The sequence below is a fragment of the Sorex fumeus genome, unplaced genomic scaffold (assembly GCF_029834395.1).
Source record: "Sorex fumeus unplaced genomic scaffold, SorFum_2.1 ptg000007l, whole genome shotgun sequence".
Lineage (NCBI taxonomy): Eukaryota > Metazoa > Chordata > Mammalia > Eulipotyphla > Soricidae > Sorex > Sorex fumeus.
In genome coordinates this window covers 5,414,093-5,472,166 of record NW_026606064.1, presented here as the reverse complement: position 1 = coordinate 5,472,166, position 58,074 = coordinate 5,414,093, and the positions used below count along the sequence as shown (strand labels likewise).

General features: G+C 36.8%; 4 protein-coding genes across 5 annotated transcripts; 3 read left to right on the top strand and 1 right to left on the bottom strand.

Moving 5' to 3' along the window:
- Nucleotides 1-16,862: 16,862 nt before the first annotated feature.
- Nucleotides 16,863-17,777, bottom strand: LOC130045206 (olfactory receptor 4P4-like). The gene has a single exon (XM_056137931.1). It carries the CDS (start codon nucleotides 17,775-17,777, stop codon nucleotides 16,863-16,865), a length of 915 nt encoding a protein of 304 aa, XP_055993906.1.
- Nucleotides 17,778-29,854: 12,077 nt separating this feature from the next.
- On the top strand, nucleotides 29,855-30,769 carry LOC130045342 (olfactory receptor 4P4-like). The gene has a single exon (XM_056138158.1). It carries the CDS (start codon nucleotides 29,855-29,857, stop codon nucleotides 30,767-30,769), a length of 915 nt encoding a protein of 304 aa, XP_055994133.1.
- An 8,514-nt stretch (nucleotides 30,770-39,283) lies between these two features.
- LOC130044662 (olfactory receptor 4P4) lies at nucleotides 39,284-41,984 on the top strand. 2 transcript variants are annotated; one of them, XM_056137292.1, is made up of 2 exons: nucleotides 39,284-40,187; nucleotides 41,971-41,984. In XM_056137292.1, the coding sequence occupies exons 1-2, from the start codon at nucleotides 39,284-39,286 to the stop codon at nucleotides 41,982-41,984; spliced, it is 918 nt and encodes a 305-aa protein (XP_055993267.1). The 2 variants fall into 2 exon arrangements, with proteins under 2 accessions (XP_055993267.1, XP_055993261.1); XM_056137286.1 differs by lacking the exon at nucleotides 41,971-41,984 and having other exon boundaries at nucleotides 39,284-40,213.
- Nucleotides 41,985-56,914: 14,930 nt separating this feature from the next.
- LOC130045232 (olfactory receptor 4P4-like) lies at nucleotides 56,915-57,844 on the top strand. Its single transcript, XM_056137973.1, has one exon. The coding sequence runs from the start codon at nucleotides 56,915-56,917 to the stop codon at nucleotides 57,842-57,844; it is 930 nt and encodes a 309-aa protein (XP_055993948.1).
- The last annotated feature ends 230 nt before the right edge of the window (nucleotides 57,845-58,074 follow it).

Here is a 58,074-nt window from a genome sequence, read left to right as displayed (position 1 = left end):
GGTAACTCACCAACTATCAGCTGTTAGTGAGTGTCAGTTTGGTTAAACAGCAACAAAATGTACTCCACACTAGATACTCTTACTCAGACACTTACTCTGACAATTTGCCTGTGGTACCAAATATATGACAAAATAGAGGATTACAAAACAACAACCCAATACATTCAAATTTATTAACTGAAAATATTTAAAAAATATCAGCTGTTTGAAAAATTCTAAATTACAATAGAGGTTGACATCAATTATTTACAAAAACTATCAACAATTCTGTCTCATTTGCCAAGACATCAAAAATCAGATGGGCTGGACATGTAATGAGGTTTACAGACAACCGCTGGACTAGAGCCATTACTGATTGGATTCCACGAGACATCAAAAGATCACGTGGACGCCCACCTATAAGATGGTCAGACTTCTTCTTCAAGACCCTAAATGATCGGTTTGAGGCTCTACATGTTCCTAAAACGAACAGATACCATTGGGCTACGCTAGCACGCAACCGGGATGAATGGAGACGTTACTGGCACCTGCTCGAATAAATCGATGAATAACGGGGATTAAGTGATTAAGTGATAAGTGAAGTGATCAACAATTCAAGAATTATATTACTATCAATATTAAGAAAGCAGGATAACTTGTTTTAGTGCATGTTATTATCTAAATTCTGAGGCTAAAAATGATAAAAATATTTTAATGGCTATTGAAAAGTAACACAAATGTTTATATGCTAGTAATTATCTTTTTGTCTATATCCAATACAATTAGTCAGGAGAAAAGAAGAATATAAACCTACATGATGACATAAACATTTATAACTCTTTGAAAGTCCTTGGTGATTATATCCCCAAAGCACTATGAAGCAATCCGGTCCAAATGTTGAACAATAGTCTTATCCCTGACTATTTTTCACCTTTTCATTATCATGCCTCAAACACAATTTCTTTGGATTCCCCAAAAGATGAGTAAGAGTCACATTTCATAAAAGTATGTTGTGTTCATCCACTTTTGGATAACAGGAGTAACCTAATACAACTATTATTGTCTGAGGTTAGCAAGCAAAAAGTATGAGATGAGGAAGGTCAAAGGGAGCCAAATGAGAACATTAACAATCCTTGGTGAACCATTATCAAGATATGTTGTGCTCACAATAGATAAAACAACAAAATCAGTTACCTAAAATATATTATTGGTTCAAAGTGGTAGTCCCCAGGGATTATACTTCTGCAATGGAAGACAAGGACAAAGAAAGAAAACCTTTTCATCTATTTCATTATAAATAAGGCACTGGAGAATTTAAATTATATGGGATGTCAAAGGGACTGGAGCGATAGCACAGTGGTAGGGCGTTTGCCTTGTGCGCAGCCAGCCCAGCAGAGCCAGGTTCGATTCCTCTGCCCCTCTCGGAGAGCCTGGCAAGCTACTGAGAGTATTTTGCCCATAGCCAAAGCCTGGCAAGCTCCCCGTGACGTATTCAACATGACAAACACAGTAACAACAAGTCCCAAAATGAAGACGTTACTGGACCCACTCGAGCAAATTGATGAACAATGGGAGGATTGTGTGTGTGTGGGTGGGGGGGATGTCAGAGAAAGTAAACACTTTTAAATGCAGCACATATTTAATTTATTTAACTATGAATATTCATTAAATACTCACAGTTGCATAGATAGAACCTGTCTCCACACCCTTAAGTTCAATTAGTCTTTCTACCATAGACAAATCTACAGAAAGTTTCACTGTCACTGTCCTCCTGTTGTTCATCGATTTACTCGAGCAGGCCTAATAACATTGTGAGACTTGTTACTGTGTTTGGCATATGGAATACATCACGGGTAGCTTGCCAGGCTTTGCCATGCGGGCAGGATACTCTCTGTAGCTTGCTAGTCTCTCCGAGAGGGGCGGAGGAATGGAATTTGGGTACGCAGCATTGACCGCATGCAAGGCAAACGCCCTACCAGCTGTGCTATCACTCCAGCCCATTGTGAGCTACTTTATAAAATTTTAAAAAAATTTAAAAATTTAAAAATTTAAATTTTAAATTTTTAAAGTGTTCTGCCAATCCTATTTAGGATGACTCGAGTGAACAACTTGTAGATGACAGACAATAGGCAGATCGGGCGATAGTTGCCAAAGTCCTGGATGTCTCCCTTCTTGAACAGTAGTATGGTCTTCTTGGTTTTCCATTGGGACGGAACCTTGCATTCAGACAGGTAGCGTGTGAAGAGCCGAGCCAGTGTATTGATGAGTACTGATGGCAGGTTCTTCAGGTGTTCAGGTCTGACCTTGTCTGGGCCGGGTGCTGTTTGTTTCTTTACTGACGAAATGTCCTGTCGGATTTTGGAAGGGAGAACATTGGGAACGACATATCCATCCTGTGGAATTTAGTATTTCGGCAAGTGGATATGGCTATCGAAGAGATTTGAGTAGAAGTCATGGATAATCTTCTCCATTGCCGTTCTGGAGGATGTGATGGATCCATCAGGACATTGGAGGGCAGTCATCTTGGTCTTGTAGTTGGCGAAGGACAGGCGGGCATTACGAATACTTTTCCCGGCTTCTGCCGCATCTACCAGCACTTCTGCTCTTCTCTCTTTGACGTCTTCCTTGATTGCATCCCTGCACTGCTTTGCGAGCTCGGACCTTAGCTTGCGGTTGCCTGAGGCATTTGCCAAACCACGCTGGGGAAAAAGCTCAAGAGTTTTCGAAGACAGGCATTTTGAAGATAGGCAGAACACTAGATGAAGGATAACCATGCGAGCAAGCCGGGATCCGCAAAGGATTCAGCATCATCGACCATATCCACACGATAACCAAGCTCATTGAGGTTTCTTGGGAGTTCAAGATGCCGCTCTGTCTAACGTTCATTGACTTAAAGAAGGCCTTTGATTCTGTTGAGACAGAAGTGGTCATTGAAGCCCTAGCCAATCAGGGTATTCAAGCCCAATACATCAAGATCCTCCATGAGCTGTATTAAGGATTCACTACCAGGATCTCACCATTCTACAAAGAAGTAATCATTGATGTCAAGAGAGGGGATTGGCAGGGTGATACCATTTCACCGAAACTCTTCAGTGCCACCCTCAAGAACATCATGCGACAACTGGAATGGGAAGGAATGGGAGTGAAGATAGATGGTCGGCAACTACACCACCTCCGCTTTGCTGATGACATTGTTTTAATAACACCAAACATCAGCCAAGCGGCACAAATGCTGGCCGACTTTGACCGTGAGTGTGGAAAGGTAGGACTTCAGCTGAATCTTACGAAGACAATGTTTATGAGAAACAGTCTCGTTCCTGATGCCCCTTTCGCTCTCAACGGAACGACCATCTCTGAATGCAACAGCTATGTGTACCTAGGTCGAGAAGTCAACATGACAAATGACTTGGCACCCGAGCTGCACAGGAGGAAGAGAGCAGCTTGGAACGCCTTCAACAATGTGGAAGAAATAACTAAGAGGACGAAGTACCTCTGGCTCCAGACACATCTCTTTGATTCCACTGTTCTTCCTGCATTAACATATGCCTCAGAGACCTGGGTCCTCCGCAAACAGCATGAGAATGCTATTCAGGTCTCCCAAAGAAGAATTGAAAGAGCTATGCTTGGAATATCACGTTTCAGTCAAATGAGAGAAAGAATCCAGAGTTCTGGCCTCCATTGACGATCAAGAATCAAAGACGCTGTCTCATTTGCCAAGGTGTCGAAAATCAGACTGGCTGGTCATGTAATTAGATTTAAAGATGACTGCTGGACTAGAGCTGTTACCGACTGGATTCCACGGGATGTCAAAAGACTGCATGTCTGCCCACCTACCAGATGGTCATGAATGATTGGTTTGAGGCTCTTCATGTTCCCAGAGCGAACAGATCCCATTGGTCTATACTAGCACGTGACAGGGACAAATGGAGACTTTACTGGCGCCGGCTCGAGCAAATCGACGACTAACGCAAAGTTAAGTGATTAAGTGTAGTGAAATTTTTTAAAAATTGTTTTTAATAGAAAGTTTATTTACATATCTGAATGCCTAATACTTCTACCAATAGATTGTGAAGGCCATTTTCTCTACTTAATTACTTATGGATCTTTGTGGAAAATTAGTTAACTACCATAGGTCAATATCCTGCTGAGCCCTCTATATTGCTTCTCTATTCATAAAAACACTCTAACATTTTAAGCAAAAAAAACTATATTCTATCAGACAATACAAGTGCCCAACTTCATTCTTTTAGGACCATATTTATTTACACTGCAATGTATTTATTTTCATTGGTTGGGAAAACCTGAGTTGTTTGTTAGCTCAAAGTTTGTTATTGTTTTTATTTAGCTCAAAGTTTTTATTTATTTATTTATTTATTTATTTTGCTTTTTGGGTCACACCCGGCGATGCTCAGGAGTTACTCCTGGCTTTGCACTCAGGAATCACTCCTGGAGGTACTCGGGGGACCATATGGGATGCTGGGAATCGAACTCGGGTTGACCGCGTGCAAGGCAAATGCCCTACACGCTGTGCTATTGCTCCAGCTCCAGCTCAAAGTTTTTAAATCACTGAATCTATAAAGCTTTAAGGAGAAGTCAAATTTAATGTTGAGTCATCTGATTCATAAATAAAATATTTACATATATTATTTTAATAGCGGCATACTTCTTGGGTTTTACTTAATATTTCTTGATAACATTCACTTATCACTTATCACTTAATCGCCGTTATTCATCGATTTATTCGAGCGGGTGCCAGTAACATCTCCATTCATCCCGGTTGCGTGCTAGCGTAGCCCAATGGTATCTGTTCGTTTTAGGAACATGTAGAGCCTCAAACCAATCACTTAGGGTCTTGACGAAGAAGTCTGACCATCTTATAGGTGGGCGTCCACGTGATCTTTTGATGTCTCGTGGAATCCAATCAGTAATGGCTCTAGTCCAGCGGTTGTCTGTAAACCTCATTACATGTCCAGCCCATCTGATTTTTGATGTCTTGGCAAATGAGACAGCGTCCCTGATTCTTGAGCGTTGACGAAGATCAGAACTCCGGATTCTATCTCTCATTTGAGTGAATCGTGATATTCCAAGCATAGTTCTTTCGATTCCTCTTTGAGAGACCCGAATAGTGTTCTCATCCTGTTTTCGTAGGGTCCAGGTCTCTGAGGCATATGTTAATGCAGGAAGAATAGTGGAATCAAAGAGATGTGCTCGTAGCTGGAGGTTCTTTGTCCTTTTAGTTATTTCTTCAATGCTCTTGAAGGCATTCCAAGCCGCTCTCTTCCTCCTGCGTAACTCAGGTGCCAGGTCATTCATCATGTTGATTTCTCGACCTAAGTATATATAACTGTTGCATTCAGAGATGGTGGTTCCGTTGAGAGCGAATGGAGCGTCAGGAACAAGGCTGTTTCTCATAAACATTGTCTTCGTAAGATTCAGCTGTAGTCCGACCTTTCCACACTCACGGTCAAAGTCCGCAAGCATTTGTGCCGCTTGGCTGATGTTTGGTGTTATTAGAATGATGTCATCAGCAAAGCGGAGGTGGTGTAGTTGCCGACCATCTATCTTCACTCCCATGTTTTCCCATTCTAGTCATCGCATGATGTTCTCGAGGGTGGCACTGAAGAGTTTTGGTGAAATGGTATCACCCTGCCGAACCCCTCTCTTGATATGGATGATTACTTCTTTGTAGAATGGTGAGATCTTGGTAGTGAATCCGCAATAGAGCTCACGAAGGATCCTGATGTATTGAGTTTGTACGCCCTGATTGGCTAGGGCTTCCATGACCGCTTCCGTCTCAACAGAATCAAAGGCCTTCTTTAAATCAATGAACGTTAGACAGAGCGGCATCTTGAACTCCCGAGATACCTCAATGAGCTTGGTTATTGTGTGGATATGGTCAATGGTACTGAATCCTTTTCGGAATCCAGCTTGTTCACATGGTTGTCCTTCATCTAGTGTTCTGCTAATCCTATTCAGGATGACTCGAGTGAATAGTTTGTAGATGACAGACAATAGGCAGATTGGGCGATAGTTGCCAATGTCGTGGATGTCTCCTTTCTTGTATAGTAGTACAGTCTTGTTGGTTTTCCATTGGGATGGATCCTTGCATTCAGACAGGTAGCGTGTGAAGAGTCGAGCTAATGTATTGATGAGTACTGATGGTAAGTTCTTCAGGTGTTCAGGTCTGATCTTGTCTGGGCCAGGTGCTTTTTGTTTCTTTACCGACGAGATGGCATGTTGGATTTCGGAAGGGAGAACATTGGGAACGACATATCCATCATGTGGTATGTGGTATGTGGGCAAGTGGATGTGGCTATTAAAGAGATCTGAGTAGAAGTCATGAATAATCTTCTCCATTGCCCTTCTGGAAGATGTGATAGATCCATCATGATGTCGGAGGGCAGTCATCTTGGTTTTGTAGTTGGTGAAGGACAGGCGGGCATTATGAATGTTTTTCCCAGCTTCTGCTGCATCTACCAGTACTGCTGCTCTCCTGTTTTTGAGGTCATCCTTGATGGCTTTTCTGCACTGTTTTGCCAGTTCAGATGTTTGCTTGTGGTTGCCTGAGGCACGTGCCACGCCACGTTGGCGAATAAGTTCAAGAGTGTTCGAAGAAAGACGGTTTTTTGTGGTTATCTCTCTCTTGGCATTCCTTGCACAATCATGGAGGTGCTGAATCATTCGATCGTATTCCTCATCAATGTTGTCAGGATCCAAAGGCCAGGATCCAAAGATTATCACAACAAGTTCCCGGGAGCGCGCGGCCGCATTCGCGGCCGCGCGACTATTTATTTAATTTTCTCTAAATTTTCAGGATACCTTAAATATCCTTAAATATCCAACCCACATGGCAGAGCCTGGCAAGCTATCCGTGGTCTATGCCAAATAGACCAAATTGATATGCCAAATCCAGTAATAAATGGATCTCATTTCCCTTGATAACATTCAGCTTTATTATTTTATTTTTAGGGGTACTTGAAGTTAAAATTTTACTATCTTGTTACTTTCTAGTGAATATATGTATATGTGATGACATATATTGTTCTTATATCCTAAAAACTTAAAACTCATGTTAAAATAAAAATTATTCTTATTGAGTTGGGGTGTTAAATTTCTTCAATTTCTAGTGAAATGGTAGTATCCACTGTGAAATTTAATTTAGATATAATTTAACTAAGATGTAATCTAATGTGAAATTTAATTTATGTTAATTTATGTATCAGAGAATTGTAATATTAATATAATTAATTTAGATGTATTTGATTTTATATGTATTGTTTCAAAAATAATTATTTTTCTTGATTTTTTTATAGAAATCACTTGGTCACTTGACGTACCATTACTCATTGATTTGCTCGAGCATTCGCCAGTAACTTCTACATTTGTCCCTGTTGCGTGCTAGTGTAGCCCAATGGCATCTGCTCAGTCTAGGAACACAAAGAGCTTCAAACGATCATTCAGAGTCTTGACAAAGAAGTTTGACCATCTCATAGGTGGGTGGCCACACGGTGTATTGACATCCTGTGGAATCCAGTCCATAACGGCTCTAGTCCAGCATAGTCTCCAAATCTCATTACGTGTCCAGCCCATCCGATTTTCAATGCCTTGGCAAATGAGACAGCATCCCTGAATGTTGACTGTCGACAGAGGTCAGAACTCCGTATTCCTTCTCTCATTTGAGTGAAGTGTGATACTCTAAGCATAGCTCTTTCGATTCCACTTTGAAGACCCAAATAGCGTTCTCAGCCTGTTTGTGTAGGGCCCAGGTCTCTGAGGCATATGTTAATACAGGAAGAACAGTGGAATCGAAGAGATATGCCCAGGGTCAGAGGTTATTGTCCTCTTAGCTCTTTCTTCAATGGTCTTGAAGGCATTCCAAGCTGCTCTCTTCCTGCTGTGCAACTCAGGTGCCAGGTCATTCGTCATGTTGACTTCTCGACCTAGGTACACATAACTGTTGCATTCGGAGATGGTTGTTTCATTGAGAGTGAATGAAACATCAGGAACAAAACTGTTTCTCATAAACGTTGTCTTTGTGATATTCAGCTGTAGTCCAACCTTTCCACACTCATGGTTGAAGTCGGCCAGCATTTGTGCCATTTGGCTAATGTTTGGTGTTATTATAACAATGTCTTCAGCAAAGCAGAGGTGGTTTAGTTGCCGACCATCTACCGTCACTTCCATTCCTTCCCATTCCAGTCATCACATGACGTTTTTGAGGGTGGCACTGAGGAGTTTCAGTGAAATGGTATCACCCTGCAGGACGCATCTCTTAACATTGATGATCACTTCTTTGTAGAATGGTGAGATCCTGGTGGTGAATTCGTAATACAGCTCACAGAGGATCCTGATGTATTGGGTTTGAATGCCCTATTTGGCTAGGCCCTTGATGACTGCTTCAGTCTCAACAAAATCAAGGCCTTCTTTAAATCAATAAACATTAGACAGAGCACCATCTTGAACTCATGAAAAACCTCGATGAGCTTGGTTATTCTGTAGATATGGTCGATAGTGCTGAATCCTTTGCAGAACCTGGCTTGCTCGCATGGTTGTCCTTCATCTAGTGTTCTGCCAATCCTATTCAGGATGACTTGAGTGAACAGTTTATAGATGACAGACAACAGGAAGATCGGTTAATAGTTGCCAATGTCGTGGATGTCTCCCTTCTTGTACAGTAGTACAGTTCTGCTGGTTTTCCATTGGGACGGAACCTTGCATTCAGACAGGTAGCATGTGAAGAGCCGAGCCAGTGTATTGATGAGTACTGACGGCAGGTTCTTCAGGTGTTCAGGTCTGACCTTGTCTGGGCCGGGTGCTGTTCGTTTCTTTACTGACGAAATGGTGTGTTGGATTCGGAAGGGGAATTGGGAACGACATATCGATCCTGTGGAATTTGGTATGTGGGCAGGTGGACATGGCTATCAAAGAGATCTGAGTAGAAGTCATGGATAATCTTCTCCATTGCCCTTCTGGAAGATGTGATAGATCCATCAGGATGTCAAAGGGCAGTCATCTTGGTCTTGTAGTTGGCGAAGGACAGGTGGGCATTGTGAATCCTTTTCCCAGCTTCTGCTGCATCTACCATCACTGCTGCTTTTCTTTCTTTGAGGTCTTCCTTTATTGCTTCTCTGCACTGCTTTGCAAGCTTGGACGTATGCTTGCGGTTCTTGAGGCATGCGCTAAGCCACGTTGGAGAATAAGCTGAAGAGTTTTCCAAGACAGGCTTTTTGTTTGTGTGTTCTATATCTCTCTTGGCTTTCCTCACACAATCTTGGAGGTGCCGAACCAGTCCAATATATTCCTCGTCAATGTTGTCAATGACAGCATCTTCCCATGTTGCTGCAATAGTTCCAAAGAGCTCCCAGTTGGTGGTTGATTTGGGAGTTCTCTTCTTAAACTTTGCAGCCCTGTCTACTTGCTCTGTGAAGTCAAATTTTGCATGAAGGAGATGGTGGTCTGATCCTGTTTGAAATTTTGCACAACAGCGACATTGCTCAGGCCAAAACGTCGATTGAATATGATGTGGTCAATTTTGTTGTGGAACCATCCACCAGGAGACAGCCAAATGTTGATTTATAGAAATTATCATTATAATTATAAAGACAGGAAATGGACAAAACAACAAACCAAATTTTAATTATTAATTTTTATTAGTGAAACACCATGAAGTACAGTTGTAGACTTACAAATTTTAGTGCTTGGGTTTCGATTATACAATGATCAAATACCCATCCCTCCACCAGGGCCCATTTTCCACCACCATGGATCCCAGTATCCTTCCCACCCCCATTCCCCCCATCCCACCCTACCTCTGTGGCAGGGCATTCCGTTTTGTTCTCTATCTCCTTTTGGGTGTGGTGGTCTGCAGGAGATTCTTTGAGTGGCAATTATGTTCGGTCCACAGTCTACTTTCAACATGCATCTCCTATCCTGGGAGAATCCTCCAAACACCCTTTATTTGGTTCTCCCTTCTCTATCTGAGCTTCCCTTTCCCCTAGAATGCCCAGCTGGCCTCTAAGCCATGGAGTAATCCTCCTGGTACTGATTTCGGGTATTCTTGGGTATTCATCTCCTATTCTGTTACTTTATGTCCCCCAGATGAATGCAATCTTTTTATGTCTATCCCTCTCTTTCTGACTCATTTCGCTTAGCATGATATTTTCCATGTAGTACCACTTGTATTTAAATTTCATGACTTCATTTTTTTCTAACAGCTACATAGTACTTCATTGCATAGATGTACCAAAGTTTCTTTAACCAGTCATCTGTTCCGGGGCACTCAGGTTTTTTCCAGATTTTGGCTATTGTAAAGAGTGCTACAAAGAACAAACAAGTGCAGATGTCACTTCGACTATACATTTTTGCCTCTCTGGGATATATTCCCAGGATTGGTATTGCTGGGTCAAATTGGAGCTCAATTTCTAATTTTTGGAGAATAGTCCATACTGTTTTCCAAAAGGGCTGAACCAGTCGGCATTCTCACCAACAGTGAAGGAGTGTCCCTTTTTTGCCACATCTGCACTAGCATCGGTTGCTTTTGTTCTTTTGGATGTCGTCCAGTCTCTGAGTTGTGAGATGGTATCTCATTGTGGTTTTGATCTGCATCTCCCTGATGATTAATGATGTAGAGCATTTTCTCATGTGCTATTTTGCCATTTGGATTTCTTCTTTGAGAAAATTTCTGGTCATTTCATTGCCCCATTTTTTGATGGGGTTGGATGTTTTCTTCTTGTGTAGTTCAACCAGTACTTTATATATCCTTGATATCAACCCCTTGTCAGGTGTGTATTCAGCAAATATCCTTTCCCATTCTGTAGACTGTCTTTGTATTTTGGTTACTGTGTATTTTGAGGTGCGGAAGCTTCTTACATTAAAATAGTCCCATTTATCTATCTTTGTTTTCACTTGTTCGGCCAGTGGTGTGACATCTTTGAAGATACCATGAGCTTCAATGTCATTGAGGGTTTTACCAACTTTGTCTTCAATGTACCTTATGGCTTCTAGTCTGATGTTGAGGTCATCAAAAAGATCATACACCATGACCAAGTAGGATTCATCCCAGGGATGCAAGGATGGTATAACATTCGAAAATCAATCAACATACTCCATCATATCAACAAAAGAAAAGATAAAAATTATATGATCATATCAATAGATGCAGGAAAAGCATTTGACAAGATCCAGCACCCCTTTATAATAAAAACCCTAGCCAAAATGGGTATAGAGAGGACTTTCCTCAACATAGTTAAAGCCATCTACCACAAACCTACAGCAAGCATCATCCTCAATGGGGAAAAACTGAGAGCCTTCCCTCTAAGGTCAGGGACGAGACAAGAATGCCCACTCTCTCCACTGCTGTTTAATACAGTACTGGAAGTACTTGAAATAGCTATTAGTCAAGAAAAAGATATTAAGGGCATTCAGGTAGAAAAGGAAGAAATCAAGCTCTCACTATTCGCAGATGATATGATACTATACTTAGAGACCCCTATAACCTCAACCAAGAAACTCCTAAAAACAGTAAACTTGTATACTAATGTTGCTGGCTATAAAATCAATACCCAAAAGTCCATGGCTTTCCTATATGCAAACAGTGAGAGAGAAGAAAGTGACATGAAAAAAGCAATCCCGTTCACAATTGTGCCCCAGAAAATCAAGTACCTAGAAATCAGCTAGAGTAAGGAAGTAAAGGACCTGTACAAAGAAAACTACAAAATGCTACTACAGGAAATAAAAGAGGACATGAGGAAATGGAAAGATATCCCCTGCTCATGGGTCGGGAGACTTAACATTGTCAAAATGGCAATACTTCCCAAAGCATTGTACAAATTCAATGCAATCCCTATAAGGATACCCATGACATTCTTCAAAGAAATGGAGCAAACACTCCTGAAATATATATAGAACAATAAGCCCCCACAAATAGCTAAAGCAATTCTTGGTAAAAAGAAAATCGGAGGAATCAGCCTCTCTAACTTCAAACTCTACTACAAAGCAGTCATAATTAAAACAGCATGGTACTGGAACAAAGGCAGAGCTGCAGAACAATGGAGCAGGGTTGAATACACTTACATCTCCCCTCAATCATATGATCATCTAATCTTTGATAAAGGTGCAAGAAATGTGAAGTGGAGTAAGGAAAGCCTCTTTAACAAATTGCGATGGCAAAACTGGACGGCTACATGAAAAAAAATGAGATCAGAACTCTGCCTAACACCATGAACAAACCAAATTTTACAAAAGCTATCGAGTATATTTGTTTTTACCTTGATGGGCTTTAGTATCAGTTTGGGTCGTTTGAGGATTCTAATGCTATTCCAGGCATTTAATATATTTGCATTAATATGATAACTAAATTCCTTACTATTCTCATCAAATTTTTCCAGTTTTATTTATATCATTTATGAACACATGTTCATTTTCATTTCATTTTCATTTCATCATCCTGTTATTCGTCAATTGCCTCGAGCAGGCCCCAGTAACGTCTCTTTCATCCTAGCCCTGAGATTATATTCAAGGCTTTTTAGGAGAATGAGACCCATCATTGTTACTGGTATTTGGCATATTTGGTACGCCACGGGGAGTTTGCCAGACTCTGCCCTGTGGGCAGGCTACATTCGATAGCCTGCAAGTTTGTCCAAAGTAGGAATGAGATAATAAGATGTCATAAAAAGATGTCCTGATAAGATGTCGCGCGACAGCGAATGCAGCGGCGCGGTTCCGGGAGCTGGATTTTATAGTCTCTGAGTCTTGGCCGTTGATGGGATTACACGGCGCCAGGGGGCCAGGTGGTGGGTATGAACCCCGCCTACTGGGATTTGGAGGATCTGGGTGGAAGATGCTCGACTCCAATCCGAGTAGGCTTGGAGATCTCGGCCCCGGAACCCACGTGGCTATGTCCCTCTGCCAGTACCTTCATGTGTGCAGAGAGTGGTCTCAGCATGGTGGTGGCTGGTCCTGGAGTCTTCGGCTGCCAGAGCCCTGGTCGCGGCGGGGAGGAAAGCTCAACCCGCTCCCCTCCAATGGGCCCTGGCGAGGAACAGCCAGGCGCAGGGGCAGAAGACTGCACTGTTCTCGTCCGGGAGCTGGATTTTATAGTCTCTGAGTCTTGGCCGTTGATGGGATTACACGGCGCCAGGGGGCCAGGTGGTGAGTGTGATCCCCGCCTACTGGAATTTGGAGGATCTGGGTGGAAGATGCTCGACTCCAATCCGAGTAGGCTTGGAGATCTCGGCCCCGGAACCCGCGTGGCTTTGTCCGCGTGGCTTTGTCTATATATATATATATATATATATATATATATATATATAGAGAGAGAGAGAGAGAGAGAGAGAGAGAGATTGAGAGAGAGAGAGAGAGAGAAAGAGAGAACATGGTGACAGGCAACTGGCCTTGCAAAGTGGTCCAGAAGCGAAGCCCCTTAAGAAGTATATGGACAAATTTGGCAAGAAAAGGGTGTCAGCATGAGTGTTCAGCCTTGAGTCTCACTCAACCTCCTAGTCACATGTGCCAAAGACACAGATACTGCCGCGTATGCTTAGCAGGTCATCCTAACTGCAACATCTTACTTTGATTGGGATTGGACTGGGGCAAAGCGGAGAAGGGGAGGTGATAGATAACTTTATGTTAAATACTACACTTTATGTGATTGGACATTATTGTAAGCCAAGACTCTCTATAAAATATATGTGTTTTTGAATAAAGTGAACAACCACCAGCTCCTCCCAGAGGGTGTTTCTCTGGGTGCCCAACAATCTTTGCCCCACGTCACCCTGGACCTGGTGTGCAATGTCTGTGGGTATGTATGAGAAGAACTGTTAAACATGTATACATATACATATACACATGTATACACATACATATACACACATATATACATATACACATACATATGTATATATGTGCACATATATGTATACATATATGTATATAAACTTATATATATTTCACAGTGGTCTCTTCTGTAGGGGCTGGAGCGAAAGCACAGCAGGTAGGGCGTTTGGCTTGCATACAGTCAACATGGCTGACCCGAGTTCGATTCCTCTGCCCCTCTCGGAGAGCTCGGCAAGCTACCGAGAGTATCTCGCCCACACAGCAGAGCCTGGCAAGCTACCCGTGATGTATTCGATATGCCAAATACAGTGACAACAAAGTCTCCAATGGAGACATTACTGGGCCCTCTCGAGCAATCTCTTCTGTAACATTTTATGTGTCTTTGCAATGTCAGTATTATTCAGGATCATTTCTTTTCATTACTATTACAATAGGGCTGGAATGATAGCATAGCTGTAGGGCATTTGCCTTACACGCAGTCAACATGGCTGACCCGAGTTCGAGTCCTCCACCCCTCTCGGAGAGCCCAGCAAGCTACCAAGAGTATCTCGGCCACACAGCAGAGCCTGGCAAGCTACCCGTGATGTATTCGATATGCCAAACACAGTAACAACAAAGTCTCCAATGGAGACATAACTGGGCCCGCTCGAGCAAATCGATGAACAACGGGAGGACCGTGACCGTGACCGTGTTACTATTACAATTCTATGCAGCAGCAAACAGGTTTAGAAAGCTGATTCTCTTATGTCTCTTCCATACAGAAGGAAATGCTATGGGTATGAGAGACATTTATATAGTTCTCAGGAACATCAAACAGTATTCATCATCACTATTATGGGAATGTAAATCAGAATAACTAGGAGGTATAATTCCATACCACTGAGAATGACCTATCCACTAAGAACAGAATCAGTGTTGATAGGGACAGAGAACAAGGTGGAGCTTTCACAGCTGGAGGGAAGAACATCTAGTTTAGTTTCCATAAAAATTCTCTGAAGACATCTTAAAATATCAAATATATAAATTCCACATATCCAGTGATTCTACTCCATAAAATCAATCCCAATAAGACAAACATATTAATTTAAAAGCAGTACACACACCTATTGGTGAGTTCATAGTGTGGGGGCATGGTACTTGCATTTGGTGGCAGAGAACTATCTCTGTGGCCTCCCTAGCAGAGGAACAAAGAGATGGGAACCACAGACTGATGGTCAAAATGGCCCATTTAATGCGGAGCTATTAGGATACTTACAGATTTTCTGACAGGGTTTGAGGTATTGGATAGCACTTGAGTGCGATGGATCTTTTATAGAGGTAAAACATTTTCGGGAGAAATTTCAGAATTGAATTGGGGTTAGCCATAAGCAAGAAAGTGCCTTAGCTACTGTACAATGTTTCTAACCCCAATGATTGTAATTCTCTTACTGTCTTTGCATAATCTTTAAATTTTTTGCTGCATCCCATTTATGAAATTGCTATCCACTTTTCTGCTTTCTTGCAGAACCTGTATTTTTACAACTTGTTAGAGATACAAATAAGCACAATTAATCTTTGTTTTCAGATTCCTTGAGAAAATAATTCCCAGATGTTTCCTCTCCATGACTGTTAAAAATATCAATATCCCTGTTTAATATAATTCATCTTGAGTATTGTGTCAAACAGTTTATTGACTGAAATTTTATTTTCTGCAATGATACAGTTTTATCTCACTTCACAAATATATAACCATATATCATGATTGCTGACACTGTCACTGTCCTCTTGTTGTTCATCAATTTGCTCAAGCAGACTCAGTAACATTGTGAGACTTGTTACTGTGTTTGGCATATCGAATATGTCATGGGTAGCTTGCCAGGCTTTGTCGTGTGGCCAAGATACTCTCCGTGGCTTGTTGGACTCTCCGAGAGGGGTGGAGGAATCGAACTCAGGTCAGTTGAGTCGAGTTGGACACGTACAAGTCAAATGCCCTACCTGCTGTGCTATCGTCCAGCCCATATATCATGATACGTTATATATTTATATAAATATATTATATAGAATATATTTATCTGTGTATGCTTGTATGATTGGAGACTATTCTCAGGGATTATTTCTGTAAGTGCTTAGTGGTTATATGTAGTGCCTGGGATATAACCAGAAGGTCTGCTGTGTGCAAGGCAAATTACTTAATCTCTGTAATATCTCCTAATTTCCTCACTTTTTTGTATTGTATTTCTATTTTTGTATTTGTATTTTTGTATTGTATTTTTGTTTGCATTTCTCTTGCAAATAACAAAGATTAGGATACAAAAAATAGTCATTAGTGTAATAATATCAATTATTCATGATTTGATTACATTATGGGTTACTTTTAAAATGTTCAGTTAAAAGCAGTGTATATCCTGTATAGTATATCCTGTATAGTAATAATTGATTCTACTCTGTCTTTACTAGTTTACTTTTATGCCTAATAAGAAAATTTAAAAAAGAGCAATTAATTGATTAAAATCATACTGTATTCATGCGATTCATAATGTGTAATTAACTTACAGATATAAATTTAAATGATGTATATAAATATCCTTTTCAAATTGAAACAGTATTTAACGCTGGATTGTAAACAACAGTGGTATAAAGGGTAGATTTTATAGAACAGGATGAAGAAACATTGGCACTTTGGTGATAGTAAGTTACATTGTACCGTTAAAACATAAAACATTTACACTCTTTTGTAAACCACTGTTGCTTCACAAATTGATAAACAAAAGTTGCTTCATACATTTATTTAATTGCATAGAGTATTTAATTGTGTGATCTCATCACCAACCTATTTTAGTCACAACTATAATTGCCTCTTCTATATTAAAACACTTCATATAAATCATCTTGTTATTTCTAAAATTATTCTTTGCATATGATCTTACATACACTATCAAAAACCATATCAGCACTTATTAAATTGTTTGCCATTCATAAAAATAACAGCCATTGAGTAATATTGAGATAGTTTATCATTCTTGATTCTACGTTGGCTGTCTCCAGCACCAATTCAAAGGACTGTTAATTGACTATGATGTCTGAAACCAAGCTTTTCTCATGGCACTTTTCATCTCTGAATTTCTTAGTGTGTAAATAAAGGGGTTGAACATAGGAGCAATGATGGTATAAAATAATGCAAGTATTTTATCCTCAGAAAAAGCAGTCGGAGGCCTAAGATAAGAAAAGATTGAGGTGCCAAAGAATAAAACAATCACAGTGATGTGAGACCCACAGGTAGAAAGGGCTTTGCGTCTTCCTTCAGCCGATTGTTTTCTTAAAGTAAATAATATCACAACATAAGAGGTGAATAAGACAATAAATGTTATTAAGGTAGCCATTCCTGAATTGATGAGTAAGAGGATACCAATGACATATGTGTTTGTGCAAGCAACTTTTAACAAAGGGAAAATATCACAGAAATAGTGATCGATTTCATTTGGCCCACAGAAAGGCAATTGAATTACAATCAAAAACTGTGGGAAGGAATGCAGCGCGCCACCAGCCCAGGTAGCTAAGACTAGGAGGTTGCACCTTGTCCTGCTCATAATAAGCATGTAGTGAAGGGGTTTGCAGATGGCAACATAACGATCATAGGCCATGACAGTAAGGATTAGGACTTCGATCATTCCAAAAAAGTGCATGGTAAAGACCTGTAACATGCAGCTACTGTAGGAAATGGTTTTTCTTTCGACAAGTAGGTCAGCAATTAACTTGGGTGTAACAGTGGAGGTAAAGCAGATGTCCATAGATGATAAATGGAGGAGAAAATAGTACATCGGTTGGTACAAAAGAGAGCTGTTTCTAATGGAGAGAATGATCAGAAGATTTCCTGCTAAGAGTGCAGCATAACACACTAAGAAAAACACAAAGCAAAACATTTCTATGTTCTGGTCATAAGAAAGTCCTAAAAGAATGAATTCTGAGACATTCCTCTGGATCTCCATATGGTCCAAACTGAATTATCAGTCAATTAAATACCTGGAAAGAAAAAGGCCTGGGTTTATATAAATAACAGCATGATATAAATAATATTTTTTATCCTAAATCATGTCATGTCAATTACGAGTAATATTACTTATTGATGATACAGTTTTACCTTGTTTTTTTCTCTCATCTTAAAATTATATTTAAAAAAATTACCTTTGTAAATAAGTGTAATTTTCAACATTATTACTAATGATTATAGAATATTTGGTTGTTTGCTTCATAATATAAAACTGTATCATTGTTAGTTTTATTATTTATATATCAAAATGTTTACATCAGTTTTAAAAATTAAATTTATTTAAAATTATGTAATCCTGAATATTTGTACTTTATAGTTCTTCCAGAATTATTTGGACAAATAACTCCTATCTCATCTGGTAGTGCATATTCAGGAAAGTAAATTAATCAAACATACATCAACTTAAATTATTGAATTTACTTAAAGGTTAATCTTTTTCACCATGTGATCTTACACTAACAACTATAAATTTAAGATTAGTTTATTTTCAAACACATAAATGCAAATCACTGTCACTGTCCTCCTATTGTTCATCGATTTGCTTGAGCGGGCCCATTAACGTCTCCATTTTGAGACTTGTTACTGTGTTTGGCATATTGAATAGGTAACAGGTAGCTGCCAGGCTTTGCTGTGGGGGGCGAGATCCTCTCAGTGGCTTGCTGGGCTCTCTGAGAGGGCCGGAGGAATTGAACCCGGGTGGGTCAGGTCGGTCATGTGCAAGGCAAATGCCCTACCCAATGTGCTATTGCTCCAGCCCTTATAATGGTTTAAATTTGTACAGGAAAATGAATTTGTGAACATAATCTGAAAAATCCAACTTCATCTAATTTATTTTATATAAGCAAAAGAAAAAATTGGTTTAGAATAAATATTTGGATGGATAGTAGCAAATGAAATATTTTTTTCTTGTTGCATATTAAAATTATACCATGTCAAAAATCTGTGGAAATATAGTTGAAATTATATTTTAATCAAAAGTAAAGGAAAAATAATGTGTTCATTTAAGATATCAATTGGTGAGTATGTAATTGATAACCATTTAAAAGTCATCCCCACTATGAGAAACTAATCCCACTTGAAATTACTATTCATCCCTTATATCAGAAAGGAGAAAAATACTGAACACTTTTTGTATTTATTAAATATTGCTATAATACTCTCTAACTTGATATTTGGGAAAGTCAAATTAAGATGAGAGTCATTGCATTTAACCATGAATAGTACTTGGACATAGTCAGTTTGTTTCATTGGTAATTTTCTCATTACCAATGTTATAACCAATGATGATTCCTTGTTTAAAAAACAGCATCTTATTTACTAAGTTAGGTTTATTTCCCTAAAACAAATCGGTTGACATTCAGCTATAAGACATGCAATTTAATGAACAACTTTAATGGGATGCCACTTTATAAATAAACTTTGGGGGGCATTTTGGGGGCACACCCAGCTGGGCTCATGACCTCCTTTTGGCCTGTGCTCAAGGATCACTTCTGGTGGTGCTCAGAGGGTCAGTATGGGCATGTAGTGATTCTAATCGGTGTTAGCTGTATACAATTAAGTGCTTTAACCCCTGTACTCTGTCTCAGGGTCCCCCAAAAGAATTTTAATAAAAGATACACAAAATTGATAGGTAGTATCTTGCATCAGAAATTAAACTTCTGTGGTTACTAGAGGACAAATGTCTTTATTTCTAATTTGTCTGAGACTGTGGATATTTTTATGATTTGTGTGAGAATAACTGCCAAGGAGATGAGCAAAGGAGAAACTTTCTGAATCTTGGTCTCCAATGGAGACGTTACTGGGCCCGCTCGAGCAAATCGATAAACAACGGGAGGACAGTGACAGTGACAGTAGGAGAAAAAGTTTATAAGCTATCCAATTACAGAATCACCCCGTATGTCTTTCTGTTTTGGACATGTCTTACAATTAATATAAACACAAGGTCAGGTGTTCTCAATCCAACATTCTTGAATAATTTTCTATCAGTTTTATGAAAATCTAAATTCTTCCATTAGTACTCTGACCTGTTTTCTAACCCATCACAGATGTCAAATTAATGACAATTTTCAAAATTCCATCCTAGTTTCTGAGAATACGAATATTGTGATTCCTTTTATTCAGAGAAATAAAAGCAGCTTGCAATGTAATGCAACCAGAGGAAATTATAGTCAGTGAAATGATATATTCTTTACTACACTTTCTCAGTTTGTTAAATAATGGGAAGCATACATTGTAATGGAGGAACTATTAAGCATCTCCACTCTAAGTGACTGAATAATAACAGGAAAAAATGTGTAGATATATGAAAAGTGTACTGTAAACAGATAGTGAATTATTTGAACTCAAATGAGTTTTTCTTTAATAGTGTCCATCTGAATAAAAAGAATATATTAGTTACCTAAATATTTCTCAGATTGGCCTTTTATCTTCAGTTTAATTGCATTTATTTATGATAAACAGAATATAAATACTGCTAATATTCAATGGGAAATCAATGTACTAGGTAGGTAGATACATTATTGAAAATAATGTGAAACAATATAAAATTGTATATTTTTATAACTGCATATTTTGCTATTCTACATGGAAGAGGATATTGTTACACAACTCAGGACCTCCTAGATATGAAATACTTGCTCTATTCAGAACTATATGCTTACATCTATTTTGTTTTTTTAAGATGATCTCTGAAGTTTTACACATGCACATACATCACACAACAAATAGCTAATGCAAAGGAAAATACAGAAACAATTACAGTATATAAATGAAAGAGGGATAATCAGGATAAATTTTCAGTTTGGCAATGCTAGTAAAAGAAATAAATTTATTGTAATATTCTGATTCTCAGAGGATTTCTTGGGATTTATTAGCCTAAATTTTCCTAAGTATTTAAATATATATATATATATATATATATATATATACTCAAATTATTACTCAGTTTTCTTTCCTACTACTCCACAAAAGTCCTATACTCTCTTTTGTCTATCCTCTCAAAAAAAAAGAAAAAGACTAAATGCACTTATGGAGTTTCCATCATAAGTTCAAATTTTCTCTTAATGATTTCAGAACACTTTGCTAAAATACTTACCTTAGTTGAATGAGAAGAGTCAAGTCCATTTCTGAATGGCAAATTTTTTGTAAGAGAAGCAAATACTCATCATTGGATATCTAATTTTCATGAGGCAGTTTCTTGGTAAGATGGAGGAAAGTATAAAAGCAACAAAATAGGATTAAAAAAAGTTCCAAATATCACATGAAGATTCTATAAATTGCTCTTAGTCTTAATTGAAACTCTGCTTGTAAATAGTCTATAATGAAATTTTGTTTCATCAAATAAGTTTATGTGAATCAACTTGTATTTTCTGTGAAAGAAAATAATATCACTATGATGAAATTAAATAAAATAAATCTTGAATAAAACACTTATTAAACACATTTCCAAGAAAGATGACCTGGTTAATTCACTCAGGTATGAGTACTTTCTCAAACTAGTTTTTGATAGAATTGGAATTATTATCTCACCAGATATTCATTCTGCTGATTCTTCTCTAGTATATAAGTATGGAATAAAATATTGAGCTTTAAAAATTGCTCAAAACAATCTAATTAATTCTAAAATCATTTTGTAAAATGTTAATGTGTTTTTAAACAATGATATTGTTTTGTGTGTAAAGAATAAATTTTCAAGAGATTGGAACTTTTAAAGTAACCAATAAGAAGGCAGAATAAATATTCTGAAGAGAAATGAGCTGTGTATCCTGAAATGCTTGCAAACATACATTTTAAGTCTTAGGTGGTGTTTGTTTAATACCAATGCTTAAATGAAAGTTAGTGCAGCAGAGGAGAATATGATTATGTAATAGGTCTGTGAAAACTCTAACACATTATATTCCCAGAGGCTATTCTAAATAATACTTCATCAAATTCCTCTGAGTTATTATCCACATTAATTCCTTTTGCTCTAGGCATTATCAGCATAGAACTTTTTATTGCTCACCTTTGAACTTGCCTTGACTAGGCATCATTTCTTTAGAGGCCTCCAAATGCCCTATTCAAAATGTTTGCCTGCTTTTATCAGGAAGTTTGAAATGATGAAAGATAAAGACCAAAAGAAATCCAACTAGAGCTTAATATGAACGAGTGGATAGAATAACCCATCCATACAGCCCTAAGTCCCTGAAATATCAATACTGTGATCAGCTTATATATTTGCTGGAACTAACTAACACTGATGGAAAAGTATGTTGGGCCACGGAGGTGAGAATGATAAAACCAACAAACCAACATTATTTTCTCCACATACCCACACAAAAATAACTATATAAACATACTTTCACTCAATTAAATTATAATGATAATATCAGAGCATATCATAATTCAAAACAGCAAAGCTTTTATTGTTTACCATTATTTTCCATGTGACTTCATTACTATAGATTTAATAGACTCAATCTAAAATGTGTCAAGCAATTGATTAAAAATTGAATAAAACAATTCTCCATTACACAAGTCCATCATTCAGTTTCTTTTACGAGTTTGAGTTAGTAAAGGGATTAAAACACTTGCCTTTCATTTGATTGACACCAGTATGATTCCTGGTCTTTCTCTGGTCCTCTGAGCAGCCACAGGAGTCACTGTTATCTATACAGGCAAGAAAAAGCCTGAAACATGCATGGTTGTGACCCAAACAAAATAAAAGGCTTTACTGAGGCATGATTCCTATGGGGTGTTACAATAATCTACTTGTCACCTTTATGAGATATACTTTTAATTGCTATAACTACTAGATACTTACATTAGTTAATACAATCATTTAACCTTATTTTTATAATGTAGTTTGGGTTAATCTGTACCTTTCCACATCAATGCAAATGTTAGAATGATCTTTTAAATCACAATCACACAATCACAAATCATCCTGTTAATCGTCGATTGCCTGGAGCAGGCCCCAGTAACGTCCCCTTCATCCTAGCCCTGAGATTATACTCAAGGCTCTTTAGGAGAATGAGACCCATCATTGTTACTGGTATTTGGCATATTGGGTACGACACAGGGAGTTTGCCAGACTCTGATCTTTTAAATATCAAAATAAAATTATCTGAATTTTGTGAGTATTGAATCTTTACACAGAACTACTGTTTATTTTTAAGTGTATCCCTCCCCCGGGCCTATGGAATTCTCTGAATGTGGAGGGAAATAATTCTATTCATATACAGAAATTAAATCTGCTGAGCCAGCTATATTATATTTTGTTTCATTTGGTTCAATGACTATATATTCATGTGACAATTAACTTTGGGGTGGTAAAGAAAAATATTTTTGTGTGTGCATGTTTCTATTTGTCAGACACAGTTATCAGTATGTGAATGGTAAGGGAAGCATGAACTTTTGAGGTTGACGAACAAAACTACTCCTTCCATAAAGAGAGTACAGTGGAAAAAAACAGGAAAACTGTTACCACTTTTCACTTCAAAGATGCTGTTCAAATAATTTCAAAGTGGGGAACTGGAGTGATAGCACAGTAGATAGGGCATTTGCTTTGCACATGGCTGACTGGGATTCGAGTCGCAGCATCCCAGATGGTCTCCGAGCACTGCTAGGAGTAATTCCTGAGTGCTGAGTCTGGAGTAACCCCTGTGCATCACAGGAAGTGATGCAAAAATAATACTGTCACAGTTACTGTCCTCCCGTTGTTCACCGATTTGCTCGAGTGGGCCCAGTAACGTCTCCATTGGAGACTTTGTTGTTACTGTGTTTGGCATATCGAATACATCATGGGTAGCTTGCCAGGCTCTGCTGTGTGGGCGAGATACTCTCGGTAGCTTGCTGGGCTCTCTGATGGGGCGGAGGAATCGAACTTGGGTTGGCCATGTTGGCTGCGTGCAAAGCAAATGCCTTACCGCTGTGCTATTGCTCCAGCCCGCAATAATAATAATAATAATAATAATAATAATAATAAACTGAAAGGTTGTGTGCCCACCCTGGGATGCCAGCTGTAAAAAATATTTAGGGTGTGGCCAGGGGAGACCCTGATGGCCCTTCCCCTCACCAACCGCATTCGGGTGGGCCCTGGCTGTTCCCCCAGCCAGGGCTGCCAGGGCCATGGGACAGATGGAGGAGGAGATGAGGGCCAAATCAGTTGATTGTTCAGATGCTTTTTATTCCAATCTCATCCCCGTTCTCTCCTTTCTCTCTCTCTCCTCTCCCACCCCCTAATTTCGAACCCCTTTTCTCCTTCTGACTCTGGCTCTGTATCCTGATCCCCCAGCCCACTCTGACAGTCTCATAAATCCCAAAACCATGAAGGTTTGGGATTACACATAGTTGTGGTCACAATCAATAGGGTTAAAGATTTTTTTTTCCCCTCAGGGACAGATTCTCTTTCAGCTTCTAGGACAGATTCTCTATCAGCAGGACAACCCACCCAAGGACAGAATTCCATGGGTGTGTTTCTCCTTTCCTTTTCCAAAAACATATAAGCATTCATAATATTAATCATTTTGTATGGACACAGAAAGAGGTGCATTAAGCTTATATAATTGCTCTCCTGGGGTCATCTCAATCTCAGACTACAGTGCTCAGGCCAGATTAGTCTTTCCTAGCCCCAGCAGGGTCTTAATCTTGTCGTTACTTTTGGATCATGACAGCATTTGTCCATGATCAAGCTCTTAACTTATAGTTAAGAATTGTGATACTTTGGCCAGGCCCATCTCGATGCCAGGGTAGCACAGTTTACTGCTCGGCCTGGTTCCATCCAGTCCCTAGTCAGGACCCTGCTTTTGGGGGTGCTAGGTAGTGAGGGCAACTGAGGCTTAAGTTGAGAAAGCATATACCTGGGAATGAATAATATTTGAAGCCAATTAAATCCCAAGTTACAAAAGCATAATATTAATTGTCTTCGTGTGTCTACTATTCACTTGTTGGTTTTATCATTCTTTTCCCTCAATGTTAGTCCCAGTGAACAACAAACAAACAAAACCTGACCACAGCCTTGATTTTGCTGGCTACTGAATGACTGATGGAGCATCTCTGCATGAAGATTAGTATTTCTAATTATTCACAATGGATGCTAGGTGTATTTTTTTGCTCTCTTTGACTTTCATCATCCTACACTTTATGAAACAGGGAAGGCAGAAATTATGAATGGTACTATCTCATTAGAGAATTTGGAGGCCTCCAGAGAAAGCAGGCAAACACCAAGGTGAGCAATAAAATTCTCTACAGACAATGCCTGGAAGTATACGAGACATTACCATAGACTGCAGTTCAGAGGAATTAGGTGAGAGTCTAAAGATTAACTTCTGGAAAAATAATTTTACAACCTATAGACTATGACACACTGTCACCTCAGTTTATGGTCTGCTCTGCTTCATCACCTTTCACTTAAACATAGGTAGAAAACAAACACCACACAAACCAAAATTTTATGTTTGCAGAAAGTTCAGAATGTTTAAGCATTTGTTTTTGATATGATTACTTATTCTGAATTCTTGTCAATAGATCTTTAATTCTAGTCTCTACATATTTATTCCTCACACACAAATTAGTACAGTATTCAAAAGCATGTTAAGATTTTCTAAACAGTTTTCACATCTGATCTATTTGTGTTTGAATGATTGTTTTGTAAAGCTCTATATTTTATTCCAGAAGTAGATATGGTGAAAAATCCTAGTAGATTATTCTATCTGACAAAATACTGCTTTCAAATTGCTTACAAAACTAATTTTGACAAGCACTCAGATCTGATGGTCAATAAATTAACGATGTCACTTCCCCTGGACAATTTGTTTGTAACTGTGCTTTCCAGAGGTTCTGTGCTACTCGATATTATTATATTTATCCTCTTCACAGTAACTAAATTTGTTTAGTTAATAAAAATAGCTTATAAATTTTATTTTTATGTACGTTATTTATAATTAGAATGATAATTAAGAGTAGCATAATTGATAAAAATTACAGTCATCATATGCTAGGAACTTTATAATCTATTTCAGTGCTTTTGTATTTTTCTTCATATTAGCAAAAAACAGTATAGTGAATGCTTGCAGGTCTCAAGTGATGATTCCTTTTCTCATTTACAAAAACCGTCCGACACCCAGATGGACTTGACTCATTTCACTCAGCAAAGGTACGTTTATAACAGATTATCTTCTTGTATCTCTAAGAGAAATTTTCAATTTAGGGTAAAAACTCTATAAGAGAAATTACCCTTAGTTTTTTTTTAATAGAATGACTAAAAGGAAATATAGCTCTTAAATGGAGTGGTTGCAAAGGAAATTGAGTAATAATTTGAAAACCTATTGGTAGTGCATGGGGGATTCTAAATTATCGATTAATGTTAAGAAATACTCAGACAATCAAAATACTTAGAGTAAGTTTATTTCATAGCTAATTTTTCAAAATAATTTTTTGCTAATAATTCTCATTTTTTATTTACATTGTGCACTTTTCAAATTTGCATGGGCGATTTTTTATGATGGCTGTGGTAGTAATATATGTGTGTGTGTATATATATATTGTGTGTATGAAATTATAGAGGTCAATTTAATAAAACAAAAGTCAGGCAAAGTATCTATTTCATATATAGTTGGTCCAGAGTTCAAGCCAAACAGCCTCCCCAAAAAAGATAGTATTAGAAAGATTAGTATGCAGTTATGAAGCTTTTAGCCTGTTTTGTTGTCGTTCTTATTCTTGTTATAATTTTCAGGGCTTACTACTATCTCTGCTCAGGGATCATGCACTAAGGTATGGGGGACCACATAGAGTTCTGGGGATTGAACCCAGGTCAACTGCGTGCAAGACAAGTACCTTACCCAATGTACTGTCTCTCCAACTCAGATATTTGATATTTATTTCTTAATAATTTTTATGCCCTGAAGAGTGACTTGCTTCTGATTGAATGTTAGTAAGTGGTTTGAATTTTGCATTCTGATCATCAGCCCCATTTGGTAAAATTAAAGTGAATATAGTATCCCACTCTATGAATATATTTTTATTAAAGAAAATTCTCAATTAGTAATTTTGGGTAGCTGGTTCTATTTTATATTTACATGGTCAATGCTATAGAAATAGGATTTGACTCCAAAAACCTTATCCATTTATTATACATTTCTTTCCATTTCTTTCCTATTATTATTATTATCACTATTATTATTCAGTCACTTATAATGGGTACACACACTATTTCCTCCTTTATTATTTATGTTTCTCAGCATTTAACAAGCAGAGAGAGCATAGTTAAAAATATTGTATAATTTGCAGAATGTTTTCTCTCTTGATTTATCACATTGCAATTCACTTTTATTTCTTGAAACACTGGTCACAAGAGTAGTACTCTCAGAGTTCAGAATGGGGTATTAAAGACTACTATGGATTAGATATCCTTTTCATAACAAAAGCAAGTAAGAATTCTACATTAAAGAATGCAGATTTTGCTCAAAGGGACTGAAGATTATTGCAAAATGTTTGAAACTAAGAACATTGAGCCTTGGGTTTTTAGTAGGTGATAGATCCCCTGAAATATTCATAAAGACAAATTAGTGATTTTGGTGATTTGTTCCTTATTTCCTTTTTTGCCTACTAAGATCAGATTTAAGAAGTTTCCTCTTATGTCCTCCCAGAATGGGAGAAGCATGCTGAAAGTAGACTACAGACCAAACATGATTGCCACTCAATGCCTCTTTTGCAAACCACAGCATCCAAAAGGAGAGAGAGAGAACAAAAGGGAATGCCCTGCCACAGACGCAGGGTGGGATGGGAGGATGGGGGATGGGAGGGATACTGGGATCAGTGGTGGTGGAGAGTGGGCACTGGTGAAGGGATGGGTATTCCATCATTGTATAATTGAAACCGAAGCACAATATTTGTAAATCTACAACTGTATCTCAGGGTGTCTCACAAAAAAGTTTCCTCCTATGCTTTTCTCCCTGGTATCTCATCTCACTTGGCTGACAGGGTGACGCATAAGACCAGATGCAGTGGATATAGGTCTATCCTCCAGTGTCTGCAGATTACTTTCCTGATGCAAGACATTATCAATTAAATTTTGGTCTGCATATCTCTTAATAAAATATAGAGTTTTGGATGTTGTATATACCAAGTGATAGCGCATTCAAGTTGTTTTACGATTTGGCAGTTAAATTTAGACATTTGTTTCAGGAAGAGAAATCTATTCATAAAATAAATCAGATATTATGTCCAAAACTAGAAATCAGACTTGTCTGTAACGAGATAATGAGAAAAATGCATTACTGGACCAAAAATCATTGAATTGTAAGTACCGTTGAATGCAATGAGCATCATCAATATTTTGGTTTTGCTAAGAAAATGAACTTGGATGTCTTCTAGCAATATTAAATACATAGTAGAAACTGTTGAGTTTTTCATTTCCTTCTTGATAATTTAACAGCTAAGCAATAATTTAACACATGATCATTTTCTTACACTAAGGATTTTGTTAAAATGGTTTAATAATTATACCTTAGAAATGATCTTAGAAGCACAGACATTCTCTGAATCATCATCTTTTATAAAATTTATAACTTTAATTATATGAAGTAAAGAAATTACAAGAAAGATTCTGGAATATTTACAGTTGAAATATTCTTTACATAAAATATATTTCTTTTATATTACTGTCCATAAAATATTTTTATTGATTTTAAATTATCTTTTTTGCTTATATAAAATATATAGAATCAGTATGAATTTGGGCCAACGTGATAGCACAGCAGTAGGGCATTTGACTTGCGCGCAGCCAGTCCGGCCTAGTCAGGTTCGATTCCTCCGCTCCTCTCGGAGAGCCTGGCAAGCTACCGCGAATATCTTGCTCGCAGAGCAAAGACTGGCAAGCTACCCATTATGTATTCTATATGCCAAACACAGTAACAACAAGTCTCACAAAAGAGTCGTTACTGGGCCCGCTCGAGCAACTTGATGAACAATGGGAGGACAGTGCTACAGTGCTACAATATGAATTTGTTGGTTTTGTTCATAGATTCATTCAGTTGCAGTTCTATTATTTGAGTATACTTTCTAAGTATTCTTTATTTTTATACGTTAGAAAATACGATAGCTTTAAATTTCTAAATGTTAGTGTTTGTTCATGTGACAAGAAAGTTTATCCTTTAAAAAATTAAATAATTCAAGATGATGGATATTTGATAAATTTGCTTTACTAAAAGTATATTCCCACATGAAATGTAGAATTTGACAATATCATTCTGAAAAAATGGCTAACTCTATACAGAAAGTTCAAATACTTTTTTATAAAACATGGATTATTTTGAAAATTATCACTTAATCACTTAACTTCCCGTTAGTCGGCGATTTGCTCGAGCGGGCGCCAGTAACGTCTCCATTTGTCCCTGTCGCATGCATGTGTAGCCAAATGGCACCTGTTCGCTCTGGGAACATGAAGAGCCTCAAACCGATCAGTTCATGATCTTGACGAAGAAGTCTGACCATCTGGTAGGTGGGCGGCCACGCGGTTTTTTGACATCCCGTGGAATCCAGTCAGTAACAGCTCTAGTCCAACGGTCGTCTTTAAACCTCATTACGTGACCAGCCCATCTGATTTTTGACACCTTGGCAAATGAGACAGTGTCCCTGATTCTTGATCGTCGACGGATGTCGGAACTCCGATTCTTTCTCTATATATATACTTTCAATATATATTGAAAATTATATAAAATGTTTTTGTTATTTAAACAATACAATTAATAGTAACAAAACGCTTTTACTACCATGAAGCAAACAAAAACATCTTTGTAAGTATTAGTGATAATGTTGAAAATAGCTTTTTCTCTTGATAGTGTTTTTAGAATCTTTAAATAATAGAGAAGGTAGCTAAACTATCTATCAACAATAAAATTACCCATCATAAATAACATATCATTTAAGGCAAGACTTATGCAATTTATATTATGCTGTTATTATTTATACAGATCTATATTTTCCCCTTTTAGGTATTGAATCGGTTTGATCACAATGTAAATCAAAGTGAACAATATGGAGATCCAGAGAAATGTCTCAGAATTCATTCTTTTGGGGCTTTCTCATGACCCGAATACAGAAATATTTTGCTTTGTGTTTTTCTTACTCTGTTATGCTGTACTCTTAGTTGGAAACCTTCTGATCTTCACCTCCATTCGATACAGCCCTCTCTTCCACCAACCAATGTACTATTTCCTCATCCACTTAGCATCTATGGACATCTGCTATACATCCACTGTAACACCCAAATTAATTGGTGACCTGTTAGTTACAAGAAAGGTGATTTCTTTCAGTGGCTGTCTGTTACAGGTCTTTTCCTTGCATTTCTTTGGAATGATTGAGGTCCTAATCCTTACTGTCATGGCTTATGATCGCTATGTTGCCATCTGCAAACCTCTCCATTACCTGCTAATCATGAGCAGAACAAGGTGCAACCTCCTAGTTTTGGCTTCTTGGGCTGGTGGAGCTCTTCATTCCTTTTCTCAAATTTTGATTGTAATTCGTTTATCTTTCTGCGGTCCCAGTGAGATTGATCACTATTTCTGTGATGTTTTCCCTCTGTTAAAAGTTGCTTGCACAGATACATACATGATAGGTGTCCTCTTACTTAGCAATTCAGGATTGGCCACTTTAATAACATTTATGGTTTTGTTCTTTTCTTATGTTGTGATATTATTTACTTTAAGAAATCAGTCGGCTGAAGGAAGACGCAAAGCCCTTTCTACCTGTGGGTCTCATATCACTGTGATTATTTTATTTTTTGGTTCTTCTATCTTTTCCTATCTTAGGCCTCCAACTACTTTTCCTGAGGATAAAATACTTGCGTTATTTTACACCATCATTGCTCCTATGTTCAATCCCTTTATCTACACACTGAGAAATTCAGAGATGAAAAATGCCATGAGAAAAGTTTGGTTTCAGTTATCATAGTTAATGAAGTACCTTTGTGAAATGATATTGGGGGTCAATTGAATGAAGAATCAAAGAGTTGAAGATCTCTATTAACCTCTTCATAGAACTCAATGAGTCACCAATAGAATTTAACTACTGATGCATTAGCAATTTTAACATGAAAAAAATAAATTTAAAATTTTGTTTTGTTGGAGTCCTGTATGATAGTGTTACTATGGTTGCATGCATGAAATACTTCTTGTAATGACAATTAAGGTGATGCTACATGAGCAGTGCATTTTGATACAAAAGAGAAAATTATAATAGTTGTATTAACAGTAAGTTATTTTAAAATTGTGTTTATTTAATTAAAGAACCGTGGTTTAAAAGTTATTAATAGTTGAGTATTAGGCACATAATGTTTTAACACCAATCCCACCCCCAGTGTCAGCTTCCCTTCACGAGTGAACCCAAATCCATCTTCACAGTGAACACCTGCCCCATCAACTTGACAGGCATATTGCATGCTTTCATTGGTTGTAGCTTAGATCTCATGCTTTCAGTGTTGTTGAGTCTGTGCTTCAGATATTTGACTATAGTACTCTCCCGTATTACTTATATACAATCAAAGCCAACTGAAGTCCAGTGCCCATTTACTCATTACTTCCTATTCTCTTCTTTCTCCATTGATTTCTTTTCTTTTCTGTGATTCTGTCCCTGTCAAGCACTAAGTTTGATGGTATACCACATAATAAAACATCTTGCATGGAAAGATATATACATTATTTATGTATTTACTGATGTGACAGTGTGTACATGGGTGTACATGTTTATGTGATTTATACTCGGTAATGTTTCTATATCCTCATAAAATTAGAGATATTTTACTATGATTATCTAAAGGACCCATCCTTTTCATTTCCTATTTTGTGATCCTTAAGTTGTATACTATATTAATTATTTCAGAATCGTCATCTAAATTCACTTCAAGTGTTATTTTCAAATTAATTACACAATAAAATTTCTGTATAATAAAATCAAGTTTAAGCTAATTTATTGTTTTTAACTTTTGAGACTTTTGATGGGAGAAAAAGAAGTAAACTAGCAATTATAATAAAATTGATTAATTACACTGCTCTTTCCTCTGAGTCAGATTCTTTAATAAAAACTCTTTAAGGGAAAAAATCGCAAAAATGGCTAAATAGTAAATCCCTAATAATAGGGATTCTGTTTGTTAGTTTGTTTCCATGATAAGTAAAGTTTTACCTTTCCATGATAAGTATAAATAAAAATACATAGGTAGCATCAAAATAAAGCATCAATCTATAAATACAATCATTTCCCACATTATTTATCCAATCCTCTATTTTCAGTGACCACTGAAGTCAACCGGACACTTTTTAACTATGGGGTGTTTTTAAATGATGCTGTTTTATTTTTCTTTGGTGTCTGTCTGAGCAAATACATTATCCAGTATTATCCAGCAGACAGTAACAATCCTGAGTTGGATGCTTCCAGTCAGAGTGTGATGTGAGAACTGAGGCTCAAGGTTAACTCTCCAAGACATTGTGAGTCTCTGAGGGTTCAGTGTCATTTAGCCCTTTTCTAGTGTCTTCCCCAAACACCCTTAAAGGATTACTCAGAATGGAGGCCGAGTTTTTTATTCTTTTGTGTCCTTACTAGCAACAGCAACCTATAAGGAGAACAGAAGGAAGCCAGGCTAGCCTATGGCTTTCCCCAGGTCCATTCAAGTCTCTCCAAGGGACCCACCTTTGGGGTGTAAGGATCTAAGGTTAATCTAAAGGCAACTGAGACTTAAATCAAGTAAAAATGTTAATGCCCAGGAGTAAATATTATTTGGAGAATATTAACTCCCATATTAGAAAAGCATAGCATTAACACTCTTCCTGTATCTATATAAAATGGGCATTGCTCTAAAATAAAAATATGCAAAGGGCACAATGGAAACAGATAAAGCAATATTTTACTTCCATATAGAGAACCCAGAGCCATCAGATGGTTTGACTTTACGAATTACTGTGTCTGATTTGGAGATATTTGGAACAAATAGGATAAGGAGAACACAAAGGAGAGTTTAAAGATAAATACTAGGAATGAGTGTGCCCTGATGGATTTGGGTGTGCCCCCAGGAGCACTGAAGTAGGTCTAATTCAATTAACCTAAACTGCCTGTTGGAGGAGAAAGAACGACCCAATATTAAACTTAAATTGCTTAGAATTTATAATCATTATAATCCAACATTTATAATCCTGAAGTCATTTTATAACTATCATTCTAACCTCATTTTACACATTACTAAATTAGGTGGATATTAAGGATTCTACCTCAAATAATACTAAATAGGCACAAGGCTATGATTGTGTCAAATTATGCTTATTTTTACCTTCCAATTCTTTTCTATGTCCAATGTTGTAACTTACAATATTGAACCAAAAATTTTTCTGTTCTCCTAATAATAGTAATTATTATTACTATATAACTACTTCAGAGGAATATGACAATAAAGCTTTGTTTTATTTTTCAGTAGACCTGCACACAATCTGACAAGTTTAAACTTTCAAATATCAAGTAAAATGTGGTTTAACATTCTTGAGAAGTACTTTTATCTTCTTTTCCTTTTTAGAATATTTATTCCCTGCTTCCATTCCCCAACAAAACATGAGCCTCAGAATTATCTGTAGAATATCAAAATGACTACCACAGCAGTTAAGTATATTTGAGAATCAAAAAGAGCGGACCAGAATCTTTTTTTTTTTTTTTTTTGCATATGGGCTTCCTTCATCTGAAGCATTGCTTTGTATCTTTTATAGTTGCTTTTCTCATCTGCAAAGCAATGTAAGACTCAATATTCTCCTTACATGTTTTTATAAGAACTGGTTAAAAATATCAAATATAAGTAGCAATATTTAGATACATACAGGATTTTCATCCATTTATGTGACTTTGTATTCATCTAAGAGTCAGGTTCAATTTATATTTTGCACAATAATACTGAGATCAATATTTCACCATACTATAAACATGAATTATATCAAATTTTACTTTTAAGTATCCACAGATTTACAGTACTCACCTCGTTTATCTCAGGAAGGATATTGTTTGTTTTTGTTCAGAGTAGCAATTGGTTGTGATTTACTATTGATACTTATGTCAATTTTCTGTATGTGTTCTTAAATCTCTGTGGTCTATTTTATCTCTGTTAAGACACTTGTATTTTTTGGCCCGTGTATCGTATTGTTTCCATAGTGGATTTTCCAAATCGAACAAGTTTTACTCTATTTTCCAGACAAAACCATAAAAGACTATAGAGATAGTAGTGCTTATCTTTCATGTCAGATGCTTTTGTTTTAGTGTTTTCACTCTTAGAACTTCACACATGTATTGATTTTCTCTTAGAGATATGCAAACCATTGAAATAATAGAAGAAATGTGTTCTATTCGTTTTATAAACCTTGGCTTCAGTAAATTATTTATAGTTCTACTAGATGTGGTTTAATGTAATTTTTTGCAAGTACTTGATGCTTTAATATAATGTAGCTATGTTTGTATGTGTATAACACAAGGTGTTTGGTGGGATTTTTAATTGTTATTGTTTATTTGTTTGGGAGCTTCACCAACACAGTTCTAAGGGTTCTACACCCAGGGATCACCTCTGGCTAGATTCAGAGGACTGTATGTCAGGGACTAAGCCATGGTAATCTGGAGAACTATCTCTCTGGCCACAGTATTGTGGTTTCGATGTTGTTCAGAAGAAATTCCCATCCCATCATAAAACATAATATGAAATAAAACTACAATAACATCTATTATAACACCTCTTATTTTGTCAAGGATTTACAGAATTTTATTTTGGAGGAACTTTCATAATGCTGCATTAATTTACATTCCCATCACACTGTACAAGGTTTCTAATTTTCCACATTCTCACAAACATTTTTCCTTATAATTTTTTTTTAAAGACTACACCCCAGAGTGTTCAGTACTTACTCCTGTGTCTGTGCTCAGTAATTGATCCTGGAGGAACATCGGGGTCCATATGTAGTGCAGGAAATGGGACTAGGTTGAATGTGTGCAGGCAAGCACCTTAACTACTATACTGTATCTTTGGTCACATCCTTCTAGTTTTTGACACTAACCAATTTTTGCAGACATAATGCGACATCTCACAACTATTCTGATTTGAATTTTACTTTATAGTAAGATATTGTGAATATTTTTTATGCTCCTACTAAACATCGTTGTAATTCTTTTTTTTTTTTTTTTTTTTTTGTAGTCAGGAATTACTCCTGGCAAGCTCAAGGGACTGTATGTAGTATCAAGGAATGAACCTATTTTGGTTTTGTGTAAGGCATGCACCCTACCCACTGTAATATTGGCACAAGAGAAAATGCTATTTTAGACTAAGCAGCATGAGCAATCTGAGAGACCATACATATGACATCATCTTTGAAGACAGATAAATACAAACTATATTAGTCCTGTTGAGAAAAAACATCCAGCAAAGACCGAGAGAGAACCATAAGATTTAGAAAGAAAGAGATTGTTGTTTAATCAAACAATGCTGGGAAGAAAAATGCTGAAAATAAAGTTGTAAGCAAATGTGGAGATTGAATAATATCAAGAAAATTATCACACATGATACAATTACGAATTCTTCCAGATTTTCTATGAATTTATTTTTATGATCTATTTGATTATTGCCCATTCACTAAAATAATGTTGATGTTGCAAAGAAATATTTCTAAATGGTATTTACATCAACATTTACCCCTGTAACTAGAATATCTATCTCATAACAGTCACTTACTGGTATTATAAATTTTCTACCCCCCTCACTATTACATCAGTGAAAACATGTTAGCTTAATCTATCTCATACAATCGGTGCAAATTGGAGAAGTGGGGCTGGAGTAATAACACAGCAGGTAGGGCATTTACCTTGCATATAGGTACCCAAGTTTGAACCTCAGCATCCTATATAGTCCCTTGAGCTCTAACACTGGAGGGATTCTTGAGCACAGAGCCGGGAGTAACCTCAGAACAACACTCGTGTGGCCCAAACCATTCTCCCCATCCCCCCTCAAAGCCCCCACCCCCACACACACCAAATTAGAGAAGCTGAAGTGTATCAGCCAGTGCATATCAGACATAGAGTACTTACCCTATATTTGTTATTTTTGTCTGGGTCAAATACTATCAAGTACTTTTCATAATTTGTGGGGTTCAAAAAAGCAAAGAAGAAATAAACATTTGCCTGAAAGAGAGAAGTAAAATTTAAAAGGCTATTGAAAATAATATAACTAAGATACGATTTTTAATGAATAGGATTCTAGTGATCTGCAGCATAGTTTGAACAGAGAATTCAGAGGATAGCTGTAGTCTGGTCTCTTGGATTTGAAAGGGGACTTCTTACTGGAGAAGTGATTACGTGGGGGCATGTAAATAATTTAACATAGTAAATAACCTAAGGGGTAGAGCGATAACACAGCACGTAGGGCATTTGCCTTGCACGTGGCCAACCTGGGTTCAAGTTCTCTGTCCCTCTTGGAGAGCCTGGCAAGCTACCAAGAGTAGCCCACCCACATGGCAGAGCTTGGAAAGTTCCCCGTGGTGTATTCGATATGCCAAAAACAGTAACAACAAGTCTCACTATGGAGACGTTACTGGTGCCCACTTGAGGAAATCGATGAACAACAGGAGGACAGTGCTACAGTGCTAAATAAGCTAAATCTCAATAGGAAACAAGTATACCTTTGGGATAGAAACATTCACTAAGATGTTATTTAGCTTTTGACCCTAACAACCCTCAGGAATAATGTGGTACATAAACTGAGTCTATATATTTGTATATTAGATGTAACTAGATTTGGAAAGCTAGAAGCTTCTTTTGGATTCCAGCTTTTTTTCTCCCGTCATGAATTTGACTTGGTGATGAGGCAGTTACTGCTAGAATGATGAGTTTTGAATATTTTATGTATAAAGTGGAGAAAATTATAATTTAATTTAAGACTCATCAGTAGTGTTCACTGTGCTGAAAATATTCAAATAAGAATGAAAGAAAAAGTTTTCTTTAAAAATGAGTAAGTATAATTTGAATGAAGAGATAACAGACAAGACTTTGAGAGCCTTGATCAGAAATTTGTGCAGAAGAAAGTATGTGAGTAATTTATCTCTTTTTCCCTTAACATAATTCTGCCCACACATGTAATACTTGCTTAAAATATATTTCAACTAATATATAACAACTTTAATTAGTATTGATTTAAAAATATACCTTAATGTCAATTTGGTGTCTGAGGCATTATTAAGGGAGGAGTAATTTAATTCTAAGAGTAGTTTATTGTCTGTAAAGGGTGGAATCAAATAATGTAGAAGAATAAGATCAAAGTCATAAAACAATAAATCTTAGTTTATTGAATACCTAAACATAAGAAAAAGAGAAGTACACTGTTGAAACTCAGATGACTTTGATCTTTGAACTCAGAAGAGAGGTGAGGCAGTTTGTTTAGGAAAAGGACATTGTGAAAGAACAGCTTTTTACAAGCAATCAAGGGTATTTCCCTTATTTTAGAGTTTGGGAATGTTTAAGCCAAGATTAGCAAGGCCACCAAAATGATCAACTGGGGGAAGTGTTAGAAATGCTCCCAAACATTTTACTGTCCTCCCTAATGTCTTTTTATGTTCAGGCAACGGCTGCACATTTGTCACTTTATACAAGTAGCAGATTGATGTCAGTATTCAACACTTAATGAGTTTGTCATTTTTCTTTCACAGAAAATTCAGTCTAAATTGTAGTTCTATGTTTGCTTTTCTATATTTTTATTTAAATTATGTAATATTTAATAATCCTCTTAATACGATTGTGTGATCCTGGTTTTGTCTGGAAGATTTAGAAATTTAGCAAAGTAATTTTATTGTTTGCATTATTCCTTTGCGGAGAAAGCGAAGGAAAATGATTATAAACATAAGGTCTGGAGTCATAAATTACAAGTGTTGAACTCTAACATTCTAAGTATTAGTTGGGTTACTACTATATAAGTTTATTTTATAAACATTACAGGAATATTGTTTTTCCTCTGTAGATAGTAATATTAACAAAAGTATGGCCACATATGTACTTTTTTCTTTTAATAACTTGACTTACGAAAGAATTCCGTTTCAGAATTGAGTTTAGAATAAGCTTCTAAGTTACATTGAGTAGAATATTTTTCTGACATTTAAAATAAGGACAAAATGGTTTTAATCGTTCTGTTAATTTATCATTTTTTGTCAATTAATTTGTCAATTGATTTGAAAGAACAACACAGTTTATATGCTTTAGCTTATTTTTAAATTCTTACATTAGTGGAGAAAAATCTGTTATTAAATGTCTGAGAAACAGTGGGTACAAAGTACTCTCAGTTTTCTAAATTTTATTTTATTCACTCAAAGTCTTTTCTGAATTTTTAAATATAAATAATAATACAATCAATTAATATCTCTAGAACTTAAAAAGTAACTTGACGTTCTATTCCATTCTTTTAAAAGATGTCATATGAATTGTATTTCTAAGTAAAGATAGATTTTCGATTTCACTTATATTTCAATAGAATAAATTATTTTCATCTAAAATAAAAACATATTCTAGTATAATGGAAAGGTCTAGATATATTTAAACTTGTTATTCCCGATAAGGCATATGATCTTAATGAATTCTTTATGTTCACTAAATAACCTGTGTTTGAGCAAAATTATATTACTGGGAAACCATATAAATATATAATCACAACTATATAGTTAAATTTGAATTTTTCAAATATAATGTACTTTAAACTTTAAAGTTTCAGTCTACTAAGATTTTTAATGAAAATAATCCCCCAAATTGGGAAGTTAGTTTCCTGTTTGTATTGAATTAGTCACAGAGTTAGAAATCTTTGTGGTTTTAAGTCTTAGCAGAAATATGTCATTAAATCACTGGAAACAAAACGAATGGCATTAAAATATTTTCAAATATTTGTATCAATCTCTTGACGAGAGAATCTCCAATTTTTAAATACTGACTTATTGATATACTTATTTTAGTTATATGCTACATAATTAAAAATTGGTTTGTGCTTTATCTTGCACAAATAAAGTTTATCTTGCTATGTGCACAAAATTAAAAAAATTAGATATGAGTCATACTTGTTTTTATTACTAACAAAGTAAGAGTATTATACTTTGTGAAAAGACTTTACAATGTATTTTAGACTTTGTGTAGGGATACTAATTAAAATTAAAAATATTCTGGATTGATAAGATCTTCATGTATACTATAGTGGATATTGATCACAATTTTCAGTAAGGCCTAGGAACACATAATACACGCACACACAAAGTCTTAAAAGATGGCCATTTTAATTGATTACATAATTCATATTCTCTGAAACTCTTGGTGAAGTCAATTAAACCTACTCAGCGCCTTGAATAGAATATGACAATCATCTTTCCTACCTAATATGGACTTGTGAATTATATCATTGCAGATGATTTGTGTGTTCTCAATACGATGGACATGGAGAAAAGCAATAATGTGACGATATTCATTCTCTTGGGTCTTTCTCAAAACAAAAACATTGAACTTATCTGCTTTGTATTATTTTTATTGTGCTACATTGCTATTTGGCTAGGAAACTTACTCATCATGATTTCTATTACATGCAGTCAGCTAATTGACCAGCCCATGTATTTCTTTCTAAATTACCTTTCCCTCTCTGACCTTTGCTACACATCCACTGTGACACCCAAACTCATAACCGATTTGCTGGCAGAAAGGAAGACCATTTCCTATAGGAACTGCATGACACAGCTCTTTACTACACATTTCTTCGGAGGCATCGAGATTTTTATCCTTACAGGGATGGCTTATGATCGCTATGTGGCCATCTGCAAACCCCTACACTACACGGTTATCATGAGCAGACAGAGGTGTAATATAATCATCACCGCCTGCTGCACAGGGGGCTTTTTACACTCTGTGAGTCAGTTTCTTCTCACCGTTTTCTTACCGTTCTGTGGCCCCAATGAGCTGGATCACTACTTTTGTGATGTGTATCCCTTGCTGAAATTGGCTTGTTCCAATACGCGTCTCACAGGTCTCTTAGTCATTGCTAACTCAGGCCTGATTGCTCTTGTAACTTTTGTTGTCTTGATGTTGTCTTATTTTTTTATATTGTACAGCATCAGGGGGTATTCTGTGGAGAGCCGCAGAAAAGCTCTTTCTACTTGCAGTTCTCATATAACGGTTGTAGTTCTATTTTTCGCACCCGCTTTATTCATTTACATTCGACCGGCCACAACATTCCCAGAAGATAAAGTGTTTGCTCTGTTTTACACCATCATTGCCCCCATGTTCAATCCTCTTATCTACACACTGAGAAATGTGGAGATGAAGAATGCCATGAGGAAAGTGTGGTGTCGCCATACACTCTCAGAAGGAAAATAACGTCTGAAACTTCTGCATTTGTGCAGTGCCCTATGAAAACATCTGGGTGTGAAAAAAATATTGGCACTTATCAATTTCTTTTTGAAAGTCTTATGGAAATAACAATACAGAAAATTATGTGCAACACTAATATAAAGCTCATGGAGAGCACAAACTGAGTAATGTTTTCCAATCGGCAACACAATTAACAGGTAGAATTTATCCATTATAACTGAAGTTTTTCTTATTTCCATTAATACTAACTTTCTTCCAAAGGCAGTTACAATTTTTATCTCTGAAATGAATTCATTTTATATATGTCTACATTTTGTAGGAAGATAGATCTTATTTTTAGTGTCACTCTTCTGTTACTTTTGTGAGTAGTTTGTATTTTCTCATTACTTTCATGTTCTATCTTAGAGTATTGTATTTTACTTTATCTATAAATTGTTGTAAATAGTCAAATGGCTTCCAAGTTAGTGCTAGTGTCAGTATCACTGAATTAAACATTTTGGAAGAAGTCTTATGAGAAGATATGTCTATTGTTTCCTAAACATGATCAATATTTTATTTTTTTAATTTTAATACTCTGGTGATTTCACTCTAATAATATATTACTGACACAAAGTGAAATATATAAAATGGAAGTTATCATTTGAAAGAACACTACATGAATGGAATAAAAAACATAATAAAGTTTATAAGCATATGAAATATTGACTTTACTAGAATGTTGTATTAAATTGTTCAATCAGACAAATATTTTATTCTTAAAAAGAAGAAACCTTATATTATTTACACAAAGAAAATCAGAAGAACTCCCAGAAACAAAACATCAGCTTATATTAGTCAAATTAACATGCAAGAAACCTCCACTAGAAAATTATCATGAATATGTTAACTAGAATGTGAAATTTGTCATCATGACACCTAACTGGGAAACTCTTTAGTTCCTAATTAGGAAAATAATGTACCTCAGGGGGTTCCAAGGAGGGACAGTGCATAGATAAAAATAGTTGTGTTATGGGTCACAATAACACTGACTGACACATGTACTCAAACCCACAACCACATATATGTGAACGGTCACACATATGGAAAATGACATTTTCTATAAGCTCCTACTTTGGCACAACTATAATAACTGCAATATTGATTAAGAGTAAACTAAAACTGAAGGAGATAATGTTCAATTTTTGTTCAAAAGTATTTTATCACACAGCAAAAATTCCTGAATAAACTAAGAAATAATTTTGTTAAATATATTTAACAAATAAATTAATATGAAATAACTTAAATATGTTTTAATTATAAAATTAGTGAAAAAAAAAGTATTTGTGTCTTTGATTTGTCTTTTGGGTCCCAGACCAGTGGTGGTTAAGTCTCACTCTTGGTTCTATGCTCAGGGATTATTCCTGGCAGTGCTAGGGTTACTATATGTTTATGCTGAACCCAGATTAGCAGCATACAAGGCAAGCAAGTGACTATCCTGATAAATTATCTCTCCAGCCTAAGAAATTATATCTTAGGAATGATTTTTATAGGGTCCAGAGTGATAGTACAGCAGGTATGGAGCTTGCCTTGCATGCAGTGACCTGGGGTTTATCCTTAGCACCTTGGGAATTCCTCCAAGTCCTCCCAGAAGTGACCCCTGAGTCAGAGCCAGAAGAATCCCTCAAGATTGTCTGGGTGTCCCCAAACTTCTCAACCCCCGCAATTATGAGTGAAGGAAAAGGAAAAATCTGTATATTTATCAGATTCCTGAGATTAATAGTGAGAACAAATATTTTAAGGAGATAATTACTAATAATTTCTAAAATAGAAAAAACATCTTTAGATTATGGTTACAAAACTTTTTTTCTTAAAAAGAGCTATAAAAAGTACCAATACCAATTAACAATTTAAATCATTATAATGAATTTTATGGAGAAGAAATTGATTTACAAAACATCGACCTTATACATAATCAGAATTTTAAAATTTAATCAAAAGAGGAAAACCACTGAAGAAATACTCAGAAATCTTTTTCAGTCTGATGAAGAAAGCATGGTATTGAAAATGGCATAAGGAATTCTGAAAGCCAGAGTGATTTCCCGAGCACCACCAGGAATAATTCCTGAGTGCAGAGTCAGGAGTAACCTCTGCACCACCAGGTGTGGCCAAAAAACAAACAAAAAATAAAAATAAAGGAATTATATGAATGGTACACAGGTTCAATAAACACAAAAGAACAGTGCTTATTTAAAATATAGCAGGACATATACCAATGATATCTAGAACACATGGAATGACAAATAAATTGACAAAAAGTTGAAGAGGGAAACTTAAATTGTTTAATTGATCTGTCATTTTCAGAATGTATCCAGAATATAAGAAATATCATGTAGAACACAAGTGTGCTAAATAGATGATATCTGGCCAAAAGTTGGAGAGGTAATCTTAAGCTGTTTTATTGATACATAATTTTAGGAATGTAGTTGACTACTTTAAAAGGGAAATTATTAATAAAATTTTCATGTTTTATCACATACAATAACTATAGTAATAAGTTATAGGAAAAATATACTAAATGATAGAATAAAATAAAACTCAGCAATGATTATAAAAGGTAAAAAAATACAAATTAAAATAGATTTCATTTCCCACTATTTATATTAAGCAAGAAGAATCGATAAAACAAAAAAAACAGTATACACAGAACAAAACAATCACAAATCCTTCACTTTTCCTCTTCTGAGGAAATTTGGGGTTGCTTTTTTTTCAGCCCTAGAGCTTTGGGTCTTCGGATGGTGGGTGAAGTGCAGATATTCTTTTTGTGACTGTGGAGGTCTTATTAAAAAAATTAAGTTTTAAATGAATCATCGTGAGATACAGTTACAGATTTACAAACTTTTGTGATTACTTTTCAGTCATACAATGATCGAGTACCCATCCATCCACCAGTACCCATTCTCCACCATCAATGTTCCCAGTACCACTCCCGACACCCCAACCCCATACCCCACCCCTGCTTCTGTGGTAGGCACATTCCCTTTTACTCTCTGTCTCCCATCGGGTGTTATGGTTTGCAATACAGGCCTACTAAGTGGCCTTCATGTGGTCTCCTTTTAGCACCACTGTTTAGCCTTCAAAGCTTTGGCTTTGGCTTTGATTTTGGGAAGAGGAGGGGCTTTCTTCTTGGCTTTCAGCATCATCTTCATAAAAAGGGTTGTGATAGGACATTTTGAAAGGAGAGACAGTTAAAGAGAAATATGTTTAGTTGGTTCATCAATTTCAAACAGTAGAAAACACTGTTAGAATTTGTGACAAAAATTAACAGAGAACATATTTAGAAAAGTGATCATGGTTTAACAGAAAAGTTAGAAAAATATCTACAGAACACACAAACTCTCTCCCATAACCACTACCATTATTATGATTTCTCCTTCAATTTCTCAAAATGAAACTAACCAAGAATTAAACTAATGAATAACTCAGGGAAGAGTGCTAAAAAGTCCAAGGAAGTATCTTAAAATATTATTTTGATTTACCTTATTTCCATTTACTTGCTTCCTGTCTTTGCTGTCTAATTGTAATAGTAATAATTTAAGTCACAATCAAACACAATCACAACCATCCTGTTATTTTTTGATTGCCTTGAGCAGGCCCCAGTAACGTCTCTTCGTCCTATCCCTGAGATTTTTTTTTAAAAAAGTGCCATATTCAAGGCTCTTTCAGAGTTAGGAGAATGAGACCCTTCATTGTTACTGGTATTTGGCATATTGGGTATGCCACGGGGAGCTTGCCAGACTCTGCCGTGTGGGCAGATTACATTCGGTAGCCTGCCAGTTTAAGTAATAATTAAAGTAATTAAGTATTTTTTCTATATGATATTTTGAGCTGTTAATACTTTGTTGTAATCATTAAAATTATTAAAAATGAGCAAATCGATGAACAATGGGAGGACAGTGTTGTGTTGTTGTTGATAACATTGTCATTGAGTAATTCTCTTAAGTAATATTTGCATAAACTACTATTGAGCACAAATTTTGATATCAAGAGCTTTGTTCTGTGTTGCTAGGTAAAGGTAAAGGCCCTCCCGTTGATCGTCGATTTGCTCGAGCGGGCCCAGTAACGTCTCCATTGGAGACTTTGTTGTTACTGTGTTTGGCATATCGAATACTCTCGGTAGCTTGCCGGGCTCTCCGAGAGGGGCGGAGGAATCGAACTCGGGTCGGCCATGTTGGCCGCTTGTAAGGCGAACGCCCTACCGCTGTGCTAAGTGAACTCTATTTTATTTTTAGTCTACTATTACTATGTAGTATATTAAAATGTATATTTTCAATTTCAATTAAACTGAAAAGAGAAGATTGCCATGAAGACAAAACTTTAACTGTGACTTTGAGAATGGAGAAAATTAGAGACAAAACACATACTTAACAAAATGGTGTGGCTGAGTCAATAGATGAAAAATAATTTTATAACAAATGAGCACAGAAACAGATACTCACTGTTGTATTCCAACAACTATAGCTTTTTGAAAAGTTTAACTTTAAATATGGGAACATTGATGGAGGGAAGTTGACACTGGTGGTGAGAATGGTGCTGCAATATAGTATGTCTAAAACTCAACTATGAATAACTATAAATCACAGTGGTTTAATAAAACCCATTTTTTTTTTGCTTTTTGGGTCACACCCGGCGATGCTCAGGGGTTACTCCTGGCTTATGCACTCAGGAATTGCTCCTGGCAGTGCTCGGGGGACCAGATGGGATGCTGGGAATCAAACCTGTGTTGGCCATGTTGGCTGCGTGCAAGGCAAATGCCGTACCCTCTGTGCTATTGCTCCAGTCCAATAAACCCATTTTTTAAACATGGGAAATAAATAGTGTTTCTTCCCTCCTTAAAAATCACTTAATCACTTAATCACTTAATCCCCGTTATTCATCGATTTATTCGAGCGGGTGCCAGTAACGTCTCCATTCATCCCGGTTGTGTGCTAGCGTAGCCCAATGGTATCTGTTCGTTTTAGGAACATGTAGAGCCTCAAACCGATCATTTAGGGTCTTGACGAAGAAGTCTGACCATCTTATAGGTGGGCGTCCACGTGATCTTTTGATGTCTCGTGGAATCCAATCAGTAATGGCTCTAGTCCAGCGGTTGTCTGTAAACCTCATTACATGTCCAGCCCATCTGATTTTTGATGTCTTGGCAAATTAGACAGCGTCCCTGATTCTTGAGCATTGACGAAGATCAGAACTCCGGATTCTATCTCTCATTTGAGTGAATCGTGATATTCCAAGCATAGTTCTTTCGATTCCTCTTTGAGAGACCCGAATAGTGTTCTCATCCTGTTTTCGTAGGGTCCAGGTCTCTGAGGCATATGTTAATGCAGGAAGAATAGTGGAATCAAAGAGATGTGCTCGTAGCTGGAGCTTCTTTGTCCTTTTAGTTATTTCTTCAATGCTCTTGAAGGCATTCCAAGCCGCTCTCTTCCTCCTGCGCAACTCAGGTGCCAGGTCATTCATCATGTTGATTTCTCGACCTAAGTATATATAACTGTTGCATTCGCAGATGGTGGTTCCGTTGAGAGCGAATGGAGCGTCAGGAACAAGGCTGTTTCTCATAAACATTGTCTTCGTAAGATTCAGCTGTAGTCCGACCTTTCCACATTCACGGTCAAAGTCCGCAAGCATTTGTGCCGCTTGGCTGATATTTGGTGTTATTAGAACGATGTCATCAGCAAAGCGGAGGTGGTGTAGTTGCCGACCATCTATCTTCACTCCCATGTTTTCCCATTCTAGTCGTCGCATGATGTTCTCGAGGGTGGCACTGAAGAGTTTTGGTGAAATGGTATCACCCTGCCGAACCCCTCTCTTGATATGGATGATTACTTCTTTGTAGAATGGTGAGATCTTGGTAGTGAATCCGCAATAGAGCTCACGAAGGATCCTGATGTATTGAGTTTGTACGCCCTGATTGGCTAGGGCTTCCATGACCGCTTCCGTCTCAACAGAATCAAAGGCCTCTTTAAATCAATGAACGTTAGACAGAGTGGCATCTTGAACTCCCGAGATACCTCAGTGAGCTTGGTTATTGTGTGGATATGGTCAATGGTACTGAATCCTTTTCGGAATCCAGCTTGTTCACATGGTTGTCCTTCATCTAGTGTTCTGCTAATCCTATTCAGGATGACTCGAGTGAATAGTTTGTAGATGACAGACAATAGGCAGATTGGGCGATAGTTGCCAATGTCGTGGATGTCTCCTTTCTTGTATAGTAGTACAGCCTTCTGGTTTTCCATTGGGATGGAACCTTGCATTCAGACAGGTAGCGTGTGAAGAGTCGAGCTAATGTATTGATGAGTACTGATGGTAAGTTCTTCAGGTGTTCAGGTCTGATCTTGTCTAGGCCAGGTGCTTTTTGTTTCTTTACCGACGAGATGGCATGTTGGATTTCGGAAGGGAGAACATTGGGAACGACATATCCATCATGTGGTATGTGGTATGTGGGCAAGTGGATGTGTCTATTAAAGAGATCTGAGTAGAAGTCATGAATAATCTTCTCCATTGCCCTTCTGGAAGATGTGATAGATCCATCATGATGTCGGAGGGCAGTCATCTTGGTTTTGTAGTTGGTGAAGGACAGGCGGGCATTACGAATGTTTTTCCCAGCTTCTGCTGCATCTACCAGTACTGCTGCTCTCCTGTTTTTGAGGTCATCCTTGATGGCTTTTCTGCACTGTTTTGCCAGTTCGGACGTTTGCTTGTGGTTGCCTGAGGCACGTGCCACGCCACGTTGGCGAATAAGTTCAAGAGTGTTCGAAGAAAGACGGTTTTTTGTGGTTATCTCTCTCTTGGCATTCCTTGCACAATCATGGAGGTGCTGAATCATTCGATCGTATTCCTCATCAATGTTGTCAATGACGGCATCTTCCCATGTTGCTGCAACAGAGCCAAAGAGCTCCCAGTTGGTGGTTGTTCTGGGAGTCTTCTTCTTAAACCTTGCATTCTTTTCTCCTCGTTCTGTGAGGTAGAATTTTGCACGAAGAAGACGGTGGTCTGATCCCGTTTGGAATTTTGGGACAACAGCAACATCGGTTAGGCAAAACCCCCGATTGAATATGATGTGGTCTATTTCATTGTGGAACCGTCCATCGGGAGACTCCCATGTCCAACGTTTAGATTCAGCCTTTTGGAATTGTGAGTTACCATGGAAGGTTTTGGTTGACATGATGAACTCAGACAGTCTGTCACCCTGTTCGTTCCATTCCAGGCCATGGGTTCCGATGTGGAGTTCATCGACTGATCTTCTTGGTCCTATCTTGGCATTAAAATCACCGACAATGATCTTGTAGAAGGTGTGATCTTCTTTATAGAATTTCTCCAGCTCCATGTAGAATTTCTCAGTTTCTTTTTCACCATAACTGGATGTTGGTGCATAGACAACAAAGATAGAAACTGCCGGTAGTGAGCCACATTTATTCAAGTGTAATCGTCCGATTCGGGTTGTTAGGCATTCAAATGAATCAATGCTTGTGACTAAGTTTGTGTTGACAAGGATACCAACACCACCGACGCCTCTTTTATCACATGTTCCAAGGAACAGTTCTTCTCCAGTGTCGAAAACAGCATCATGGGTTTGATGTCTTCTCGTTTCGGTCAGACCAATGATGTCGTACTTGATCTTTCGTGCTTGTACCATAAGGTCTTCAATGGATGCAGCAGATGCCAGCGTATGAGCATTAAAAGTACAGACAATCATTTTTGTTTTTCTGCGTTTTGGCAGCCCATGTCTGCCTTGGTGTTTTATCAGCTTCTCCTTCCATATCCTTCTCGACTCTGCATAATCAGGGTTAGGGAAATGAGATCCATTTATTACTGGATTTGGCATATCAATTTGGTCTATTTGGCATAGACCACGGATAGCTTGCCAGGCTCTGCCGTGTGGGTTGGATATTAAAATAATTAATTAATAGAAAGAGTGTCTGTTTCTGTAAAGTGAGATTCTATGCCCTCCATGATGCAAGGTTTCTCATGAAATTGACTTTCCCCCAGAGGTTTAAGAATGTTGAGAAATAATATATGTTGGGAACTCCATGGTGCCATGACAAGCGGTAGCTTCCAAATATGACTACACATTATTGCCCATCTTACTTGTTTTTCTTCCAGCATGAAATATATTTTATTTCAAATATGGATGACTCTATGATACTGTCCCTTAAACTGGAATATTATTTTTGACTGCTTCAATGAGCATATTACAGCCTAAGTGAATTTATATGAAAATCATGCAATTTCATTTGGTATTCTTGGAGCCTTTAGTCTTGAAATAAGCCTTCAAATTGTTAAGAAAACCAACTATTCCACATAGAAACAAAAAGATATAGAATTCAATTTCCTGTTAAACAAATTTGGCTGAGTTCTAGACCATCAATCCAACAGCTGTCAGACGCATAAGTCAAGATAGTTCAGATAATTTTAGATGGAGAGAAGTACCAGATGAGTCACCAGCATCAGGAAGTCACCCCACTATTCCAAACGTCTTGATTCAGAATCTATGAGATTAATAAATTGGATATTTAGCCCATTAAATTTGGGGTTTGGGGCTCCACAGTCATAATTACCATAACCAGTTGATACTTTTGTAATGGTAGAAACCTAAAATAACTTTGTGATACATAACCTTTGATGGCTACTTTTATCTCTATGGCCTCCTACCATTTCTAATTCAGAACTTGTATTTCTGAGAAATGAGACCCATTGTATTTACTGTTTTTGGCATATTGTATATGCCACAGATAGCTTTCCAGGCTCTGCCATGCGGGCAGGATACTCTCGGTAACTTACCAGGCTTTCCAAGAGAGATAGAGCCTTTTAGGGTGGCCTCTAATTGCCCTTGCAGCTGTTTCCATGGTTCAAAACAAAGAACCCCATCAAATATGGTGTGATAATATTGGAAGATGGGTATTAAGTGTCTTATTGTGTGTCTGGAAAGTGGCCTGGAGCATGATGGTAGCTGGGTAGTGGAGGTAGTGGAGGTCTGCCAATGAGGTATTTATCTGATACCGGTAGGGTAGGGCTTCTGGGTGTGATACCTGGGTCACCAGAGATTGGTGGAAGCAGGCAGGGCAGGCTAGGGTGGGGCTTCCTGGTTTAATTCGTGGATCACCAGAGATTGGTGGGAGCAGGCAAAGGATCTCTGTTTCTGGGTCTCGTTGAGCCTGGAGGAATCGAAATTGCTATTCTTGGAGTATCAACATTTCACTCAAGTGAGAGAAAGAATCTGGAGTTCCAACCTCTGGCGATGATCAAGAATCAGGGATGCTGTCTCATTTGCCAAGGCATCGATAATCAGATGGGCTGGACACATAATGCGATTTGGAGACAACCACTGGACTAGAGTCATTACTGACTGGATTTCATGGGACATCAAAAGATCGCATGGCCGCCCACCTATAAGATAGTCAAACTTCTTTGTCAAGACCCTGAACGATAGGTTTGAGGCTCTTAGTGTTCCTGTAGCGAGCAGACACCATTGGGCTACACTAGCACGCGGCAGGGACATTTGGAAACGTTACTGGCATCTGCTCGAGCAAACCAATGAGTAACGGGATGCCAAGTGATCAAGTGCTCAAGTGATTGCTGAGGAAAGAATATTGAAACCTAAAATAAAGTCTATTATAATTGAAAATTTCCTCTGCAGTAACCTAATTTATGACTAAAATATTTAAAAATTTTGCATATAGGGTATGTCCAAAAATCTCCCTTTCACAACTTTTATCCTAGGCCTCCCTGGATTATAAATACCTCCAGTTATCTCATGATCTACACAAATTAGATAGTCAAGTGCACTAATTAATAATTTTCTACCAAAGCCAATTCATCGCTTATATTAAATTGGTCACCACATTATGTTTCTTCAATTCTTCCCAATAGCTATGCATTATTTAAGATATCTTCATTTCCTTATCAATTCTTTATTTCAATATTCACTGAACTATGAGGATTCTTAAGTTCTATGCATCATCTAGATTTAAGTGCAATTAAAGCTTTACATTCATTATGATCATTTTTATAACTAACTTGACTACTTAAATACCTGGTGTCTAATTGCATTTATCTTTTCATTTGATTACATTATAAAACATTTTGGGTAGTGTTGCGCTACACTCAGAAGTGCTGAGGACTTACTCCTATTTCTGTGCTCAGGGATTACTCGTAATGGGGCTCTGAGGACCATATATGGTACCAGATATAAAAGTTGAGCTGGATGTTCACTGGGAATAAGGCAAGCATCCTACCTACTGTACTCTCTTTAGTCACTGAAAAAACATTTTTCTTAGAAAATCCACCCTCTTCCTCCTCCTCCTCCTCCTTTTCCTCCTCCTCCTCCTCCTCCTCCTCTTCCTCCTCCTCTTTTTCCTCCTCCACCTCCTCCTCCTTCTCCTTCACCTTTCCCTTCTCCTTCTCCTTCTCCTTCTCTTCCTTCTTCTTCTTCTTCTTCTTCTTCTTCTTCTTCTTCTTCTTCTTCTTCTTCTTCTTCTTCTTCTTCTTCTTCTTCTTCTTCTTCTTCTTCTTCTTCTTCTTCTTCTTGCTCCTCCTCCTCTTCGTCCTCTTTCCATAACTTTTCCTCTTCTTGTTCTTCTCATTTTTCTTTATATTTGTGAAGCAAAATAGTTTTTATTGACTAAAACTTTCTTACAAATATGTGAGATGAGAGAAAAAGCTAAAGTGTGTTCAAAATAGAACCTCAGACTTCTCCCAGAGTGTAAATAAGTAAGCAAAAAAAATCTGTGGTATTGAGGGATCATATGGAAGCTCAATTTCTAGATTTTTAAGAAATGCCCAAATTGTTTTCCAAAAGGCTAAGACATTTTTCATTCCCACCAACACAAGAGCCAGAGTTTAGAAACAATCCTAGTACCCAATAACAGATAACTGGTTAAAAAAACTACGGTACACATACACAATGGAATACTATGCAGCTGTAAGGGAAAATGAAGGAAAAATGAAGTTATAAAATCGTCTTATAAATGAATGAATGGGGGTATCATACTGAGTGAAATGAGTCAGAAAGAGAGGAACAGTCATGGAATGATTGTTCTCATTTGTGAGATATAAAATAAACAATAAGAGACTAATAACCAAGGACAGTAGAAATAATGGTCGGGAAGATATGTCCACAGTTGGAAGCCTGCCTCAAGTGCTGTGGAAGAGGGAAAATGAAATAGAGAAGGTATCACTTGACATTGATGGTTGGAAGTGATCTCTCTGGATTGGAAATATGTGCTGAAAGTTGGTAAAGGACCAAACACGCTGGCCTCTCAGTATCTGTTTTGCAAATTGTAATGTCCCAAAACAGAGAGTGTGAGAGAAATAAGAAAAGTGCCTGCCATAGAGGTAGGCTGAGTGGCTGGGGAGGCTGGGGATGGGGTGGAGGTGGCGGTGGGGTGGTGGGAAGGATACTGCGGTCATTGGTGGTGGAAAATGTACACTTTTCCACACTGGTGGAAGGATGGGTGTTGGAACCTTGTATGATGGAAAACTGACCATGCAAAGCTTTATAACTGTTTGTCTCTTTAGTGATTCAACAGGAGAGATGCAGAGAGAGAGAGAGAGAGAGAGAGAGAGAGAGAGAGAGAGAGAGAGAGAGAGGTGAGAGATGTGAATACAGCTCCATGCTGTTCTACTCTGAGAATGTGGCCTGTTAACATGGTGTTTCCACTGTTGCCACTCACTGTTGGAACTGAATTTGTTCTGGTCTTTTTTTTTGCAGACATATTAGATGCCAGTGCTCAAATTCTATAGTTAATGCTCATTTGTTATTGCTGCCATTATAGAAACAAGAATGAATAGAAATTAGTGGGATTGTCTACTCTGGTGGGGTCAGGATTGAAAGGGCTTCTCTTATTGGGAGGTTCATGGTGTAGATGCTGTAGGGGAAGGGATGTTGCTAAACACACACACACACACACACACACACAAACGTACACAGATACACACAGATGCACATACACACACTACATCATGATTTCTGACCCTCAGAATGTACAGTCTTAGAAGTCATTTTATCATGACCAGCATAAATGAATGTTTGTTTTTTCATTTATTTTTAGGTATTGGACAAGAAGGACTGTTCAGAATTGGAGTAGGCTGCAGGAAGTACTTTAATCACTTTTACAAACATTTACTCAGCTTTACCACAAATTTCAAAATAATTTCTTGAGCTTCTTTGGTCCTTCTCATTTTTGTTTTGTTCCAGCTTTATTTATGTTTCCTCAGTATTTGTTTCAAGATCATCCACATTAAATGCAGGTTGACATTAAGTCTGGGATAAAAGTCCTCTGAGATTAAGGGATTGTCAACAGTGGCATAATGATTTTCTCAAAGACTTATAAGGAATTAAACGAATTTCTTCTGTACATTGGCCAAGTTTTCTTTTGGGAAATGTCTCATTCTCTAGAAAAAAATAAGACGGATATGTGGTTATGATTGGTCCAGCAATCTACTTTAAATGCTACCTGGAAATCCAAAAGGAAACATACATACTTTTCTAACTGGAAAGCCACAATGGATACACAACTTTGGGGTAAAACACAAAAGCAGGAATGTTTCAACATAAACGACAGTGATGACTCTATTTCCTCTAAGTTTTAAAAATCAAAACAGAATGCTGTTCTATATAGAAGGAAAACTGAAAAGATTTATAAAGAGGATTCACGTTGGCTGAGTGCTTGGTGAAAATCATTGGTCCTTAGAAATGAAGTCAGCACTCTACTGACTCCAATTAACTGAATGTCACCTTTCACTCAGAGATAATGGAATGTATCTAGTGAGATAATCACCCGGTGAGTAAATAAATTAAAAATACATATTGCTGAACATTTATTATTGACTACAATAAATAAATGTTACTTTCACATAGAAAAACTTAGTGGATACTATATTTATATTATCAATAATGCATAAATTAAAAAGGAAAAGCATACATTCCCCTCCTACAAGTTTTAAAATGCTTTTAATGGTAATGTTTTATTACTTCAATGTACTCAAAAATGCCTGTTACACTTCTTACAAAATGTGAAAATAAGACCCATATCTTTCTTGTAAAATTCATAAAGAAAAATGGTGCTTTCATGTCATATGTGGAAACTACTAGAGAAAAGTAGAAAAAAAAGTCATAGAAGTCAAGTGAGTGATTTGAACTTTTGGGAGGTAAGAAAAATTAAAAGATAAAGGGGCATGGATTAAAAAAAAATAAGGGACTATATAGAACAGATATTTTTTCATATCCTCTTTTCTTTCTTTGATGCTCAATAATATAAGTGATTCAGAATTTTGGAATTCATAAGTTAGTAATTTAGAATTTTAAAATATTATATCTTAGAAAATTTTAATATTTGAAAATCTGATTATCAAATTTTATGAGAAGAGACAGCAGCATAAAGAGAGAGAAATAAGTTATGATCAGTTGAGCCAAGACTTGAATTTAGTGCTCTGAAGAAAATTTATTATTTTCGGGGAGAAAATCTGCTCAATATTTATTTCTTAGATAAGATAGTTTGGTTGCAAAATGAAATAACAGGAAGTAGATAAATGTGCAAATAAGGCCCGTATCTTTCCACATTTGTCAGGGCAGCTGAATTCTAGATTACATGGATTTCAAGTTATATCTAGATTATATGTTTCCCTCATTATATGAGAGATCTCCAGTCTGCTAATTCCTATGAATTCAGTTAATATACTTGCTATGATTAACTTCAGAAGATTAATGAAAGTTAACCTGTAGTTAGAAGAATATAAAACACAACTTTTTTTAGCAAAAAAAAATGTTTCAACAATAATTTCAACATTCAAATAAGATGAAGATAATTACAATTTTCTTTAAAATGTTATATTTATTAGTATTTAGCCAAATTGTAAAGAATTTTAGATTTCTTTAGCAAAAGATATACTAAACTTAGACATTGTTGGGATAACTGGTTTGCTATATGCAAAATGCTCTGGAATGTTTCCAGGAATTTCAAATGTACTGTTATTTAAAATGTTCATAGTAATGCAAAGAAAAAGCAAAATAAAAGAAAATAATTAATGTCTATTACATACAATGTACCTGATAATTTCGCTGGATAGAATGGAATACCAATAGTAAAAACGTTAATATTAAAAAGGGAGAAATTTGTCAAGGCAGCTGAATTCTAGATTAGATGGATTTCAAATTATATCTAGATTATATGTTTCCCTAATTAGATGAGAGATCTCCAGTCTGCTCATTCCTATGAATTCAGTTAATATACTGGCTGTGATTAACTTCAGAAGATTAATAGAAGTTAATCTGTAGCTAGAAGAATATAAAAAACAACAAAAAGACTGCTATTCTGAGCTTTTTTTGAAGCACTTAAATAAGAAATTTACTGCCATTTAAAATTAGGTAAGTGGGATTATTTCAGTGTGATTTAAGGAGAAAAAATTATTTCTGTCAATACTAGGAGAACAGTAAAGCTTCCTGGGAAAAGAAAAATTAGGAATAGCTGTTGGGAACAAGTGTGAAGTAAAGAGCTACAATATGAAAGTTTAACCCAGAAAGTTGAATGAATCATAAAGGAACAGAGAACAATTAAGATGTGGGCTTGTAATAGATGGCTATATATAAATATATATATGAAGATTAATATTTATTAACAGGGAAAATAGGGGCTAAGATGATTGGTCAATGGTTGGAATCAACCACAAGTGTGTGGGAGGCAAAGGTTGGTAAGATAGAGAAAAGACCAGAATGACAATAATACCTGGAAACGATCACGCTGACAAGAACTGAGTGTTTGAAGTAGGTATAGGGATATACTTGATAACCTTTCAGTAACTGTATTGCAAATAATAAAGCTCTAAAGGATAGAGAGAGAGGGCAGGAGAGAGAGAGGAAGAGAGAGTGACAGAGAGAGAGAGAGAGAAAGAGAGAGAGAGAGAGAGAGAGAGAGAGAGAGAGAGAGAGAGAGAGAGAGAGAGAGAAACAGAAAGTAGAAAAGTACCAGCCATAAAAGCAGGCTGGGAAACTGGGAACACTGGTGATGGCAAACGTACACTGCTGGAGGGATGGGGGTTGAAATGCTGTAAAAATGAAAACTAATTATGAACAGCTTTTTAAAGTATATCTCACAGTAATTCAATAAAAAATCTATTTAAAAATTATTATGTGATAATAAGAATGGGAAGACATAGTCTGTTGCCAAGAGATCCTTCAAACATATTACTTAATTCAAGAAATAAATCTTTGTAAGAGCAGCATTATTGAGAAAAAAAACATGTTTCTTGTTATCTAAAAAATAGGATTTTAGGGAAGGAATTAATTTTATGGCTTAAAATCATTAAGGCAAATACAAGTTTAAAATTTAAAAAAAAGACATTTTCAGTTCCTATTCAGTTATTTTACTAATTGTAAAATTGGAATTAAAATATCACTGCTCCCACTTCATATAATTTCAATTAAAGCTTGCAATAATAAATATATAGGCTGTTCCATAAAGGATTTTATAGACTTTTAGATGGAATGACTGAATCATTTAGGAAATGTCAGTTTTAGTTTTGTTATTTCCATCCTATATTTTCAGTGTATGAATCTTTGTAAAAGTATAGTGTCATTGTATAATGCTTCCACATTTAAAACTGTATAGTGTGATTCCATTTTACTTCTAAAACTTATTTTGCTTCTTCTATACATAGTTACTATGTATGTGAGGGTCGTTCACATATATATTTAATGACCACTGTCATAGCTGAAATAGTGGCAGTCATATAGAGTACATAATAGGTCATTTGGCCAGATTCTGAATTTACTCCTGCCTCTATGCTAGTATCTCACTCCTGGTTGATGCTCAGGGGCCATATATGACGCCTAAGAGTGAACCTGGGTCAGCTGTAAGCCAGACACGTGCCCTATGCACTGTATTATGTCTTCATCCTGATATTGTGTGCATATATATTTGCATATAGTATAATTATATACACTAACATTTAACTATATAGTAAGTATATAAATGTAAGTAGTATATACTTCTTTCTCTATATAATATATATTTACCTTCTCTACTTCTCTCTATATATGATATATAATATAATAATTATGTATTTTCTTTTTTCCTCTCTTTGTATACAGAAAGATTGAAAATCAAAGGAAATATCAGCATTTAGGCTTGTCTTGGTACTGTTTTGTTGATTATTTTCCGTAATTACATAGTTGTGGTTAACTCGATATTTTAATGCAGCTTTAAGTCAGTGAAAGTTCTAAAAAAAAACTGTCAAAAGTTGAAACAGAACTCTATTCTGTGTTGCACTGCACATCTCACTCACTTCACTTTGAACCTGGTGTGTCAAAGTATATAATAGGCAGACTACTCTATGAAAAGAAAGGCATTCTCCTAAGCTTTCATTTGTAAACATAACATGACTGACGACATTTTTGTTAGCTTCATCATCTGTACCTATGAAATTCCTTACTTCCACTCTAGGAAATAACCTGATCTTTTAGATTATGATAAACCTATCCAGACATAGCCCGGCAAGCTACTGAGAGTATTCGATATGCCAAACACAGTAATTACCTTAAAATCGTAATTTAGAAATTTTATTAAATATGTGATTCATTTCTTCCACATTCACTCTCTGGATGCTTCAGGGTTTCTCATGCTGACTTGTCATTTTCTTTTTTCAGACACGTCATTTGAGTCCTAACTGCATGAGATCATGGAAAATAGGAATAATGTCACCGAGTTTGTTCTGTTGGGACTTTCCCAGAATAAGAAAATCAAAAATGTGTGTTTTCTCCTATTTTCATTCTGCTACATAGTTATTTGGTTGGGAAATGTGCTTATAATGATTTCTATCACATGTAGTCAGCTAATTGATCAACCCATGTACTTCTTCCTTAATTACCTTGCTCTCTCAGATTTGTGTTATACATCAACAGTGACACCTAAGTTAGTTACCGATTTGCTGGCAGAAAGTAACACGATTTCTTACACTGGATGTATGGCACAGCTTTTTGCCATGCACTTCTTTGGGGGGATTGAGGTTTTTATCCTAACAGTGATGGCCTATGACCGCTACGTGGCCATCTGTAAGCCCCTACACTACACTGTCATTATGAACAGGCAGAAATGTTATGTTATGGTCATTGCTTGCTGTGCTGGGGCATTCTTTCATTCCTTTGCTCAATGTCTCCTCATTGTCCACCTACCTTTCTGTGGCCCTAATGAAATAGACCACTATTTCTGTGATGCATATCCTTTACTTAAACTGGCGTGCATGGATACCTACAAAGTTGGGATTCTAGTAGTTGCTAATTCAGGCATGATGGGTCTGGTGGTCTTTGTGGTCTTAATGCTCTCTTACTTTTTGATCTTATACACAATCAGGGCTTACCCTGCAGAAAGTAGAAGCAAAGCCCTTTCCACTTGCAGTTCTCATGTCACAGTTGTGGTTCTGTTCTTTGTACCCGTCCTCTTCATTTACATTAGGCCAGCTGTAACTTTTCCAGAAGATAAAGTGTTTGCACTTTTCTATACCATCATTGCTCCCATGTTCAACCCCCTGATTTACACACTTAGGAACATGGAGATGAAGAAAGCTATGCAGAAAGTGTGGTGCAAGAAAATGTTTTTGGTCAGAAGGTAAATCATCTGAAATGACACCTTGACATTACTAACCCTACTCAAGCAATAGTTATTACATTCTAAGCACTTCACATCATGAGCTTTGCTCTAACCAAAAATACACACGAACACTGAAATCAGCTTTCTGCCATTACAATTTACTATGAAGCACAGTCTTCATTTGTTGGTTTGTTTTACACCATATCTTCCCTAGATACTTAGTAATCTTTATTTTTTTTGTTCAATTTCTCT

What these genes read in the sequence shown, in the direction of transcription:
- LOC130045206 (XM_056137931.1), bottom strand. Translation starts at nt 17,777, where the DNA reads ATGGAGATCCAGAGGAATGTCTCAGAATTCATTCTTTTAGGACTTTCT.
- LOC130045342 (XM_056138158.1), top strand. Translation starts at nt 29,855, where the DNA reads ATGGAGATCCAGAGAAATGTCTCAGAATTCATTCTTTTGGGGCTTTCT.
- LOC130044662 (XM_056137286.1), top strand. Translation starts at nt 39,284, where the DNA reads ATGGAGAAAAGCAATAATGTGACGATATTCATTCTCTTGGGTCTTTCT.
- LOC130045232 (XM_056137973.1), top strand. Translation starts at nt 56,915, where the DNA reads ATGGAAAATAGGAATAATGTCACCGAGTTTGTTCTGTTGGGACTTTCC.